The sequence below is a fragment of the Trichosurus vulpecula genome, chromosome 4 (assembly GCF_011100635.1).
Source record: "Trichosurus vulpecula isolate mTriVul1 chromosome 4, mTriVul1.pri, whole genome shotgun sequence".
In the NCBI taxonomy this organism is placed as follows: domain Eukaryota; kingdom Metazoa; phylum Chordata; class Mammalia; order Diprotodontia; family Phalangeridae; genus Trichosurus; species Trichosurus vulpecula.
This window is the reverse complement of record NC_050576.1, coordinates 265,383,145-265,455,233: the sequence shown is the minus strand read 5'-3', so window position 1 is coordinate 265,455,233 and position 72,089 is coordinate 265,383,145. Positions and strand designations below refer to the sequence as shown.

General features: G+C 35.8%; 2 pseudogenes; one reads left to right on the top strand and one right to left on the bottom strand.

The window, feature by feature from the left end:
* The first annotated feature begins 11,877 nt into the window (after positions 1-11,877).
* Positions 11,878-50,655, top strand: LOC118847092 (annotated as a pseudogene).
* A 156-nt stretch (positions 50,656-50,811) lies between these two features.
* Positions 50,812-51,476, bottom strand: LOC118847091 (annotated as a pseudogene).
* Between the last annotated feature and the right edge of the window lie 20,613 nt (positions 51,477-72,089).

Genomic DNA, 72,089 nt, shown 5'->3' with positions numbered 1-72,089 from the left:
AAACTAAAAATAAATAAAGAAAAAAAAAGGTCACCCAGAATTATAAGCTTGTTCTCTTTCAGCATATTGGTGGTAAAGGTCTTCAGGTCTTCATAAATTTTTTTTTGGCCTTTTCAAGGTTCATCATGGTGGGAGCATATGCACTGATGATAGTACCATAGCACTTTGCTGCAAGTGGTGATCTCATTGTCATGAGTCTTTTGTTCACTCCTTTTGGTAGGCATATAAGCTTCTTGACTAGGTTAACTTTTATTGAAAAACTTATCCAGCTCAGACTTCGGTAAGCTGGCCTTCATTTGCCAGCCTTATTTCTCTGAGTGCTTGTATTTGGATGTAATACTTACTGAGTTCTCCTGCAAAAAAAAAAAAAAATTATACACTAGTCAAGTTGTGGAGAAGAATTATGACCAATGGAATGAATCATGAGAAAGAAGAAACAGAACCAAAAAAACACCCCAAAAACAAAAACAAAAGAGAAGAAAAAAGGGGGGAAAAAGGCGAGCATGAGGTGTGCCTCAATCTGCATTCAAACTTCATAGTTCTTGCTCTGGCTGTAGACAGCATTCTCCATCGTGAGTCCTTTGGAGTTGTCTTTGTACCTTGTGTTGCTGAGACGAGCAAAGTCTGTCGGGGTTAGTCCTCACAGAATCCATATATCTGTGGTTGTGTGTAATGTTCTCCTGGCTCTGCTCCGCTCACTCAGCATTATGTCAGGTAGGTTTTTGTTGTTGTGAAGTCCGCATCATCCCCATTTCTTATGGCACAATAGTATTCCATTACCTTCATATACCACAGCTTGTTCAGCCATTCCCCAATTGATGGGCATCCCTTTGATTTCCAATTCTTAGCTACCACAAAAAGAGCAGCTATAAATATTTTTATACATATGGGTTATTTTCCTGCTTGTGTGATTTCTTTGGGATACAACCCTAGAAGTGGTATTGCTGGGTCAAAGGGTATGAATATTTTTATGGCCCTTATGGGCATAGTTCCAAATTACTCTCCAAAATGGCTGGATCATCTCACAACTCCACCAGCAACCAAGTGTTGTCTTTTTATGGAACCCTTAATAAAACGATTTGTTCTGTGAACTTTGGGTTCAGTCCCAGGGCCACACTTGAGAACCTAGAGGGCCACATGTGACCTCAAGGCCACAGATTCCCCACCCATGACCTAGACAAATAATTTAAACTCTGAGAGCTTTAGGAAACCTGCTATGACTCTAAATAAAATCTAAAATACTGTCCTACATTGATAGAAGGAGTTTCCCCATCAGGAAGCTCCCAATTCAAAGAAATCCCCTATCTCTATCATTATCATTCAGCTGGTAGTTGTCAGAGACAGAATTTCAATCTAGGTCTTCCAGACTAAATCCAGCTCTTTATCTCCTCATTCAGCTGCCTTTCAGTATACATGCATTGGCTATGGAGGTTTCCAGAGGAGATGAATAGGGAGGGGTTGATCAGGGAAAAGTATTGGAATTTAAAATTATTTTTCGAGATAGACCTCAGGTCCAACACTGAGGCAGCCAGCTGCAAGTGATCATTACAGATTTCAGAGGGACTTCCCCAAACGGAGAGGTTTTTCAGATTATTACTGTTTTGAGGCAAATCAGTAAAAAACCTATTTCATAGTCGTGATTGTGTGCAGAGACAATCATAGCCTTTTGTAGTTTTATATCCACCATTCTGATACTTGACCAGCTATGCAGAAGTCTGATAGATATGGAACAGGGGCACAACAGGCTTTAGTGAGGGACCTGAATTCTCCAAGTGAGAAATCACGCATAGGAGGAGGTTAAGAAACACAGTAAGTTATGCTTGTTACAAGCATTATTGACTTTGTATTAATGAGCAGGTGCTTGCCAAAAACATAATTAGATTTCCCTTTCATCTTTCCATTTTTTATTTAAAAAGTATATCACATTATATTTTCATATACCGATCAGGACAGTGAAGAATGCGCTTACAAAACAAATAAGTACTTTTGGAAAACAACATTTCTTTGGTATTCAAAACAGTGATCTTCTAAAAGTCTTCATCTGAATAATTGGAATGTGATGGTTTGGAGCCCCAAGATACTATGAGCAAGGACTTTCAATTATATTTGTTTCAACAAATGTTTTTCAAGTACTTTATGCAAGACAGTGTGTCAGGCCCTGAGGATACAAAAATGAAAAACATCATAGTCCCTGCCCTCAAGAAACATATAATTTGATAGCAGAAAGAGAAGACCTTCAATAGGAGACAAAAACCTGTGTTTCAGGCTATACAAATTCACAAATGTGGAAGAGTGATGGCAAGATGGAGGAATGACTAGCAGTTTAGTTTTCTGAGGACTTCATATTGGCCAATCGTCAAATATTTATTTTCTACTTATGTTCGAGGCATCATACTCAGCATTCAGGATTATATATAAGAAAATAAGACTGTACCTGCCCTTGGGATGCTTTCCTCTGAAAAGGTAAATTAGTGCCAGATTGGAAGACCTTAAATGACAGGTAGAAGAGCTTATATTTTAACTCAGCAGCAATAAGGATTTTTTTCATATATGAACATTATTAGAGCTTTTCATTAAGAAGGTTATATTGATAGCTGTGGGAAGAATGCACTGGAGAAGGGGGAAGACTAATTTGGAGGCTATTGTAGTAATGAAGGAGAAGGGGGCCATGGGATTAGAGAAAGGATATGGTCAATAGAAATTAAAGTGGTCACATTAACAGGACTTGGTAATAGATTGGATGGGGGGGGGTGGAGGAAGAGTAAAAAATCAAAGATTTAGAGCTGGAAATGACCTTAGATACCATCTGGTTTATTTTTTTTTTTCATTTTACAAGTGAGAATATTGTGGCCCGGGGGAGTCAATGGACTTGGCCAAGAGGTGGGGTGAGTCTAAGCTTTCAAGTCTACCAAAAGTAAATTGGGAGGAGAGGAAGGATGAGGGGAAATATTAAAGAGTTTAGGTTTGGACATGCCGAGTTTAAAGTGCTGAAAGGAGACTCAGGTGGATATATTTAGCATATAGTTGGAAAGCTTTTAGGTGAAAATGTGAAGCAGAGTATAACAGAGACTTACAAAAGCAAATTGAGTTAAAAAAGTTACAGTGGGTGAAAATGCTGTTCCATTTGATTAAAATTTTCATTTTTATATATGTGGTAAATATTTTTAAACTATGTTCAAATAATACATTGGAAGAATCCCTTTTTTGTGTTTATCAGTTAATAGCTTTTTAATTTAAGGATTCATAGCAGAAGGAAAGAAAGGGGAAAAAAGATTTAGTATTTTGCATTCTAATAATTATGTGTCTAGTTATACTCTTATTAGTCAAGCAAATTCTTCAGCTAACCTCAGTTTCTGGTTTTTTTTTTCCAGAATCTGACCTGTATTTTTTTCCTTTCCTTTTCATGGCTACTTGAGATGTTTTACTCTTCCCTTCCTTTTATACCAAACTGCATCTTCTTCTTCTTTAAGAAATTTCCCAGAGTATCAACAAGCATCCTTGCATTTCCATTGTCCATTTCAGCATATAGGCAAATCATGAATTAGTGCCATGGACTACATTAAACATAAAGGTCTGGTTTCTTAAGGAATACTTAATACAAGCTCTTCCTAGCCTCTCTCTATTACACACACCTACGCCCACACCCACATAGGTACACACACACACACACACACACAACCCAAATATGGAGATCAACAGGATTCAATGGCTTATAGAATTAATATAGTCTATTCATATGCTTCTCTCTTTTAAATATTGTTTTTCAGTATTCAGAATGGTACTAATATGAATTTAATGTATTTTCCAGGTTAGCTCCTGGTTGTCAACTTGCTGATTTTCTTACACTTTTTACACAGCATATATGATTTGACAGTGAGGTAAGTCAAATTTGTGCCTGCATACAAATTACCTTGTTGGCATGCTTTTGCAATCCTTGGATAATGGTTCTTTAAGGACAGATTTTTCTTATCTTTAGGACCTTTGGTATTGACAAAACTACATACCAATTTCAAATATATGACAAATTCATTAGTAGGTACTTGAGTCTCCACGATAACTTACAAATTTTATAAATATTCTACTGTTGTGACTCCTTGTGGCTGCGTTATCACTCTGAGACTTAAAAGGCCATACAAGTGGATCCTAAAGTCCTGAAACTTTTGCCATGCTCAAACGGCTTTGAGAGGCTTTACAAGGACTCACCTAGCAAACTCCAAGCAAGCTAATTGCCAGTATAGTACTTTAATAGTGAGAAATGTGTTAGTTATTCTAACTTAGGAAAAAAAAAACTATGCCTTTAGATCTAGGGAAAAGGGATGTCTGAGGCTTGTAATCTAACCCAATCATTTTGAGGAAGAGGAAATTGAAGACCAGGGAGTTTAAATGACATACTCAAGGTCATGATGTAGTTAATATCAAATGTAGAATTTGAATCCAGTTCCTTTAACTTCATAGCTAGTGCTCTTTCTTCTGTACCACATCACCTATCTAGTTAAATAGCCCTCAGACATCAGCCAGAGTCTCTCTTTCATTTCTGAAGTGCCCATGGCAGAGTTGCAATATGATGGGGCAGAGGGTTCAAAGAATCAAGCATGGATGAATTCCAATTTACATCATTAAAAAGATCACTCATGGCATAAAGGTCACAAATCTGTGAAAATATTGAAATATTAACATGCCAGGTTCAACACATCTTGCTGCCCTCAAAACAGACTCTCTGATTACACCTTGTGGATTTTCTCCTCCTGCCCCAAATGATTAAGATAATTTAAGTGCATAATTTACAGAAGAAGCTCAAAATTCTCCCCAAAACAACAGATGACCATGAAAATCAACTGGCAAGAAGCAGTGGGGAAATAGAAGAGATAAAAGAAAAGACATTGAGGCATAGATGTTATGGTTCCTTCAGGAAATTTTCATGGGGTATCAAATACAATAATGTTTGTCATTACATGAGCTTGTGCACACATTTACATGATGTGGAGGTTAAGGAAGTCAGTTTAGTCAAATGCTAATTCCTTATGGACATTCACCTTATGGATGTGTGATCATTTGCATTTGATTTGTTTTGTGTCTTTGTTAGTTCTAAACAGCCTCTCTCTTGCAAATATGTTTCTTTCTTAATTTTATACAGGTCAAGCAGGATGAGTCTAGATTTCTAATCATGTTGCAGTGCTCTATTGAGAAGCTGAAAATGTTGGTGATGTAGTTCAATGCGAAGTCCTTCTGTGCTTACTGGATTTTCACATCATGCTTGAGATTTAGATGTATAAACACTAATGATGCTGCTGGGTGGAAAGTGATAGAGCAATATTTTCTTGGTCTCAATTTTATTCCTACCATAGGACTGGGTTGTTTAGATGGATGAGACCTCTTTAGATCTACCCAGGCCTCTCCTCAACCATGTTCTTATGCTCTTATCCTTATTTTCCAACCTGATGCCGTGAGCAGGCCCATTCAACCCCTGTTCTGGGGTAGCACTGGGCTTGTTTTTGCATGGGTATAGAGAATTCCTGGGTGATGAAACACCCTTTATTAAAGCAGGTCTGCCTCTTCTCTGTAACAAAGTCTTAGAGAGTTGCCTAGAACACTAAAAAGTTCAGTGTAAAGGCCAATCCTTCTACTCACTATGACAGACTGAACTGTAATCAAATCAATACTACCTTTCCTACTTGAAAGGGCATATCTGTTGATTTCACTACTCTCCTATTCATCATACTTCCCTGGCCAGTACAGCCTACATATATTGTTATCTCCTAATAGAATATGGGCTCCTTAAGGATAAGTACTGTCTCCTTTTGTCTTTATATTCCCATAACTCAGCACAGTATTTAACCCAATTTAAACACTTAATAAATGCCCTTTTATTATCCCTTTTTCCCTTCCTTCCTTCCCTCCTTACCTCCTTCTTTTTCCTTTCTTCTTTCCTCCCTTCTTCCCTGCATTCCTTTCTTCCTTCCTTCTTTCTTTTGTCCATTATTTCTTTTTCCCTCTCTTTTCATTAGTAAAAGATATTCAGGTATGAAATAACATGACAACATCCTTTAAAATTCCCTTCTTCAATTCATATAAATAATTGTGCATCAAGGGCTGACTGCATGCCAGGCACCATGCTAGAGAACCATAAACAAAAATGAAAGGGTTATATTCTTCCCCAAAGGTTGTCAAGAAGAACTCTCATCTCCCTTCCTCCCAAGTCCCAGATTAGGTTGTTAATCAAGGACACCAACTTTGCTTCATTCCTTTCCTCTTTTTTCTCTAGGTTCATTTTCAGTTAAACAGGATTGCCTTTTGGTGATTAGATGTGCTCCCCTTTGGAAGACTTGCATCTTTGCCCCAGTATTTAGCAAATAAATCTATTCTCAACGGAAGCTAGAATAGAGTCTCTTGAGTAATGTATCTTTGCCAATGTCTCTGATGATGTGTTAGACTAATACATCATCAGAGGGAGCTGTCACATTGATGAAATATTCATATAATACATCATCATGGCGAGGTTGGCGAAAGATGAATTACTCTAAAAATGGGGTCCTCTATGGAACAAAAGCTCTTGAAGCAGATTGATTATAATTATAGAATAAAAAGTACCATACCTCACCACAGATTGTATAAACTCTTTTCATACCTCTCTCTTTTAAATTAAATTATGAAATACCATTTTCTACTTTAGCTTATTAATTAATTATTTATTTATCTTACTCAAAAAGGAGCAACCAGGTGAACTGAGTAAACTCACATTTTTTAAGCTTTATAATACTTGGTTAGAATTGGCTATACTTGTTTTTGTGATCTTTATTGATACTAAATATTCATAACTGAATTCTGTCTTAAGGACTATTTCCTGAAAGAGGAACTGTGTTTGTCCAGTCCTTCAAAGGACATGTGTTGTACCTATGATAGATGAAAAAAAAACAAACTATGTTTATGAAGAAGGTTGCTCATTTACTTCCATAATGTCATTGTGGTACTGACTTTCAAGAATAAGATTATGGAGGACACTGGAGCTATTTTTTTTTAGATATGTTTAAGCTGGTTGTACATTACTTCATGGCTTAGTGTAAAGATACAGACTGGGACTAAAAGTGTGATCTTGACAAAGTCCTCTAGCCTCACTAGACCTTATTTTCTTCCTTTATAAAATGAGCAAATGGGTCTCCAATGGGTCTCATAGTTCTATGATACATAGAGTTTTAAGCCATGTATCTCATTTAACTTTTTTTTACAATTTAGTTTTTAAAAATTCACATTTTTATTTTTTCAGTTATAAAGCATGTTTGTTCTCCCCTTCCCATCCACATTGGAGAAAAATAAAACTCCTTGTAACATATAGTCATACTTAGGCAAAACAAATTCGTATGTTGGACGCATCCAGAAAGATGTATCTCATCCTGCATATTCATTGCTCACTTCTCAGTTAGAAGTAGGCCAGCATTCCTTATCATCAGTCTTCTGGAATAATGAATGATCATTTTGGTGATCAAAGAGTTTAAGTCTTTTTAGTTGGTTGTTATGAAAATGTTGTTAGAAAAAAGCTCCTAGTTCTGATTACTTTATTCTGAATCAAACAATATAGTCCTTCACACATTTCTCTGAAACCAGATTTCTTCCTAAATTTCTCTGAAATTTCATTCTTCACACCTTATGGCATAATAGCATTCCATTAAATTAACATATCATAATTTGTTTAGCCATTCCCAAAATCATGTCTGAGATTCCAGTTGTTTTTGTTTTGTTTTGCCACCATATAAAGAGCTGCTATAACCATTTCAAATTCCTCATTACCATATTTTCCTTTTTGAGTTTTTGTGAGATATAAACTTATTACTTATACTGTTGTATGCTGTATCAAGGCTATGCATAATTTAATAACTTTGAAAGCAGAGTTCCAAAGTACTTTCTATAGTAGTTCTATTAATGCATAGTTCTATTAACAGTACATCAATTACCTTGCTTGTCTATACTCTTTAAAAATTTGTCCTTTTCTCCAGTCTGATATCTATGAGAGAGAACCTCAAAGTGCCTTTAATTTGTATTTTTCTAATTCTTAATCATTTCAACAATTTTAAAATTTCCTCTCAGTCTATGTGTGCATGGCTATTGATGACTTGAGTATCATCCCTGTAGAAATGCATCTTCATATGGTTTGACAATGTATCTACTGGAGAACCAGTTGTCCAGTGAAATGGATGGAATCTTTCATTCTATGTGGCAACAAAGAAATAAAAAAGCATGCTGCTTTTAGGACCAAATGAATAATTTTGCAGGAGGGCCATTTCATAGCCTAAAAATTGGTTATTCACTAGTCCAGTGTACCTGGTTCCCTTAAATGCCACAACACATCTAATTTTGCTTATCTCACTTCTTATCTTCTCTCTCTCTTTCTCTCTCTCTTTCTCTCTCTCTCTCCCTCCCTGCTTCCCTCCCTCCCTCCTTTAGTGACTCCTTTCTACCAAACTATATCAATTATTTCTTTTTAAGTTTGACTCCATCTCACTTTATTGTTATTCATTTGCTTTCAGTCATGTCCACTCCTTCATGAACCCATTTAGTGTTTTGTTTTTTTTTTTTTTAGCAGATATACTGGAGGTGGTTTTCCATGTCCTTCTCTAGCTAAATTTACAGATGAAGAAACAGAGGCAAACAGGGTTGAGTTACTTGCCTATAGTCACACAGCTAGTGAGTGACCGAAGTCAGATTTTGATTCAGGTCTTCCTCACTCTATGCCCAGTCCTCTATCCACTATGTAACTCCTGCTCCATTTCAATTTACCTGAATTTCTTCCATGAATTCCCTTTTCTACCATCTTAGGGATTTCTCTATATTGCATTAGCCTATATGTTAAAATTTTTCTCAAGTTGTTGTTGTTTTATGTGTATGTCTTCTAGATTGAAAATGGGGAATACGTCCCCCTTTTGCATTTTCTATTATCTCTAGTATGTATTAATAGCAAGAATTTGATAAATATTTGTTGAACGGATGACATTTTCAAAATTTATCATCATGATGGTGCATGTAAAGTTGGCTCCTTTCTACCTTTAATGAAGTAAATATACATAGGCTAATCTCATCTTCTAGAAGGCCAATGAATTAGTCCATGAATTACTCTGGGATGATGATTCAGCCTCCTACAGCTGTTCTGGGCCTGATGCAATGGTGCTGATCATCATTACGATAATGCTCATAGGCTTATAGCATTAGACATAGTACAGGCATCTGAAGTCATCTAGCCCACCTCTTCATTTTAGAGTTGAGAAACCAAAGATCATGAGAGATAAAGTGACTTGCTCACAGTCCCGTGTGATGAGCAGGAACAAGGATTAGAACCCAGGTACTCTGACTCTAAAGCCAACATTACTTCTAAGTTATCATTCAGATGATAGTTTACCTTTATAAAATTCTTAAACTTTTAGAATCATTGATTTAGTGCAGGAAGGAACCTTAGAAATCATTGAGTCTAATCTCTCCATTTTACAGATGGAAAAGGAAGTCTGGAGAAGGGAAATGACACAACTTTTCCAGTGGCAGATACTAACAAAAATATCTAGAGAATCTGAGCGTTTCAGGGGAATCTTACTTCTACTCAGACTTTGGATGGGGCATCTTCTATGATTTGGATGGATACCTTTGTCAAACTCGTGTATTGACACTTGAGATTACTCAACAATCAAATCATCAGACATCAACTAAGAATTTACTGTGTTTAAGTACCCTCTGTTAAACATTTATCTCTGTGCTTTTAGTGAGCTGAATAAATAAGTGAGGGAAACCTGATTATCGCTATTGTTAGTTACTTGGCTAGTTACTTAAAGTCTGCCATTGACTTAAGTTATAGAACTTGATTTCCAGGCAATAATTAAAGCAGAATGTTGAAGTAACTCTTTGAGTACAGATATTTAGGAATCAGGATAAGTTATGTGCTGTCTTGAGAATCCGGTCCATACTATGTTTCTAAGATTGAAGATTTGTCTCATAGGATGATGGAATTGAAATTTGGAAGCACCTTGATAATTATCTTGTTCAGTTTCATCGTTTATAGGTGAGATAAAAATGATACCCAAAAAGAATAAAGTAATCACAATAGATAATATATTTATTGTGTTTGGGAAAAAAATAAAATTCCTCTCTATCAGTAAAATAAACTATAATTGAAAAGAATTTATATATTTGTGTATAAACATAGACACATTTTTGATCTACCTTATGCTTTTTTATAAATTATAACATATCAAGTAAGATAGTATCTTAGCTCACTGAAATAATGTTCTTACTATGATATTTACAATCATGTTAATTTGTAAAGTTATAAGAAAAATTACCGAAATATAGAACCTAATAGAAGGCTGTATTTTGGAACACCCATTGTTTCCTGGAACAAAGCATTCCACTGATACAAAATAATGAAATATGATATATAAACAAGTGAAAAGCTTTTTAATTTAATTTAAAATATGTTTTTAAACACTCATTATGATGATTCCCTCCTTAGGTATTAGCATACTTGCATTAAGGAACCCTGTAATGGTGGTTTGTTATTCACAAAGGAAAAAAGAAGAAAAATGGAAGGAAGAAAGGAAGACTATAGTAATTGTGCTTGCTATATAAAATAGTCAGAAATCCTGATTAGTGTGGGAGGAATGAATTATTAAATCTCTACCCACACTCTCCTTTTGAAAATCTCTGCTATTCAATTATGCATCAGTGAATGTTGTCACGCAATCACCAGCAAGTCACTAATTAGTGTTTATGAAAGGATTCTTCTTAGGCCTGGCCTTTAGATAATTTCAGTTTGCATATTGAAATCTTCAATATACAAATAGTGCTACAGCACTGATTTACTCTATATCTGAATCTCCGGCATTTTACCTACTCCGTTTAAGTTGCTTTAATAGTGCTTATAGACAATAAATTGCTTCATTAATTGTTGTGGCATTTCTTATTATTCATAACTCATATTTGTACGGAGTCCATTTCTACAGAGCTCAAAGCATTTTATAATTTCTCAAAAGCTTTAATGATATCTTTGCAAGATAACTGAAGAGCAGAAATTATCAGACTAATTATAGATATAAGGAAAGGGGAGTCAGAAAGGTTAAGTGATTTGCCTCAAATCAATTAATAAGGCAACCTGGAAAACAATTGAGGTGTCCTCATTCAAGGTTTGTAATCATAGGGCTAAAGGACACTGAGAAAATATTTCCATCTCCAAAGGTTTTCATAATGCAAGTCGAGAAATTGAACATTTATTGAGTACCTGATCTATACAAGGAATTCTCCTAGGCCTGGGGATGCAAAGATAAAAATTAAACATGCCCTGCGCTAAAGGACTGTGTTATTATAGTGAGGAGATACTACACAGGTCAGTAAATACAAAACACCTACCGTCCTTATTTTTTCATTGAAATATACTCAACCTCTAATCATTTGCTTTTGACTACAATTCCTCTGAAGGCCAGGCTCTGGGTATCTCTCAACCGGATGGAGGAATGTTAAATACACTTGCTCCTTGGGTATAGGAGAGGGGAGTGGACTTTATAGCTGTAATTAAGAAATTAACCCTTGGCTAGCTGCAGCCCCGCCCTAAAAACACAGGTCCCAGCCGCCGGCGGAGAAGTCTCAAGGCCGGGCATGCGGGCAAGGTGGACGTCTCTCCGGGACTGCGCCTGCGCAAAGACAAAGGCTCTCGGGTCGCATGTTCTCCAGCAACCCCGGTGCTGGGTCGAGCGGGAAAACGTCACAAACTAAGAACCCAGCCAACTCGAGGATGGGAGGGAGGAAAGGGCAGAGAGGGGTGCTGTGAGCGCTGCAGAGCACGGGAGGGAGACGCTTCCTTCCTCTCTGAGGCTGGCAGGGAAGTGGCCAGGTGTCACTTCCGGCTTCCTCTCTGGCTGCCATCTTGCTACCCAGCGTGTGTTCCCCTGTCTCTGGCTCTTATACCTGCGACCCTGCTAGTAACTCCCCTGGTCATCTGCGCAGCTCCGTTTCCGTTCTGGCAAGATGAAAGAAACGATTATGAACCAAGAGAAACTTGCCAAGCTACAAGCAAAAGTGCACATTGGTGGGAAAGGAACTGCTCGGAGAAAGAAGAAGGTGGTTCATAGAACAGCTACAGCAGATGATCAGAAACTTCAGTTTTCCTTAAAGAAACTAGGAGTAAACAAATGGTATTGAAGAGGTGAATATGTTTACCAACCAGGGAACAGTGATCCACTTTAATAATCCTAAAGTTAAGACATCGTTGGCAGCAAACACTTTCACTATTACAGGCCATGCTGAGACAAAGCAGCTAACAGAAATGCTCCCCAGCATCTTAAACCAGTTAGGAGCTGACAGTCTAATGGTACAGCTATTATGACAGTTGAAAGGGATATACATAGATTGTGAATGCCTGTAAAGATAAAAAAAATATAAGTAAGAGATATAAAGGGAGGGCTATGAGAGAAGAGGTAAGGAGGTAGTAAAAAAGGGTAAATTACACCAAATGAAGTGGCACAAAAACATATTATATTAGAGGGAAAGAAGGGAGGGAGAAGAGGAGTATTTGAGCTTTACTGTCATCTGATCTAGTTCAAGAAGGGAATAAAATACCCCGATAAGTTTAGAAATCTAACTTGTCCTACGGGAAGTAGGAGGGGAAGGGAAGAAAAAAGGGAGAGGGGTGGTCAGAAGGGAGGGGAGAAGTACAAGTGGGAAACGGTAAGATAAGGGAGGGGAATAAAGAGGGAGGGTAAACTGAGGAAGGCGGAGGTCAAAATCAAAATTTTGTTGAGGAGGAGAAGGGGAAAGGGAGAAATAAAAGCATAAACGGGGAACTGGGATGGAGAAAAAGACACAGATAGAAATCATAACTCTGAACGTGAAGGGGATGAACACTATCACAAAACGGAAGCAGATAGCAGAATGGATTAAAAACCATAATCCTACAATATGCTGTTTACAAGAAATGCATTTGAAACAGGGATACACATAGGGTAAAGGTAAAAGGCTGGAGTAAAATATACTGTGCCTCAGCTAAAGTAAAAAAAAAGCAGGTGTAGCAATCCTAATCTCAGACAAAGCAAAAGTAAAGATAGATTTAATTAAAAGAGATAAGGAAGGACATTATATCCTGCTAAAAGGCACCATAAACAATGAAGCAATATCATTGCTTAACATATATGCATCAAGTGGTAAGGCATACAGATTCTTAGAGGAGAGGTTAAGGGAGTTGCAGGAAGAAATAGACAGCAAAACTGTAATATTGGGAGACCTCAACCTCCCCCTTTCTGAACTTGACAAATCTAACCTCAGAATAAATAGGAAAAAAGTTAAGGAGCTAAACAGAATTTTAGAAAAGGCAGATATGATAGACATCTGGAGAAAACTGAATGGGGATAAAAAGGAATGTACTTTCTTCTCAGCGGTACATAGCACATACTCAAAAATTGACCATGTACTAGGGCATATAAACCTCACAATCCAGTGCAGAAAAGCAAAAGTAGTCGAAGCATCCTTTTCAGATCATGATGCAATAAGAATCATTTTTAATAAGGAACCATGGAAAAATAAGCTAAAAACTACTTGGAAACTAATCTAATTCTAAAGAATGAGCAGGCCAAAGAACAAATCAGAGAAACAATTAATAACTTCGTTCAAGAGAATGACAATAATGAAACAACATACCAAAACTTATGGGATGCAGCAAAAGCAGTTCTTAGGGGAAGTTTCATATCCGTAAATGCTTACATGAATAAAATAGGGAAAAAGGAGATCAATGATCTGGGCATACAGCTGAAAAAGCTAAAAAAAGAGCAAATTGAAAACCCCCAATTAAATACCAAATTAGAAATACTGAAAATCAAAGGAGAGATTAATAAAATTGAAACCAAGAAAACTATTGAATTAATAAATAAAATGAGCTGGTTTTATGAAAAAAACAATAAAATTGATAAACCTTTGGCCAATTTGATTAAAAAAAAGAAAGAAGAAAATCAAATTACCAGTATCAAAAATGAAAAGGGTGAGTTCACCTCTAATGAAGAGGAAATCAAAACAATATTTAGGAATTATTTTGCCCAACTGTATGCCCATAAATTTGACAACCTTAGAGATATGGATGAATATTTACAAAAACATAAACTGCCCAGGTTAACAGAAAAGGAAGTAAAATTTCTAAATAACCCCATCTCAGAAAAAGAAATTGAGCATGCTATCAATGAACTCCCTAGGAAAAAATCTCCAGGGCTAGATAGTGTTACATGTGAATTCTATCAAACATTTAAAGAACAACCAATTCCAATACTTTGTAGACTATTTGGGAAAATAGGTGAAGAAGGAGTCCTATCAAATTCTTTTTATGACACAAATATGGTACTAATAACCAAACCAGGTAGATTCAAAACAGAGAAAAAAATTATAGACCAATTTCTCTAATGAATATTGAGGCAAATATTGTAAATAAAATACTAGCAAAAAGATTGCAGCAACTCATCACGAGAATAATCCACTATGACCAGGTAGGATTTATTCCAAGAATGCAAGACTGGTTCAATATTAGGAAAACTATTAGCATAATTGACCATATCAACAACAAAACTGGCAGAAACAACATGATCATCTCAATAGACGCAGAAAAAGCCTTTGACAAAGTACAACACCCATTCCTATTAAAAACACTAGAAAGCATAGGAATAAATGGAACCTTCCTCAAAATTATAAATAGCATCTACCTAAAACCATCGACAAGCATTATTTGTAATGGGATAAGCTAGATGCATTCCCAATAAGATCAGGGGTGAAACAAGAATGTCCATTATCACCCCTATTATACAATTTGGTACTAGAAACGTTAGCCGTAGCAATAAGAGAAGAAAAAGAAATTGAAGGAATTAGAATAGGAAAAGAAGAAACTAAATTATCACTTTTTGCAGATGATATGATGATTTATTTAGAGAATCCTAGTGAATCAAGTAAAAAACTACTTGAAATAATAAACAACTTTAGCAAAGTTGCAGGATATAAAATAAACCCACATAAATCCTCAGCATTCCTATACATTACTGACAAAGCCCAACAGCCAGAGATAGAAAGAGAAATTCCATTCAAAGTTACTGTAGATACTATAAAATATTTGGGAGTCTGTTTGCCAAGACAAACCAAGGGCCTATATGAACATAACTATGACACACTTTCACGCAAATAAAGTCAGATCTAAATAAATGGAAAAACATCAGTTGCTCATGGTTAGGCTGAGCTAATATAATAAAAATGAAAATTTTACCTAAATTAATCTACCTATTCAGTGCCATACCAATCGAACTACCAAAAAATTATTTTACTGAGCTGGACAAAATAATAACAAAATTCATCTGGAAAAACAAGAGGTCTAGAATATCTAGGGTATTAATGAAAAGAAATGCTAGAGAAGGTGGCTTAGCCATCCCAGATATTAAACTGTACTACAGAGCAGCAGTCATCAAAACTACCTGGTACTGGCTAAGAAACAGGGGTGTGGAACAGTGGAATAGGATAGGGATCCAAGATGGAAAAGTCAACAACTATAGCAATCTACTCTTTGATAAACCCAAAGAGGCCAGCTTCTGGGCCAAGAATTCACTATTTCACAAAAACTGCTGGGAAAATTGGAAAATGGTAGGGCAGAAACTGGGCATAGACCAATATCTTACAGCATATACCAGAATAAAGTCAAAATGAGTTCATGATCTAGGAGTAAAGGCTGATACTATAAGTAATTTGGGAGAGCAAGGAATAGTTTACTTATCAGATTTATGGAAAAGAAAAGAATTCATGACCCAAAAAGAGATTGAGAGCATTACAAAATGCAAAATGAATTATTTTGATCATGTTAAATTGAAAGGTTTTTGTACAAAAAAAGCCAATGCAGGTATGGTTTTCTGCCCTAGCTAGAGAAAATGGTCAGGGGGTTTGTAATTGGGAAAATTCCTTGGGGCAAGTCTGAAAAGTCAGACACAACTTATCCCCAGGTTTGTTTCATCATTACAAGGAATAAATCTCAAGTTTCAGCTACCCAGTGATTGCCTAGACCTCTGTAACAAAGCTCCTTCCTTACCGCATCCAGTCTGTGCTCATTTCAGAGGATTTCTGACCCTGGGACTGATCTCTGATATTTCAGAAAGTATCTAAGAGGATTCTTCTTAGGTCAGGCTATTTCCTCAGTGACACTGACTCTCTTGTTATTTTTTCCATAAGACACCACATGTCCTGGCCCTTGTTTGCACTGGCTGTCAGCTGTTTGAGAGGAGGGACTGCTTGTTTTTGTTTGGTTTGGTTTAAATTTTTTTTTTGCTTCTCTTTCATTTAGCACAGTGCCTGGTACACAGTAGGAACTTAATAAATGCTAGCTGACTGACTGACTGGATCTGCTTATTCTTCCCCATCTATCTATCGATCTATCTGTCTATCTGTCTGTCTGTCTGTCTATCTGTCTCTAATGTTCTTTGCTTTCCAATTCTCTGGAATCTCATCTATTGGTCTGATCAACTGGTTGGCCTGACTCTACCACATATGGATAAGCAGTATTACAATTTTAAGGGGATGAAGGACATAAATTATGGAGATCCTTAATCGAATTTAGGAATGTCCTAATCCTGATGAGCTATTAAGGCAGTCCATTGTGTTCATGAAGCTGAAAGGAGCCTTCCAACTGGTGTACCAACCTATTCATTGGCATCTTAGAGAAAGGTCAGAGGAAACCAGTCATGATTGGTTGACTCAGGATAGTATACTTTGGGGCCTATAAAGTAAGTTGGTCACAGCTTCTGGTTAGTCAATTTTCTAGTATTATTTCTTTGCCATTTCTCTTGTACCTTCTCTCTGAATGTAATGTGAACATTTCCTCATCTTCCCTCAGTGACCACCCTCCCAAACTCTGGCAGCAAGAAATAAATGCCAATGGTGGAAAAGAAATTACACATAATGTGGAAAAGTTATTCAAGGACATTGTTCTGAACACCCACACCCATTCCGATCCATCCTACACATAGCTGACAGCGTGATTTTCTTAACTCGTATGTCTGACCACCTCACTTCCCTCACTTAATAAACTCTAGGAACTCCCTATTTTGAACATGATAAAACGTAATCTGTAGTTGGCATTTAAAGTACTTCACAACATCTTTCAAGTTTTCTTTTACCTTACCTACCTTCACATACATATTGTTTTATTCAAACATACCGGCCAAATTGTTATTCCTCATTCTTTAAACTTTATTTCTTGTTTCCAGGCCATTTTACAGACTGTCTCCCCTTCCTGGAATTTTTTTCCCTCTTAATCGCAACCTTTTAGAACCTTTGGATCTATTTAGGAATTAACTCCAAGTTTTAACTCATATAGGAGCCCTTTCCTGGTTCCTGGTGTATTATTACTGCAGTCTAAGATTACCTTCACTTACTATGTATGTTTCAAATATGTAATGGTATCTATATCTATTTATCACCTATCCATATCTATCTCTCTATCATCTATCTATCTATATCTATATCTATCTATCTATCTATCTGTCTATCTATCTATCTATCTATCTATCTACCTATCTTTTGTTTCCTTAAGGGAAGCAAAGTTTTGTGAGCTCCTTGATGGCAGGTACAGGTTTTGGTTTTTTATTCTATCTCTAGGGCTTACTATGATGTCTAGAACATATTAAATATTTAGCAAATTATTTGATTGAATTAAGCTTACCCCTTCCAGTAGCTAAGTTTGTATTAAGTAGTTCAAATAAATGGTAATGGAATGGATGTCTAAATCAATCACTTAAATAATCTATCTCAGGCATATCTTTTTGCAGTCTCTTATATTTTAATTCTTATTTTTTTCTTACCCCTTCTGGTTGTTGATAGTTTCCATAGCCACACAATATTCTACTCTTCACAAACCCTACTATCAAATTCTAATCCTCATTTTTCTTTTAAACATAGATTTATTGGAGGCAGAGCCAAGATGGCTGAGTAAAGGTTGGGACTCACCCTAGTTTTCCCCAAAACCCTTCCAAATGCTTTTTAAAAAGAATCTAAACAAATTCTGGAGCAATAGACTGCATAACAAGATGGAATGAAACAAATGTTCAGCCCAACACAACTTGAAAGTATACTTTCCACCTTGGAAGCAATGCCCTACTTTAGCAAAACATTAAGTCAAGTAATAGGCTGGGAAAGTGAGTAAACAATGTTAAAAACTCTGACTATTGAAAGTTATTATGGTGACAAGGAAGATCAAAGCACATACTCAGAAGACAACAAAGTCAAAACTCCTACATCCAAAGCCTCCAAGAAAAAAATATGAATTGGTCTCAGGCCATGGAAGACCTCAAAAAAGATTTTGAAAATCAAGTAAGAGAAGTAGAAGAAAAATTGGGAAGAGAAATGTGAGTGATATAGGAGAATCATGAAGTCAACGGTTTGCTAAAGGAGACAAAAATACTGAAGAAATAAACAACTTAAAAAATTAATTAAAAAAAACAGACTAGGCCAAATGAAAAAAAAAAAGCTCCAAAAACCCAAATAAGGGAAAAATGCCTTAAAAAGAAAAAATTGGCCAAATGGAAAAATTGCTCCAAAAGCTCACTAAAGAAAATAATTCCTTAAAAAATATAACGGAGCAAATAGAAGCCAATGACCTTGTAAGACATCAAGATACAATAAAACAAAATCAAAATAATAATAACAAAAATGAAGACAAAGTGAAATATCTCATTGGAAAAACATGATCCAAAAAAGAGCCTAGACATGATATTTCCAGAAATTATCAAGCTTAACTGCCCTGTTATTTTAAAACCAGAAGGTAAAATAGAAGTTGGAATAATCCATCAACCACCTCCTGAACAATATCCTGAAAGGAAAACTCCCAGCAATATTATTGCCAAATTCCAGAGTTCCCTGATCAAGGAGAAAATACCACAAGCAGTTAGAAAGAAACAATTCAAATATTTTGGAACCACAGTCAAGATAACACAAGATGTAGTAGCTTCTACATCAAAAGACCTGAAAACTTGAAATATAATATTCTGAAAGACCAAGAAGCTAGTATCACAGCCAAGAATCACTTGGCCAAGCAAAACTGAATATAATCCTTCAGGGAAAAATGGATGTTCAATGAGAGAGAAGACTTTCAAGAATTCTTGATGAAAAAAATCAGTGCTGAATAGAAAATTTGCTTTCAAGTACATGAGTCAGGAGAAGTATAAAAAGGTGAATAGGAAAGGGAAATAATAAAGGATTTAATTAAGTGTTTATACTTCTACATAGGAAGATGATATTTGTAACTCATACAACCTTTCTCATTATTAGGGTAGTTAGAAGGAATACACACACACGCGCGCGCACGCACACACACATACACACACACAGAGGGCACAGGTGTGAGTTGAGTATGAAGATATGATATCTTTAAAAAAATAAAATTATGGGGTGAAGGAGGAATGTTCTGGGAGAAAGATAAAGGAAAAGGTAGAATGGGTAAACAGTCTCACATAAAAGCAGCAAGAAAAACCCTTTACAGTCGAGGGGAAGAGGAGGGGAAATGAGGGGGTAATAAGTGAACCTTACTCTCATCAGAATTGGAGGGAATGACATACACACTCAATTGGGTATAGAAATTTAACTAACCTTACAGGAAAGTAGAAGGGGAAGGGGATAAGAGAGAGGGGGTTGATAGAAAGGAGGACATATTGGAGGAGGGGATAGTCAGAAGCAAAACACTTTTGGAGAGGGACAAGGTGAAAGGAGAGAGAGAATAGAATGAAAGTGGGGACAGGAGAGGGGGAATATAGCAATAGTCACTGTGAAAAAAATGGAGCAAGTTTTTCTGATAATGGCCTCATTTCTCAAACATAGAGAGAACTGAGTCAATTTTTTAAAAATAAAAGCCATTCTCCAAATGATATTGGTCAAAAGATATGACTGGTTTTCAGATGAAGTAATCAAAGCTATCTATTGGCATATGAAAAAAATATTCTAGTTCATTATTGAGTGGAGAAATGCAAACTAAAACAATTCTGAGGTACCACCTCATATCTATTAAATTAACTAATAAGACAGCAAAGGTAAATGACAGATGTTGGAAGGGATTGGGGAATGAAATGAAGGAAATAACTGTTAATGCACTGTTGGTGGAGTTGTGAACTGACTCAACCATTCTGTAGAGCTATTTGGAACTATGCCCAAAAGGCCATAAAACCAAGCATACATACCCTGTCACCTACCAATAACATTAATAGATCTGTACCCACCCAAAATATCTCTGTCTGTATCTATGTCTATCTATGTCTATATCTATATCTATCTATCTTTCTGTCTATCTATCTATCTATGAAAAAGTACATATATAAACATTTATTTTCTGGGGGTAAAGAATTAGAAGTTGAGGAAATGCACATTAATTGGGAAATGGCTGAACAAGGTGTTCTTCGTAATTGTGATGGGATACTATTGTACTATAAGTAATGAGCAGAATGCTGTAACAACAATGCTGCTTGCAGCTTCTGTGGCCATGTAAGGCAAATAACACCATCACACAGGAGCTAGCTAGCACAGGTTCTTTGATCTACTTTTCTAAGGAAAGAAACTTTAAGGGGATTACAATCTCACTTTAATTAAATATACATATATCATTCACTTAGTTCAGGGCAAAAAGTCAGCACCCTGAACTTCAGAGAAAACGCAAACAGAGATTACAAGCAGAAAGTATATGAACAGAACAAATAACAAAAATCAGCAGACAGAGCTTCCAAATGTCTGTCAATATCAATGTATACATACATAGTTACCTGAGAGAGTGGCACCAACATCTGCATTTTCAAGGCTACCCAGAGTCTTGTCTGGCCAAATCACATGTACACTCTTTCCATGAATAAAGCCCCAAAGCAAAATGCCAACCTCAGAGTATATATACCCTCTTTAGGGCCCACAGGGCTCCACACTGAATAACTGAAAGGGTGTAGGCTTGGGCTTAGCACTTGATAAGTAAAGGGTGAAGGCCTGAGGCTTTCTTATGACTTAAGCAGGACATCAAAGACTCTTGATTGAAACAAAAGCAAGATTCAAAGGCACTTGATTCCCTTAGCACTGAGAAGCACTCCAAAACAAAAGGCAACAAAAAGTTCTACTTTGCTTGCCATTACTGACACACTCAGAAAAACCTAGAAAGACTTGTATGGACTGATTCAAAGTGAAACGTACTGTGCACAAAAGTAACAGCAATATTGTAACATGATCAGCTGTGAATGACCTATTCTCAGTGATACAACAAACCAATACATCTCTGAAGGACTTATAATGAAAAATGATATACTTCCCCAGAGAAAGAATTGATGGTGACTAAGTGCAGATTGAAGCATACTTTCTTTAACTTTATTTTGCTTGAGTTTTTTGTCTATATTTTCTTTCACAACATGACTATTATGGATATGTTTTGCATGACTACACATATATAACCTATATGGAATTGCATATCTTTTCAATGAGCAGGTAGTGGGGAGAGAAGAAGGAGGGAATTTGAACACTAACTTTTAAAAAAATGAATTCTAAAACTTGTTTTACATATCTCTGGGGGAAAATAAAATAATAAAAGGTAAAAAAAAATTCCGAGAAGAAAGCAAAAAATAAATTATTGATATAGTTTGTTTTTACATCATAAATATTTTCCTAGTGTCATTTTACCTCCTCCTCCAGGAGAGCAATTACATAAAATAAAATTTTTGACGAGGGAAAAAGGAAGCAAAGCAGGGAAATGGAAAAACCAATCAGCACATCAAAAATGTCTGAAACATAGAAGCATTGCTCAAATATGTTGTCCCACAGCAGTGATTCCCCCACCTCTACAAAGGTTACTCATATTTTTCTGATGTATGGCTCAGTAACAGAGATGACATATTCCTCTAGCAGAATTCCCATGAGTAAACGTCTGTCTTTAAGAGGCAATTGAGTAGCTGGGAAGGGATCTGCACTCTATTCCTCAATAAAAGGATGGAACACTGAAATTCCATGTGACAAGGGACTTTTCTATGCACATGGGCATCTTTACTTAGATCACTATGTCAAGCATCTATCAATGAGATACCATGTTAACAGATATCAAACAAATTGCTCTATGAGTTAGTCAAGTGCTCTTTTCATTATACCAAACTGTATCTCCTTGTTGATGAGGAGGTCTTCTATATTTATCTAAACTGGTCTTCAGATGATGAATGCAAAGTATTTAGAGTTTGGTATTACCTTCCAGAGCTCATGTTCCTCTAGCTTAATCTTTAAGACCTTAAAGTAACTGCCAAGCCATGTGGAGGCACCGGGGAAGAGTTTTAAGTGAAAGTATATATTTTCCATGCTAGAAGTATCTTCTCTACATGACACTCACAGGTTTTCTTTTGTTATGAGTACAATTATTTGTGTTACAAAGAATGTTCAACATCTTTGGTGACCATTGTCCTACAGGGACTATAATCTACAAATTAGGGAATGGGAGAGATGAATTTAACTTGCAAGAATTGCCTTTCTTGTCCAACCCAATTTTCAGGTGTCACAAAATTCAAATTGACAAGACCTATCTTTCCAGATAAGGTAAAAGATGGACTTCTAGGAAGGCTAATTAGCAAGAGCATTTCAGCCAGAGCCTGGAGTTAGATGAGAAATTTTACCAGGCCAATAGACAGCATGAACCACTGAATTATGTGGGCAGTGCCAAAAGCCAGAGACTGTAAACCCAGCAAGAGGTGGTCCTGGGTGAATAGTTAGCAGAGACAAAATAGCTGAAGGGGTAGAAACAAATACATGCTTGGTGAAACAAGCCCAATATCCTAGGGAACAATAAACAAATAGGCTAAGGAATGAAAAGACAGAATATAAAGCTGTGAGGTCAAGCCAACCTTTTTTTTTCTTTTTTTTTTTGAGAGTTTTTATTTTTAGTTCACAATGCTTGGTTCTACATAACTTTGAGTTCCAGATTTTCTCCCCACCCCCACCCCCACCGCACCTCCCTCCTCAAGACGGCATGGAATTTGATGTATCTTCTATGTATAAGACACCAGTCAGGTTGTGAAGAAGAATTATGACCAATGGAATGAATCCTGAGAAAGAGGAAATAGAACCAAAAAAACCCCAAAAACAAAAGAGATAAAAAGGGGGGGAAAGGCGAGCATAAAGTGGGCCTCAGTCTGCATTCAGACTCTATAGTTCTTTCTCTGGATGTAGATAGCATTCTCTATCGTGAGTCCTTTGGAGTTGTCTTTGCACCTTGAGTTGCTGAGAAGAGCAAAGTCTATCAGGGATAGTCACCACAGAATCCATATATCTGTGGTTGTGTATAATGTTCTCCTGCTTCTGCTCTGCTCACTCAGCATTACATCCTGTAGGTTTTTCCAGGTTGTTATGAAGTCCGTATCATCCCCATGTCTTATCACAGGATAGTATTCCATTACATTAACATACCACAACTTTTTCAGCCATTCCCCAATTGATGGGCATCCCCTTGATTTCCAATTCTTTGCTACTACAAAAAGAGTCACTATGAATATTTTTCTACACATGGGTCCTTTTCCCACTTGTGTGATCTCTTTGGGGCAAAACCCTAGAAGTGGTATTGCTGGGTCAAAGGGTATGAACATTTTTACAGCCCTTTGGACATAGTTCCAAATTGCTCTCCAGATTGACTGAATCAGTTTACAACTCCACCAGCAATGTCACAGTGTTCCAATTTTCTCACATCCTCTCCAGCATTTATCATTTCCCTGTTTTGTCATTTTAGCCAATCTGACAGGAGAAATGTGGTACCTAAGAGTTGTTTGGATTTGCATTTCTCTAATCAGTAGTGATTTAGAGTATTGTTTCATATGCCTATAGATATCTTTAATTTCTTCCTCTGAAAACTTCCTGTTCATATCCTTTGACCATTTCTCAACTGGGGAATGACTTGTATTCCTATAAATTTGGCTCAGTTACCTGTATATTTTAGAGATGAGGCCTTCATCAGAGACACTGGTTGTAAAAATTTTCTCCCAATCTTCTGCTTCCCTCCTAATCTTTGTGGCATTGTTTTTTTTTTATACAAAACATTTCATTTTAACATAATCAAAATTCTCCATTTTGCATTTTGTAATGCTCTCTATCTCTGATTGTGTCATGAATTCTTTGCTTTTCCATATATTTGATAGGTAAACTATTCCTTGCTCTCCCAAATTGCTTATAGTGTCAGCATTTATTCCTAAATCATGAACCCATTTTGACTTTATTTTGGTATATGGTGTAAGATATTGGTCTATGCCCAGTTTCTGCCCTACCATTTTCCAATTTTCCCAGCAGTTTTGGTGAAATGGTGAATTCTTAACCCAGAAGCTGGATTCTTTGGGTGTATCAAAGAGTAGATTGATATAGTCGTTGAGTTCTCCATCTTGTGTACCTATCCTATTCCACTGAAGCATGACTATATTTCTTAGCCACTACCAGGTAGTTTTGATGACTGCTGCTTTATAGAACAGTTTAATATCTGGTATGGCTAGGCCACCTTCCCTAGTATTTCTTTTCATTAATACCATAGATATTCTAGACCTCTTGTTGTTCCAGATGAATTTTGTTATTATCTTATCCAGCTCTGTAAAATAATTTTTTGGTAATTCCATTGGTATGGCACTGAAAAGATAGATTAATTTAGGTAAAATTGTCATTTTTATTATATTAGCCCAGCCTAACCATGAGCAACTGATATTTGTCCATTTATTTAGGTCTGACTTTATTCTCATGAAAAGTGTTTCATATTTATGTTCATGTAGGAGCTGGGTTTGTCTTAGCAGATAGACTCCCAAATATTTTATAGTGTCTGAAGCAACTTTGAATGGAATTTCTCTTTCTATCTCTGGCTGTTGGGCTTTGTTAATATTGTATAGGAATGCTGAGGATTTATGTGGGTTCATTTTATATCCTGCAAGTTTGCTAAAGTTGTTTATTTCAAGCAGGTTTTTACTTGATTCTCTAGGATGCTCTAAGTAAATCATCATATCTTCTGCAAAAAATGATAATTTAGTTTTCTCTTTGCCTATTCTAATTCCTTCAATTGCTTTTTCTTCTCTTATTGCTACAGCTAATGTTTCTAGTATCAAATTGAATAGTAGCGGTGATAATGGACATCCTGGTTTCACCCTTGATCTTATTGGGAATGCAGCTAACTTATCCACATTACAAACAGCTCTTGTTGATGGTTTTAGGTAGATGCTATTTATAATTTTGAGGAAGGCTCCATTTATTCCTATGCTTTCTAGTGTTTTTAATAGGAACGGGTGTTGTTTTTTGTCAAAGGCTTTTTCTGCATCTATTGAGATGATCATATGGTTTCTGATAGTTTTGTTGTTGATATCATCAATTGTACTGATAGTTTTCCTAATATTGAACCAGCCTTGCATTCCTGGAATAAATCCTACCTGGTCATACTGTACTATTCTCATGATAAGTTGCTGCAATCTTTTTGCTAATATTTTATTTAAAAGTTTTGCATCTGTATTCGTTAGGGAAATTGTTCTATAATTTTCTCTTTTTGGACTCTACCTGGTTTGGGTATTAGTACCATGTGTGTGTCATAAAAAGAATTTGGTAGGACTACTTCTTCACCTATTTTCCCAAATAGTCTATAAAGTATATGAATTAATTGTTATTCAAATGTTTGATTAAACTCACATGTAAAACCATCTGGCCCTGGAGATTTTTTCCTAGGGAGTTCATTGATGGCTTGCTCAATCTCTTTTTCTGAAATGAGGTTATTTAGAAATTTTACTTCCTCTTCTGTTAACCTGGGCAATTTATGTTTTTGTAGATACTCATCCATATCTCCAAGGTTGTCAAATTTGTGGCATATAATTGGGCAAAATAATTCCTAATTATTGTTTTGATTTTCTCTTCATTAGAGGTGAATTCACCCTTTTTATTTTTGATACTGGTAATTTGATTTTCTTCTTTTTTTAATCAAATTGACCAAAGGTTTATCAATTTTATTGGTTATTCATAAAACCAGATCTTGGTTTTATTTATCAATTCCATAGTTTTCTTGGTTTCAATTTTATTAATATCTCCTTTGATTTTCAGTATTTCTAATTTGTTATTTAATTGGGGATTTTTTGTTCTTTTTCTAACTTTTTAAGTTGTATGCCCAATTCCTTGATCTGCTTTTTCTCTATTTTATTCATGTAAGCATTTAGAGATATAAAACTTCCCCTAAGAACTGCTTTTGCTGCATCCCATAAGTTTTGTTATGTTGTCTCATTATTGTCATTCTCTTGAATGAAGTTATTAATTTTTTCTCTGATTTGTTCTTTGGCCCACTCATTCATTAGAATTAGGTTATTTAGTTTCCAATTAATTTTTAGCTTATTTTTCCATGGTTCTTTATTGCAAATAATTTTTATTGTGTCATGATCTGAAAAGGGTGCTTTGACTACTTCTGCCTTTCTGCACTGGATTGTGAGGTTTTTATGCCCTAGTACATGTTCAGTTTTTGAGTATGTGCCATGTACCACTGAGAAGAAAGTATATTCCCTTTTATCCCCATTCAGTTTTCTCCAGGAGTCTATCATATATGCCTTTTCTAAAATTCTGTTCCCCTCCTTAACTTCTTTCTTATTTTTTTGAGGTTAGATTTATCAAGTTCAGAGAGAGGGAGGTTGAAAAACCCATTATTATGGTTTTGCTGTCTATTTCTTCCTGTAACTCCCTTAACCTCTTCTCTAAGAATTTGCATGCCATACCACTTAGTACATATATGTTAAACAATGATAATGCTTCATTGTTTATGGTGCCTTTTAGCAAGATGTAGTGTCCTTCCTTATTTCTTTTAACTAAATCTATCTTTACTTTTGCCTTGTCTGAGATTAGGATTGCTACACCTGCTTTTTTTCCTTTAGCTGAAGCACAATATATTTCACTCCAGCCTTCTACCTATACCCTGTGTGCATCCCTCTGTTTCAAATGTGTTTCTTGTGAATAGCATATTGTAGGATTACGGTTTTTAATCAATTCTGGTATCTGCTTCCATTTTGTCGGAGACTTCATCCCATTTACATTCACAGTTATGATTTCTATCTGTGTTTTTTCTCCATCCTATTTCCCCCCTGTTTATGCTTTTATTTCTCCCTTTCCCCTTCCACTCCTCAACAGAGTTTTGCTTTTGACTGCCACCTTCCTCAGTTTACCCTCCCTCTTGATTGCCCTCCTTTATCTTTACCATTTTCTGCTTGCTACTTCTTCCCTCCCTTCTGTCCACACCCCTCCCTTTCTTCCCCCTTTCCCCTCCTACTGCCTGTAGGCAAGTTAGATTTCTATACTTATCAGGGTATGTTATTCCTTTCTTGAACCAGATGAGATGACAGCAAAGCTCAAATGCTGCTCTTCTCCCTCCCTTTTTCCCCTCTACTATAATGTGTATTTGTGCCTCTTCATTTGATGTAATTTACCCTTTTCTAGTACCTCCTTATCTCTTCTCCCATAACTCTCCCTTTACATCTCTTAATTATGATTTTTTCCTTATATCAGTTATTTTATATGGACATCACAGTCTATGTGTATTCCTTTCAATTGTCATGATAGCTGTACTATTCTCAAGACTGACATACATACATATATATATACATATATATATGTATATGTATATCATACGTAAGATGATATTATCCTATATAAAGACGTAAATACTTTGCCCTTAATGATTAATAAGGTTTGTGGGGGTTTTCCCACTGTTTACCTTTTTATGTCTCTCTTTAGTTTTGTATTTGAAGATTACATTTTCCATTGAGTTCTGACCTTTTCATCAGGAAGTTCTGCAATTCCCTTATTTTGTTGAATATCCATCTCCTTGCCTGAAAAATTATGCTTAATTTTGCTGGGTAGTTGATCCTTGGTTGTAGTCCCAGCTCCTTTGCCCTTTGGAATATCATGTTCCAATTTCTCCTGTCATTTAATGTAGAAGCTAAAAGATCCTGCATGATCCTTGCTATAGTTCCACCGTATTTGAATTGTTTCTTTTTGGCTGCTTGCAGTATTTTCTCCTTGACTTTGTAATTCTGAAATTTGGCTATAATATTTCTTGGGGCTTTCAATTTTGGATATCTTTCACGGTGTGATTGGTGGATTCTTTCAATGACTATTTTGCCGTCTGGTTCTAGGACCTCTGGGCAGTTATCTTTGATAATTTCTTCAAAGATACTGTCAAGGCTCTTTTTAATTGTGGATTTCTAGTAGACCAATAATTCTTAAATTGTGTCTCCTAGATCTATTTTCCAGGTCAGTTGTTTTCCCAATCAGATATTTCACATTTTTTTTCTATTTTTCATTCTTTACATACTGTTTTACTACTTCTCGATGTGTCATAGAGTCATTAGCTTCCACTTGCTCAATTCTAATTTTTAATGAGGTGGTGTCTTCATTTTGCTTTTGAGTCTCCTTTTGCAATTAGTTGAATTTACCTCTCAGGGTGTCATTTTCTCTATTTAGATTCTGAATCTCCATAACCATTTCACCAATCTTATTATTTAAGGACTTGATTTCATCAGTGGATTTTTTTCCCATTGTTTCCAGTTTTTCTTTTACTTCCCTAATTTAGTTTTTAAAATCCCCCTTTACCTCTTCCAGTAATGCTTTTTGGGCTTGAGACCAGTTCTCATTTCCTTTCGAGGTATCAGATGTGGGTATAATGTCATTGCTATCCTCTTCCAAATTGATATTTTGATCATGCCTGTCTCCATAAAAAGAATCAATGATCCTTTTTTTTTGCATTTTTCTTCATGTTGGTTATCTTTTTCATGGCTTTACACTGAATTTCTGCTTTTGGGGCTCAGGGCTCTCTGTCCCAGGTTTCTTCTTCTGGGGATTGTGAGTCTAGTTACTGGATTCGTGTATCATAACCTTCAGTTTCCTGAGGTGTGGGGAAGGGGTCTGGCTTCCTGAAGTCTCCTCTTCCCCTGGGGCTGCTCTCCAGCATTATTGTTCTTCAGCAATGGTCTCAGCTGTTTGTTGTTTGTGCTGTTGTCTGCCACTTCCCCTGGGGGTGCAAGGATATGTCTTGCCTTCTGGTGTTGACCCCTGCTGGCTCTACCCCTCTGGGACTCAGGAACTCCACTGCTCGGCCAATGAAACTGCACTTCTGTCTCCTCCATTCCAGCATTTTTTCCTTAGGAATTCTGTGTGTTTCGGTGTGGGGGAGGGATTAGAGCCATCTACCTGGCCATTATGTCTCCTGGAAGTTCAAGAAGTCGTGTTTCATACCTTTGGGCTACAAGCCTCAGGAGTTGATGTCTCACAGCCTGTGGTGCTGTGCTGCTGCCTCTCATTTCTTCCACAGACTCCTGTTGGGAGGCCTGGGGATATCCACTGTTTTCCGGCACCCAGCTTTCTCCCATCCTGTTTCGCTGGTTGGTTTCCACAGCTGCTTCCGCTTTGGTGCTGCCTGGAGCAGCTCTGCATGCCAAGTACTCTCCCAGCCTACAGATTTGTCCCATTGGCCTTTTGGACTCTCCTGGCTTGGGAATTTGCCCCACTCATACTGCTTGCAGATTCTAATGCTCTCATATCTGCTCAGATTCACTTTTTTATATGTATCTGACAGAGCTTGTGAGAGAGCTCCGCTAAGACACTGTTTTCATGTGGCCATCTTTGCTCAGCCCCACGCCCATCCCAAGCCAACCTTTTGACAATTTATTTAGTGTCTCTGGAAATGATTTTGAAAGATGCAGTGGTCAAACCCTTTAACCTCAAGATATGGAAATTCCACTTCATGACTCATAAGTCACTGAATTTGCCTAACTACTTACGTAAGAGTAAGATATACCTACCCCTAGTCAAATTTGATTGATATTATATACTCTTCTGTTTTCTTACTACTGACAATTGTAACTTACACACAGTTGTAGGTAGTTAAAATGTTTGTTGGAGTGTTTCATATTTTTTTCATACTTACATCCCTAGTACCTAGTAATGGCACATAGAGTCCACTTAATAAATAATCGTTAATTAGCTAACTTATTTTCTATTGTAGTACTCACAAATTTCTAAAACTATTACAGTGAAGATGATTGCAACTTAAAGAAGAAATTCTCTTTCCAAGGAAAAGAAAATGTGGATTTTAAGAAGAACTCAATAAAATTCTCAAGATTAAATCAACACATATGTAAATACTTTGTGACTTTGATAAAAATGTAGGCATAAAGTTGAAGAGCAAAAACAAAAATACTGGAAAAATATTGCTTTGAGGTAAAACCTGAAAGCAACCAAAGGCTTATAGATTAAACAGGAGCATCAAATTAAAGAGCATGATTATTTTCTTAAAGAAGAGAGTTATCAGGAGTTAGATATGTTAAATTTCACATAATACAACCAAAGTAAAAGAAAGTAAAGGGAGAGAGAGAGAGAGAGAGAGAGAGAGAGAGAGACAGAGAGAGAGAGAGAGAGATGGAGACAGAGACAGAGACAGATACAGACAGGAAGACAGACAGAGACATATGCAGAGAGAGACAGAGAGATGGAACAGAAAGAGGAAAAAAATGAAAGGTAAGAAAACAAATTGATTAAATCTTAAGACAGGAAAAATAATCACTAGATATATATTTGGGATATATTTCCCAAAATGGATGTCTGAACAAAAATTAGAAAATACTATGCACAAACGAGGCAACTCCAACATCACATATTTAAACAATTTCTTGATACCTAGACAGGGAAAAAATACTATTGTGATGTGTGAATGGCATGCTATTTGGTTTCAAAAAATAGAGTCTGAATGCCCCAGCTTTGATATCTACTCCCTGTCTGGACTGGGAAAATCCATAGTACCTGTCTCTCTCTCAATGTCCTTATTTGTAAAATGAGGCGATTGGTTTAGTTCAGAAGTCAGCAAACTATGACTTGCAAACCAAATCAGTCTTGCTACCTTTTCTTTGTATGTCCCACTAAATTAAAAATTTGATTCTTTACTTGAAATTGCAAAAAAAAAAATCTTTACAAAAACAGGCAGCAGGGTGGATCTATCCTGGGCTTTAGTTTATTATCACTTGGTCTAGATCACATTAACATCCATTCCTGTTCTAAATCAAATATCTTATGAAAAGATAGGCATTGCTATAAACCATGACTGTTTCCTATAGTAGAAACTAAAAAGTGATTTATATTGTTTGACATACATTCCTGCAGTTAGGAGAATAAAATGCTCTAGAAATCACTTTCTCACATAAACACTTGATCTCGTTGACAGAGATCTTATAGCCAAGAGCGAAAGTATGAGTAGTGTCCACTCATAAGAATAATGGAGGTGAAAAGCATATTTACAATCAATCAATCAACTATCATTTATTAAGAATCAGCTCTGATCTAAACATTATACTGTGATCTGGGAATTTCAAGGCAAAATATAGTACCTAATCTCAAGGAGCTTACAGTCTATTAGAAAGATAAGCTACACACACGTACATGTACATGGCATACACATATACATGCACACACAAACAATATATGTCTTTGTATGTGATGATTTTACTTGACTCCCATCTTGTGTGTGAATGTGTAGATATATAAAATACACATATGTACAGTATATTCATATGTGAATATATGCATTTATAGGTAATATACACATACATGTACAGGAAGTTGGAGATGTTCAACAGAAAGGTTGGTGGGACTAAAATGAGTAAAATGATCCTAAGATAATTTACAGATAAAGCTCAAAGGACAAAACATATAACAGATGTAGAATTTAAGTTCAGAAGAGAGATGGGGGTGGAGTACTAGGGCTAGATATATAGTTTCGAGAGTGATCTGATAGTTGAGGAATGGTAATCAAGAACTGGTGGAAGTGAGAAAGGCCTCTTTAGGAAGTGGCATGAGCTGATCTTTAGAAGGAACTAGAAACCTCAAGATATAGACATGCAGAGGAAGAATAGAATTTCAAGGATATCCAGCCAGTCAAGGAGTTTTTATTAAGAACTTAGTGTGTGTCAAGAACTGTGTAAGTCCTGGAGATACACAGAGGCAAAAGACAGTTCTTGCCCTCAAGAAGTGACAATCTAATGTGAGAAAAAAAAAGCAAATGTACATGTACAAACACACTATATACAGAAGGGAAGAAGGAAATAATTAAAAGAAGTCAGGCCCTAAAATTAAAGAAGGTTGGGAAAGGCTTCCTGTAGAACATGAGGTTTTCATTGGACTTGAAAAAAGCCAGGAAGGCCAGGAGAAGAAATGAGGAAGAAGGACATTCCAGGAATGGGAGACAGCCAAAGAAAATACCTGAAACCTAGAGGAGTGTCTTATTCAAGAAATGGCAAGGCAGCCATTGTGATTGGATTAAAGAGTACATGGCAAGCCGTAAGATGTAAGAAAGGTAAGAGGGGGCTATGTTATGAAGGGCTTTGAATGCCAAACAGGGGATTTTATATTGGCTCTGGAGGGAATAGGTAAACATTGGAGTTTACTGAGTAGGGGGTAGGGATGACATAGTCAGACTGGTGTTTTATGAACGTGACTTTGGTGGCTGAATGGAGAATGGATTGGTGAGGGGAAAGATGTGAGACAGGCACATCTACTAGTAGGCTATTGCAACAGTCCAGGCATGAGTTAATGAGACCTGTACCAGAGCAGCGGCAGTATCAGAGGAAAAAATGGGATATATTTGAGAAATGTTGCAAGGATGAAATAGATAGGCTTTGTCAACAAATTATACATGGAGGTGGAGAGAGTTGCTACAAGGATAGTATTGTACTTGAACTTAATAGAGAGGTTTCTGTGAGAAGTACTTAGGGAAAAAGATAATGACTTAAGTTTTGGACATGTTGAGTTTAGATGTCTACTAGACATCTAGTTTATTTTTTTCTTTTTTTAAATACAAAATTGTTTTGCTTTATTATGAAGAGAAGGAAGCTGGCAAAGAAGGCTGTACAATCACATCTGCTAAAGCTTCCCTAAAGAATATATCCATTGCGATTCATTTGGCATTTGAGATTTCTTTTTTTTTTCGGAGTGGGGAAGGCAGGGCAATTGGGGTTAAGGGACCTAAGGTCACACAGCTAGTAAATGTGTCAAGTGTCTGAGGCCAGATATGAACTCAGGTCCTCCTGACTTCTGGGCCAGTGCTCTACTCACTGCACCACCTAGCTGCCCCTCATCAACATTTCTTAAAGGTAGTTGGAGACAGGAGGTTGGAGGCCAGTAGAGAGGTTAGTGAAGTATTATGGAGGGAGAAGAGAACACCTAAGATAGAATCCTGAGGAGCAGCTATGTTTAGAGGGTATTATCTGGATGACAATCCAGCAAAGGATACTGAGAAGCAATGATCTAATAGGAAGGAGGAGAACCAAGAGAGTGGTTTTTCCCGAAAAACCTAGAGGAAGGAGAATACCAAGGTGAATAGGATGACCAAGAGCTTTAAAGGCTGGAGAGAAGATGAGGAGAATGAGGATGAGAAGAGCCATTTGAATAGGCAATTAAGAGATCACTGGAAACTTTGGAGAGAACAATTTTGTTGGTATGATGAGATCAGAAGACATATTTTAAGGGGTCAAGAGGTGAGTGAGAAGAGAAAAAGTGGAGGGACTTTTTATAGCGGGTCTTTTCAAGGAGTTTGGTCACAAAGGGCAGAAGAAATGTAGGATGATAACAGTGATGGAAAGATTCTGGGGTCCTCCCCTGTCTCTTTCTTAATTCTCATTAGGTTTCATGGAATTCTACTATCAACTTGAAGCAGATGACTCTTAGAGCTACATATCCAGTCCTCACCTCTCACCTTAGCTCCAGTCCTACACCTCCATTTACTGGCTTAATATCTCCACACAGATGATGCATAGATAGTCCAAAATCAGTTTATCTAAAAGAGGACTCATCTTTTCCTCAAACCAGAGATGCTTAACATGCAGTTCATAGGTTTCACATTAAATCAAGTTAATCTATTTATTTATATTTCATTTAAACACCCTCAAGGGAGATTAACCTGGAAATTTATTAGCTTAAATATAATGCTGTATGTAAAAAATGATTATTTACATTAAAAAATTGAATTTCCTTTTTTATAATAGGCATTCTACATTTAAATCATCTTTTCCTTTTTGTTAACAAACACATATTTAGAAACACATTTTCACTGAGAGGCTCCATAAATTTATATAGCTACAATTTAGACAAAAAATGAGATACAGTTAGTGTATCTAAATTAGAAATTAAATGTGCTTTGTTATTTTTTGCTTTATATTTGAAGGCATACTTTAAAGGATCCATGATCTCCTTAAAGTGGATACTCCTATCAATGCAAACCACAATTCATCCTTTAAAATTTCAATCTGGGTACTCCAATGAGGATCTGTCCAATGCATGGAAAGGCTTTGTCTGGGTCAAAGGAATTTCCATATAGGTTTCAGGGTCTCTAACCATTTTCTCTAGCTCAGATCACCTTATTTTCCAGTTATAAAAGTATTATTATGATATTAATCATTGTGCTTTATAATTATGTTGTTAAATAATAGTTCAATTATAACATAAAATATAAGAAAAGCAAAATAATAATGTTTTTGCTTCTTCAGTTGGTAAACTGTGGCATTCTATTCCTATTCTGTATGAGCATCTTTGGATCATCATGGCCCTTTGGATCACCCACTAGTTGTATACTTTTAAACTTCAAATATTCCATGAGTCACATATAAATATAAGAATATTAGTGTTAAAAAGATGATATGTAGATAGATAGATAGATACACATTATAAAGCAGTTTAGGGTTATTGTGAGTATAGTAATTTCTCAGATCCAATCTAGCTTATTATCTTTTTCATATTCAATCCTGGGCACAGTTTATCTATTTTCCACTACATTGATATTGGGGGACTCACTCAATTGTTAACCCGTAAAACTGTATCTCATGTTCTGCATAACAAATACTCTCTAATCATACTCCCATGTTCACTTGTAGGCTAATCTCTTCAAGTAATCTTGGATCTCATTGAGGAGTCCTTATAGTATTCTAGTTTTTAAAAATAAACTCTGATGTCATTGTAACATAAGAGTGAATTTAGTTTCTAGAAATTGTTCCAAATTATAATGAATTGAAGTATGGGGACAGGTGTCTAGGATGAACTTAGTTATGTAAAAAAGGCTCATCACCAGCAAATTGATAATTTTGAAATAGATTCTTTGGCCATGATGAATGTACTTTTTGATTTATATGAGGAACACTTTATAATGTTGAAAAAAGAAAAAAATTCTTTATAACAGATAAAATCACTTTTGATATAACCTTAATTTGACATGTGAACAAAAAAGTAGTAAATGCTGCAAGGTTAGGAATTGAGTGAGAGAAAGGAGAAGGAAAATGGGTGAAATTCATCAAAATTCATCAATTAGTACACTTTTATTGTGTCTTTAAAACTGATTCAGGTCAAATTGGTCCTTTAAAAGCTTTTTTAATGTTAAAAAGAAAAACAAAAAAAAAAAAAAACCTTAAGGGAGGCAATGTGGTAGAGGATATAGGGCACTGACTCAATATCCAGAGAATAAAGATTCAATTTCTTCCTGTGAAACTTATTGACTGAATGCCTTGGAGCAAGTGGCTTTTCCTCCCTGGGCCTCAGTTTTCTCACCATGAGAAAGAGGGAATTGCTACATTGGATAGTATTGGAGATTCCTTCCAGGTCACAATCTTTGATATTATGAGAACCAGAAAATCCAAACAACCTTGACTGATATTAATATAGATTAATAACCAAATCCAGTTACAGTAGTTCTCAACTTACATGATTTAACAGAATACTCATGAAGAGTACCTTCTTCTAACACAAGAATAGAATGATGATCCAGAAGTATTACTTGTAGGATGTCATGTTCATTATCCTAATGTTCATTAAATACCTACAAGTAGATAATACTGGGCTAGTTATAACACAGAATAACTCCAAAGTTATACTTCTGCTTTATAAATCCTTCTATCCTAAAACTTGCCAAGTAATCACAAGGGGCTTGCATTGATTTTTCTGCAGATTTTAGCATTTACCGCATAAAGTCCCTAAAGAAGTAATTTTTCTTCGATGGTCTTTGAGGCAGGTGAGATTCTATTTTGATGTAACTTATGAGAAAAAGACACAAATTATCAAATTGTTGAGTCATTTTTGTTCCTTGTAATTCTATTGTCTTCATTGCATATCATTTTTGAGACACATTTTTTTAAGCTGTATTGGGGACGATTTATTCATGAACTCCCATTAGTATTAATAGCAGTTGTATAACTCTATCCCCTACACAGCCAGCAGTAAATGTAATCCCTTTGGCATAATTTTCTGGCATTTAAATGAATCTTGGGTTTTATAAAATACAATTACGGTATAATGTTACTAATGTAAATACCAGGAAGATATAGGAGAGGGAATTAAAGGTGCCCTTTTATAATGGTACATGGGAGACCAGGCTTTTTCAAATTGAAAGAGGCAATTCAAAGAAATTCACACATTATCCAGTGATCATCATAGATTTGAGAATAGATCTGACTCACATGGAATTAATGGACATTAAATGTGAAATCCACCTCACTTCTTGAATGTTAAGGCTTTTTATTTTACTTTTGAAATTGAGGAAAAAATTTCTTGCATCTGACATTTTAAGCTGAACATCTCACATTTATATGCCATGTTTTCTATAAAGAGTACCAAGTATTTCCCAGACACATTCAATTAATCTGGGAAACATCTCAATAAGAAAAATCATAAGGAACTTACTATTCCAAGAAGAGATAAAGCCAAAACACAGAAGCCAAATAGTTTAGAAATGAGGGCTCCTGATCTTTGTAGCTTTAGTAATTGCTTAGCATTTAGGGCTCCCAGGGCCAGAAGGGACCCTCCATCACACCCTCCAGCAAACTGGGTCATGAGACTAATCTGAGCACTTCCATGGGGATTCCAGTGCCAGAATCAATGTTCTACTCAAGTTGACTACAGCGTTCTCTGTCTCTTAATCACCACAGAAGTTATGAATATGCAAAGCCATAAGCCACTTTGTGGTAGATTGAGAGTTCCCTGACCAATCTTTGAGATTTTTGACCCCTTACTTGTTTTGACATAGTACCTGAAAATGTTCCCTTAGATAGTCATCCATTTGGGTCTTTGAGGTTACAAGCCTACATTTTAGATCTTATTAATATCATCAGTTTTGTAATGTAATTGGAAAACCTAGGTCTTCTGGAAGAAATTGGATCCAGACTTCCTAACTCTATATTCAGTTCACTTCTTTACTAAGTCTTCTAATTCCTGAAACTTTCAGAAATGTTGTCATCCATATTTCATTCAAAAAACAGACATTCTAATACATCATTTTTCTAATAAATTGTTGAGAATTTGTCTTTTCCAACACAGAGTGTGCAAGTTAATGTTTTGAAATTGTTATATGCATGCATATACACATATATACAAATATATATGTATATATATACACACACACATAGACAATATATACATACATATATACACATACATACATATATAGCTATATCTCTTTCTATATACATATATCTCCATATATCTCTATATTTATATCTATCTATACACACACACACACACACACACACACACACACACACACTGAGTCTACCTGAAGCTTACACTCTTTTAGACTCCTTTACTAACTCTTTTGGACAGAGTGCCATAATAATATAATATTCAGAGTGCTAGGTTTGTAGTAATAAAACCAAGACTGAACTCCTGCTTCAAATGGGGATGACCAGTATAATGACTTCAAAGGATTGTTGTGAAGCTCCAATGAGTTGATATATGTAAAAACTTTTGCAAATCTTAAAAAAGCAATGTAAACCAATGATAATATTATTAGGTCAATTCCTCCTTTTCATCGCATTTAGTTGGGACAGTGGATAGTCTAAGAACTGGAGATAGTTGGCAGACTTGAAAATATAAATTTAACTCTAACACTGTGAATCTAAGGAAAAACATACAAGGTAACAGAAAATTAGGTAGAACACCAAGAATAAAACCAAACTTTGAAAATGAACAACAAGCTGAAGTACTAGAAAACAGAAAAAACTGGGGAATAAGAGCAGGAAGACCAGATGTAGCATATTCAGAAGCAATAAGAAAAAGACAAGAGCAAGTAGGACAGTTATTTCCAGAATATGTATTTGAAGTTGGTATGGGTGGTCCATCAATAGCATCAGGACCTTTTTAAAAACAGTACTTTAACAATGACTTTGTCAGTTCATTATTACAAGTGTTTAATTACCCTGTGCCAAATACAGATCCCTGATGATTGTCAATGAAGTCTTCTGGTCAGCCTCACAGAGAACCATGAATCACTCCTCTGAATTTGACTGTTCAACTAGTTTGGAATCCATTTAATTGTACTACGAATAGACCACATCTTTCAAGTTTTTTTTTCTTCTTTTCATTTTAATTATGAACTTAACTCATAAATCTTTTAACTAATAAAGAACAGAAATGATATCCTGTGAAACTTTCCTTCTACTCTATGCTGTTCTTTTTTTGAGAATATATTAACACCATAAACAAAAACCTGCCCTGATTGTCAGTATCCCCTTTCGAACTTCCTTTTGCTCTATTTTGTGTATTTTAAATCTTTCATTGACATTTCTTTTATTTATTCCAACCAAAATACACCATCTCCCCCAAGTAGAAGTCCTTCCTTGTAAAAAAGCACATCATTTATTTCTTTTAAGGTACATCCTATTTTTCCCTCCAATCCATCACCTCTCCTTTAATAAGTTATAGATATATTTTATCATTAGTCTTCTGAAGTCTTCATGATCGATCATTACATTAATATGTTCAGAAGTCATTGAAGGTTCCCATTTACATCCTTGTTTGCATTATTGTCAATCTATTCACACAAGGATTTCCAAGTCTCCCTTAATCTCTAACATTTGTCATTTCTTAGATTACAATAGTATTTTGTCATAAAATGTTCAGTCATTTCCGAATTGATGGATATCCACTTTTTCCAGTTCTGTGCTACAATAAAATTTTAGACAGAAATCTTGCCACCATACCATGCTTCTGTATCCAGATACATATATAATATATGGCAAAAGTTCTAGGACATATGGCTTATGAGATGATTAAGGTAGACTTTTTCTTCGGTCCTCATTAATTCTCATAACACACACACACACACAATTTTGTGCCAGATTAATATAGCTACAGCTGTCCACAGACCATGAAGCTTTATATGGAAATAGTTTTGTTAATTAAATGGTGAATGTTGATCCCTAGTGTGCACTAAGAAACTCTCCCCTTAAATCTCCACCTCTTCCAAACCACCCACAAACTCTGGCAAGTTCCTGCCGTATACACCTGCTTATATTCTGGAAATCATTCAGTTATTTCACTGCTTCTATTGCAATCTTTACCTGCCATTGCTCTACCATTCTATGGCAACAAATGGTAGACCTCAACTCTGCCCAACTGTTTGCAGAAGAGGAAGAGGGATAACTTGACAAGACTATTCCCTGTCTGGGGAAAAGACAGTTAGAGATATGAAGAAGAGATGGAGATCAGGTGGCTGTCAGGAGGAAGGGTTGTACCAGGACTGAAGAAAAAAGACTGACATCCAGATATAGTCATTTGCACCACACCCCTCTGTAGGTACTTGGAGCAATGACTGAGGCCAGTGAGAAGTGAATTTCCAAACAAGAGAAGAAGATGAGGGAACTGGCTTTGAGAACCAGCCATGGGGGTTAAACCTAACATCAAGTGGGAAAGAGTCAGAAAGTGAGTGATAGAGTAATATACGGAAAATAGGATAACCAAAGGCCTCAAGGGGGCAGATTAAATAATTAAATTCTAGAGGGCAAAAGCAAATAAATCAATATGGAGGATAATAAAATCAGAAGAGAATATGACAGACAAGATATTTAAAGGACTACAAAGGTCTCTAAATAAGTAATGGAAGACAATGGAACCTAAACCAACACCCAATGAAATACAGAAAGTTGTGGATTCCCAAGAGATCATGGAACTACAGGAATATGCTTTTGAATGGTTCAAGGAAGAAACTTGAAACTTGATAGAACAAATTGAAAGGGGAAAATACAGGATTCCAGGCCAAAAAACAAAAACAAATACACAAAAAGCCATTGATTCTACAGGAGTGGGTCTTTCAAAAAAAGCAAGAATGACAGATAAAGAATAAAACTATAGTAAAGGGAAGAATAATGTAGAGGAATAGAAGCAGTAAGCAATAATATTAAAAGAACTTATGATCTCTACATTAACACAAATCAGTGTAAAACTAGAAGAGACTGCTAGAAGGTATTAAAAAGTGAAACAGAAAAGTTGGCAGCTGAGAAAGAATCCCTCTTAATTAAAGATTGACACACAAATATTTTGTGCTCAATAAATTTTGTTAATAAATAATGCCTTATAATCATTTTGATATTTAGCTGAATCTTATCTCATTTGTGGGTATACTTTGACATTTCAAATCTCAATTATTCTGCAGCTTCTTTTCTGAACTGGGAAGATGATATTGCTTTTGACAGAAAAAGGAAAGATAGGAGAGAGGGAGTGAAAGGTAAACATAATGAGTTCCATTTAGGAACTAATGAGTTTAAGATATCTCCTGAAGTTTTAGTGCAAGATGTCTCAATGGCAGTTAGAGATGAAGGAATAGAGGCCATTAGAAGTGTTGGGGTGGAAGAAAGTTTCAGGTAGGACAGAAATTTCCCTCAGTGCTTGAGACCTCTTCCCTTTGGAACATCCATTTTACCCAGAGGCATCCTCAGCCAAGAACATCCCTTAGTCATGCCCATCTTCTTCTCCCATTGGAGAATTTAAACCAGGGAATGTGCCTATATTGGTCAATATTCACTCGCTTGGCTCTACTACTGACTTTCCAGACACTGATATCATACCCTCATACGTATACCCTACCTCCTGTTTTATAGTTCCCTTTTGCATGTCTTCTCAAATTTGAAGAGTGTCTAGCTATTTTAGGATAAACACACACACACATATGTATATATATATATATATATATATATATATATATATATATATATATATATATATATTGCTTTTTTATTTCATTTGCATTCTAAGAAGTTAGACTAGTGTCTGGCAAATATTAAGTGGTTAATGCTTACCTATTTAGTTTATTATTGTTCAAGGCTATTAATAGAGCATTTATTGTCAATAAGAACATTTGGAGATCTTAATAGCCTGGCAAATATTTTTGGTGAATACGTATCCCAATTTTTCATCTCATGTAATCAATCCAGATGTTGCAATTAGCCACTAAAAATACTGAAAAGAAAAGCTCACCAGAGAAAAGACAACAGGACCTTTCAATTAATTTCAGTTTTATTTTTTCAGTTCTCCTTCTATTTTCATCTACAAACACTATGGTTCTCATTTTGGCTCATTTTGGTATTATTTCAAGATCTCTGCAGGTTTATTTTCTATTTATCTAATTTTTTTGTAATTTTGTGAAGTAGCCTTTCTCATAATTCCAGTCATATATATTTAATTCCTGTAATTATTGTAAGAGAACTTGAACTCAGAAGCAGCACTGCTGAGAGATCTAACATTTGCTTTGCTTGCTAAGACATTAAGTATTTACTGGCTAAGGCAATGTCCACATTCCTTCATTGTTCTCCTTGGGGCAACTATTTTTTTTACATTATTTACACTTCTTGTAGAAAAAAAAATGATGGAGGTTATATATTTATTTCTGTCTATTTTCCATTGCTTTAATGCAAAATTTTACATAAGTAGATTGAAGGAATCATCTTAATCGGTGTTGACATCTCATCTTTTCCCTTAATGTGGAATTGATTTTGACTTTTGCCTTAAACAGTAGATGAGCTAACCTAAGGCAGCTGATTCTGAAATCACTATTGCATTTCTAATCAATAATAGTCAATTATTCCCTTTCAATTAAGAGATAGTCACTTTTTATGATGTTCTTTAGTGCTTACCCTATTTATTATTTTCTGATTCTCTCCTGAAAGAAAATGTTCCTGATAAACAGATAACTTTTAAATAGTTCAAAAGCTGTTGGCTTCTTTCATTTCTCAATCTAAAATCATGTTTCCCAACAGAATTTTTATTGCCATGCCCTCCTGCTCCCACCCTAATAATGAAGTTGTTAATTATCAAGAAATATGTCTCCTTAGTTCTTAGAATATTTTGAATTAATATAAGGTTTCATAGGATTTCCCTTCATTTTATTCCCCTACATTAGAAGTTGGCTTATAAACTGAAATTATCTCCATGTTGGTCTCCTTCTTTATATTCCTTTTGACCAGTCTCAGTTGAAATTATCAAGTCTCCCATGACATAATGATTCTTATTGCCTTTGAGTACACAATGAAACTAATTTTGCTTATTTTTTGATGTGCTTCATCCAGGAAAATGTGTGGGCCATTCTTCCAGGCAATTACAAATCCCAGTTCTACTTATTAGGAGAACATCAATGTGAAGATGACTCACACCCACCCATTGAAGGTCACTAGACAAACATTATAAACATTAACAATATCTACACATAAATTAATATGTATGTTATATAAAACAGACTTTCCTAAATTTCTGGCTGACCACCCAGTGTGGTATGATATACTCACAGAATGTGAATGAAGGTTTGACCAAAAATATTATATATTTTTAATACCACTTCTGTGTGAATATACCCACTTTTTCAATCAAAAAAGATTCATTTCAAAGTCAACAAAAGCAGAGTTATCATCAAATTCCTTCTAACTAAAAGTGAATGAAATAACATTTTTTTAATGTTCACACAAGATCAAAGCAGCCCACACAATAATGTGGGCTTCCACTGTCACTTACAGTTGGCACAAGATCAAGACTCCAATGAGCTACATTGTCACTATACTAGATACATTTGATGTGTAAATTCATAGTTTGAGTGTGTGTGAACATATAAACTCATAGATGAAAACACTGGTCTATTTTTAAAAAAAATGAATCACATAAAAAGTTAGAAGAAAACATCCAATGGAACCCCTAAAGAAGGATACTTAATGAGTAGGAACAACAATTCTGGTTAATGCAGAGAAAATTCAGAAGCGTAAAGAAGAAAAAAAAAACCTAAAGTCCAAAAGACATGATCTGCTGTATTGATAATTAAGATTTACAAGTACTGATATTGATAGAATACAAAGTCTATTGTATTTGTGCTGTTTCCTCTGTAAATAACTTATGGTTTAATAAACTGAAACAATATCTTGAAAAAGAAGATATACAATATGTTGGCTTGATATGATAGTGTTTACAGAGAACATTAAAAACTTTTAAAAGCAAATAAAAATAAGGTAAAGAAAACATAATAAAATAGAACATAGTTGACAAATATCATATCTGTGTGAGAAAAAGGGTCATTGGCATTGTAGAGTATGCTGGTGATAAATGTATTAAGGGCTCAGTCTATACCAGAGCACAAGATAGCTCTATACTATTGCAAAGAACGCTGATTTTCTCATGCCCACATATTTCAAAGGATAGGTTAAAGAAGAAGTTCCTATTTTCTTAGTGATAATTAAGATGGAGCAAATTAATTTAATAACAGAAAATTCTTCTGAAACTTATGTATTTGCTAGCAATTTTAAAAATACTACTTAAACCAATGCAAGGAAACAGAAATAGATAGTTGCTTCATCTATGAAAAACTTAGAGCTATAGATAATAAATGTTTTAGGTTTAGTTCTTAGCCCAGCATGTGATATATAATACAAACTTAACAAATGCCTTATCACTGAAATGATATTTTGATGTTTCTCAACTTAAAATAAAACAACCTCATAAATGAGAGAGAAAGAAAGAAAGAAAGAAGAAGGCAGGAAGGCAGGAAAGAAAGAAGGAAGGAAGGAAGGAAACCCTACTTACACAGGATCCAATCCATGAAATAGTTACTAAACACCTATGATTTTCTCAGCACTGTGCAAAGTGCTCCAGATATAATTTATAACAAAGAAGATAGTCTCTGCCATTAAGTAACTTACAGCCTAAATGAGGAAACAACACACAAAAGGATACAGAAAAGTGCAATGGACTTCTTAAGGAAAGAACTGGAGTGGAACTATCTTGTTCTTTGGAGTGGAACCAGACAGGACAGCAGGAGCAAAGTGGAGTCTAATCACTTGAATGACTACAGAAAACTGTATATCTTTTAAATAAACTTGGATGAGGAATTAATTTTCCTTCATCAAATATCTGGGCTTACTCTAGCTTAACAAGAATGGTCCCAAGCAGTGGTGACCAACTCAAATAGAAAAAGGTCTACTAAACTATTATACATAAAGATCACTGTGGCATACATACTGACTTGAATATTAATGTTTTCTAGGATCTTTTGTATTCCTATTTGTTTTCTTAATTATTTACCAATTGTATTTTAATTTTGTTTAGCTATTACACCAGACTTCTTTGACACTTCTTCTTTAGAGACCTGATTTATTATTGAAACCATACTTTGAACTTAAAAAAAATCTTAAGTTTGATCCTAGCTTGATAAACTATTTTAATCTTATCAAAAAAAGGAATATAGATTTTAGTATAATTCACAATATGTTTTTTTCATCAAACTTGCTTTATTTCCTGCAGCTTCTGTTATGAATTAACTATCATAAAAATATCTAACTCAATTACTAGATGAATAGATAAAGTAGTGATGGCATGAATAATGATAATAATAATGACTAGAGTTTATATAACATTTGAAGATTTGCATATGTATATATGTGCATAAATATATACATATATACACAAATATGTAAAAGAACAAAATGAGAGGATTGCAAGTCAATTAACCCTTTTGCCTCAGTTTCCTCATCTGTCAAATGAGCTTGAGAAGGAAATCACAAGAAATTTCAATATCTTTGCCCACCCCAAAAGAAAACAATTGGAGTGACATTTCAGACAGGACTGAAATGATTTAACAACATCAATGTATCAAATTTGGACACTAAGATTTCTTCATATTCCGCAGTTTGAGTTATATAGGGTTTCTCATCTTTGATCTCTGCCTTAACACACTTTGGTGGGAGTGAGAGGAATGAAATTGGTCCCTGTTTGGTTTCATATCCCTTCCGTCAGACTTGGCACATAGATGGTTCTTATGGTATAATTTTCGGCCCTTTCATTTCCTTCTTTCCTCCAAACCTGAACTAGTCTCCTGCCTTTAGTGGGGTGGAGGTAGGATGTTATCCCAGACAGAATATCTGCAGCTTTTTAATTCCTTAACCAATGTCCAGGTCAGACTACAACAACTTTTTTTTTTTCATATTTTCCACTCCCTTCTCCCTTTCTCCTTTGCCTTATCTTCACTTGGCTGAGAAAAGTGAATAACATCCCTCCCTATAACATTAGAAGAATGTTCATGTGATTCCAACAAAGTCTATATTAGAAGAGCCCATAATGAGACAACTTGTCAGTTAGCTTGTCCTGTAGCAAAGATCTTCTGAATTATCACTTGAGGATTGGAATTCTCTAGTGTTAATGTATAAAAGTTTTGCCTTGTAGGAATGCTGTCTTCTTATTCCTCTTACTACTACTTACTACTACTACCTCTTATCCCTGTTACTACTAACTGCTACTATTCAAATTTTTGTTAATAATATTTTGTGGGGGAGGGGTTACGGGTCATAGAATCAAAGTGAACTAAAAAAAAACTACTAACCTGAAATCCTAGTGACTAGCACAGTGCTTCAAGCACTTAGCACAGTAATACATGTTTCTTGACTGATTTATTGATCTTGCTGGTCATGTGACAAGAAATGACTGCCTTGTATTTTATATGGTTGTTTGTGTATATGCCTTACTTACCCTCCAGTCTGTCAAATTCTTGGTGATGATAGGAACATTATCCTATACTTTTTATACCAATGGTAGTCTTATACGTAGGTACTCACAAAGAGGTAAATGATTAACAAAAATGTTATTTGTTTCATATGTGACTCATATGTTTACAGGTCAACTCAATGGGCTAAGGGAAGAAAAGTGCATATCCTGTCTGCTTTCTTATCACTTCCAGAAGATCTCTCTGTTACCATCACTCAACCATCTTTTGAGATTCATTCCATCTATCTACCATGGTAAGTACGCTCCTATTTCTAGAATACTAGGGATCAGGAAAATTCTGGGGGGTTTCACCTCCCTTTTCTGGGGGCAGGTTTTCTTTTTCTTTTTCTTTGTAACCCAAGCAGCCCTTATGCGTGCACAAAGAAGAGAAGGGAGCACCCTATGGAATGATGTTTGGTTATTGTGTTGTTGTTCAATCATTTCAGTCATGTCCTATTATTCGTGAGCTTATTCCGGATTTTCTTGCCAGAGACACTAGAGTGGTTTGCCATTTCCTTCTACTCACAGAACCTCAGTTTTAAGGAGGAGGCCCAGGCTAACCATGATGACATTCCTCTCCAGTTTGTACTACTGACTCTCCACAGGGCTTTGCTTTCCCTCTCCCCCACTCCAAGTACTTTTATTTTCCCTCCCTGATTTTAGATTTTTTTATATATTGCCCTCCTCCATTAGAATGTAAGCTTCTTGAGGGACCATCTTTCTTACTGCTTATAATTGTATGTCCAGCATTTAATATTGTGTCTGGCATATCGTAAACACTTAATAAATATTTAGGGACTGGTTTAATTTCCAGGAAATGTAGGTGTGAGAGATTTTATGTGGAAAATGAAGTCGGATAACATGAGTTTTCTGTGAATGTCAAGAAAAGGAGGGAAAGAGAACTGCACATTTATTAGCAAGAGAATTATTTTTTTTTCTTAAAGCCTAGGTTTCCCTAAACCTTCCAAGGGAGAAATGTATTTGACAATATTTATTCATCTGCTGTTGAAAGAGAATGAACTGGAATATGAATCAGGGAAAGACCTGGCGATAACAATGATGCCCACGCTTCAGGTCTCATGCCCAAGCTTCCTGAATGCCATGGATCTCACGACAATGTTTAGATGAAGGCTTTGTAGGGAAGGCACTTTATCTATCTTTCTCTCCGTGTCTGTGTCAGTGTATGTCTCTGTCTGTATCTATCTCTTTCTGTCTCTCTCACAAGCTCAGGAACCACCGAAAGCTATTTACCATAGATGAAATTAAAGATCATTGCCATTCTTCCCTTGAACAGATGAGTTATTGGTAGAGCATATCCCCTACTGTCTACAATATAATTCACAGAGAGAAAGATCTTATTATTTACAGTTTTTGGTAGAAATCTCTAAAAGTGTTCTTAAAATATTCACAGAATTTAGGCTATGCTGGGCTGTTTCTTCAAATAAACTCAGCTACTTAAATTAGAAAGTCATTTTTTTTCTAGTCCTTTCTGATGAATATGTCTAATTCTTTGGTTTTAGATAAGCAGAATGACCATTGAAGTCATTATACATGTTGCCTTTTTGAAGCCCATGGAATTTAGCCTGTTTCTTTTTTTCCATTTCTCCTTGAGTAGCAGATGGCTCTTGAATATCAAAACAAGGCCCTTCTAAAACAGGTCATACAGTTTTAGCTTGCTGGATCAGTGCTAATGACAACTTACAGGGAAAGGATGTGGGAAGAATTTTGATAATCTTAGTATCCAGATTGAGCTTGTTCACCGGGAATAAATACTTGCTTTTCTGAAGCATGGTGATGTCAGGGGAAAATGAAATAAAATTATCTCATAATTATGAATATGCTTTCTAATTAGATAGTGTGAGCAGGAGAGAGCCCAAGACAGTCACTCTAGTTGGCACTGCAGACACATATCTTAAAATGAAATAGTCCTTGCCCCCAAAGATTTTATATTTAATAGGGGAAAACATAACACATATAGAGGAGTTGTGACAAGGGAAGGCTATTATGATCTTGGACATCAAAAAAATTAAGAGTGGAACAATCAATGTTCCTTGTCCAGAGGCAATGGTTATTAGAGATCTGGTTACAATTCACACAACCATAGGTAGAAAGTAGGGAGGGAAGGAAAGATACACACAGGATGCAGGGTTCCTGGGAAGACAAAGCCAAGCAGTTTAGTTCTGACAAAGTATGGTCTTTGGTTGCCTGGTTTGGAGGATGGACCAGTATCGGAAGCAGTAGTATTAGTTAAATCAAGTCAAGTCAAAAAAGGATTTATTAAATTACCATGTGCTTGTTATATGCCAGGTACTGCACGATGTTCTGGGGATACAAAGAAAGGCCAAATCAGTTCTTTCTCTTAAGAACTTCAAAGTCTAATGGGGGAGAAAACATGTAATTAAAAATATGTATAAAAAACTTATAAATAGGCTCATTTGGGCTAATCTGAGAGGTAAGGCTCTAACATCGAAGCAGTCCAGTAAAAATATTTTGTCGAAGGTAGGTTTGAGCTGGGAATTGAAGGAAGTCAGAAGACAGGGAAAAGGAAGGAGAGTATTCCAGGCATGGGGGATGGCCAGTAAAAATACAGACTCAGGAGACAGTGTCTAATGTGACAATCAACAAGAATGCCAAGGTCACTGAATTGTAAAAAAAAATGGAAGGGAATAAGGGTAAGAAACCTGGAATGTTAGAAAGGGATCAGGTATGGAAGACTTTTAAACAAAAAAGATTTAACATGCTACTCATTTCACAAAAATTGAAATTGTTTTGTTTCTTTCCTGTAATTACTTTGGGAACAGAGAATGAAACTACATTTTCCCAAGCAAGATAGTGCTACTATGTCCTGGTGTAAATTTGCAGACTTTTCAAAATTTATACTTGTTATTTATGCATGTTTATTTAAAGAAGATCAGTTTCAAAGCTGTGGCCCTACCATGCAGATACTGGCAGCAACAAGGTGTGGTTTCATTCAAACATACTGGGCCACTCTAAAGATAAAGGTATTATAAATATTATTTTAAAATGTCCATAGAAATTGAATTTCTATTTTTGAATCATGACAAGTCAAGTCTGGTTTCCATTTTATTATATTTTAGCTTTGCTATATAAATAACAATTTACCAGCCAAGTTCTAAATTATGTTTGGCATTAGATGTTACTTTTGACTGGGGAAAGAAATGTTCCTCTGTCATTTCTCTAGATATGCATTCCAACTTCACAAACCTTCTTAGCCAAGACTTTATGCCTTATGCTATAGCATAGATTCCAATTCATTCAGATGACTAGGGGGGAATGCCTCCTAACTTCTTATATAAAACACATTTTACCTAACCATGAATTGTGCTTATGAATAAATCACTTTTTTTTCCTTTCACTTAACAAAGCTGAGTTTGCACTTGAAAATATGCATTAAGACACAACATTTAGGAGAAAACAAAATATTGGGGTACATGGTAATTTAAGGTACTTGATTCACCTGAAAACTAGTTCATACAGTCCTGTCTAGAAATTTTACCATTTTATTAATCCAATATGGAAAGCTTTTGTCCCTCCAAACTTTGAATAAATTGAAAATCAGGTTGTCAGTTTTTCCAAACTAGTGTTGAATGACTGTGCATAGCCAGTCAACTCAATGTAATGTTTCCTGATAATTCCACTCTGTCAAGTTTAATTTAATCTTCATTTGGTTTGGCTTGTGGAAAGAAAATTTGAAATTATAACTGTGCACTGGTAAATGATAGCATGCTCTGATTAAATTAGCTTCTTTTCTAGTAACAATAGAATAAATCCCATCTATGATTATAGAGCATATGTGAAAACATGAGGGAAAACTATATTAACCTTTTTGCGAGGATGCAATTCAATATTAAATCTTAAAATCTAATATAGACATATTCAAAATGTAAAATTTTGAAGTTTCTATCTGCAGAGATCTCTTCATAATAATTAAAAAATGTTTATTCTAATGGTGAAATTCCTTGAGAAATCTAATTGGTAAATTCATCAGTAAAAGAGAAATTGGCTAAATTGCCAAAAGGGACTGGCAAGGATATTTTCAATTATGGTACATTTTTATAACTTTTCTTTATGAGGAATATTATCTAATTTAAAATCTTTACCAATAAATTAAACGTAAATATCATATATTTCCTACATATATTTACATTCTACATGGGATAAGATTTCTCCAATTTTCTTCTGAATATCAAAGAGTGCTATTTTGTGTAAGGTTTTGATATTCACACATTTAGATTCACATAGACTGTGTTTCAAGATGGGCCTTTTAGAATTGGAAATGTCATTTATCATAGAATGCAGCTCCTAGTCATTGAGTTATATTTCCCAATTTTTCTAAAATAATTTCCTGTTTTACTCGGGTAATGGTAGCTGTCTCAAACTGGTTTACTTAAAAAAAAAAAACACCATGCCTTTTGTTTAGCCAGCTGATTGTGTTTCTCCCTTTCTAAAGTACCATATGCAATACTTTTTAGAAGATTTTAATTCATTTGGCAATATAGATTTTAAAAGGGTGAAATCATACATAGTTTTACTACTTCTGCCTCATCAAAAGATGAATTGATCTCTCTGGGGAGGTGAATTTACTATTTCAGGGCACATAGATTCATTTAGTAAATCATCTTTTAGTTTTCACTAACTGGGTTCCAATGGCCCACAACTTCACTTGTCTCTTCTTTCAGGGGAAGGACTAGAGTCACAAAATAATCCATATTCAAACACCTATAGATATAGCTAAAACTATAAGGCCTTCACTTTATTTTATTTTATTTTATTTTATTTTTTTAGGAGCAGTTAGCAAGTTTTATTTGGTGAAAGCAGACAGCAAATAGGCCAAAGAGGACACATTATGGTAGGGGTTGGAAGTAAGGATGTTGGTAACCTGAAAATGTAGTTAGTTGCTTCAGGGGCAAGAGGATGATTTTCATACTGAGAAAGTCAGGGGGTTCTTTGTGGAAAGGGGAGTTGGTCTCATCCATTCAGCAGGATCCGGACTAGCTCTTCATAGTTGATACAACCATTGCTGTCTTCATGCCCTGCCACCAACACTTCCACTTCTTCCTCTGTCATCTTCTCACCCAGGGTGATGAGGATGTGTCGTATTTCAGCCCCCATGACTGTGCCGTTCTCTTCCCTATCAAACACCCGAAGCCCTTCTACATAGTCTTCATATGTGCCCTGGTCCTTATTCTTTGCTACGTCTGCAACATTGGCAGAAAGTGTTCAAAGTCCAGCACCTTCGCATTAATCTCATCACTCTTGGGATTCCCGAAGACCTTGAGCACCTCAGCATTGGTACGATTCTGGCCCAGGGCTCGCATCACGTCCCCACACTGGTTGTATAAGATCTTTCTGTCTCATGTTCGGTCAAACAGCTGGAAGGCCTCCTTGAACTCTGCGGTCTGATCCTCCGTGAAGTCACACACCTTGGCCGTGCTGCTGCTCGCTTGCTCGTACTGCCGCCGCCGCTGAGCTACGTAACGGCTCCGCCTGTCCCAGCCCCTGCCTCTCGGCCCAAAACCAACCCGGCGGCTTCCCCGCAAACCCCCAACCAGGGGCGGAGGTGCCCCGGCCGCTTTGGCGACTCTAGATAACCTCGGGCCGATCGCACGCCCCTCGTGGCGGTGATGACTCATTCGAACGTCTGCGCTATCAACTTTCGATGGTACTTGCCGTGCCTACCGTGGTGACCACGGGTGACGGGGAATCAAGGCCTTCACTTTGAATGCTGACTAATGTTGAGAATAAATGGCTAAAACTATTTATAGATCAACTGTTGCTAGTCTTATGTCTGGGTAAAACCTCTCTAATGCTAGTTAATTTGGGAAATTCTCTGTGTATTTAAAATTGTAATGATCATTCTGGCTAATGTTGAGAGCATAAGTAAGGCTCTATTTTGGGTTTACTTTGGAAACTACATAGGATGTAGACATGGGTTTACATATTCCCAACTCAAATTGATATGATATAGTAAACATTTTATATGAATTTAGAGATTAAATGTTAATTCTACAATTTACTAAATGGTAGAAAAATAAGCAACAATATATTTATAATGTACCCTAGTGGAAAGTATATATAAATTTATTACAGCCCATTAAATTTGTCTTTTTCCCCCTTTTTTAGTGGAAATAATGAATTTATTCTAGTTCTGAAATTGGTTCAAGATGATGTAATGTAAAGAATCCCCCAGTAGGGTGGATAGTGACTCTTCCATGCTTTTTCATTCTGTAGGATTCTAGTTTATATATTTTCTTAAATGTATAGCAGATTCACCGCGTGTACTGGAGGCCACTGTCTGGTTCTTTAAGTATTTCATGGATATCAGCAAAATACTTGAGCTATCCATCTGTTATCCATTGTAATTGACACATGACTGGTTCCCTTCCCGTTCTGGTTATATGTTCCATTGATGATTTATGTATTTTGTCCCAACTTAAATTTGCAAATAGCTACTATGCTGTAGCTTGTTTACCCACAGGGTTTCTTATGTTGGTCCACAAAAGACCAAATTGTAAGAACTTATTTAATAAATTTAGGTTATTTTGTTACTCTACATAGGATAGTACGATTTTGTTTGGTTTTATTGCAGGAACATACTTGCTATGATAATTTTTTTTTCCTTCCAGTTCAAAGGGATGTACTAGACTCTGGAATTATTTAATGCATGGAATTGGAAAGCCTTCTTACTTAAGTGGAGAACCTTATGCCATAATGTATCTTTACTGTTCTTAAAGTTCCTTAAAAGGAGGTTGAAGAAAAAAGAACACATGATTTCATTTCTCTTAGTGAACTTCTCTTACAGGACTAATTATCCACACTCCCTTCACCAGACACACAAACCTTTGCATCTCGATGTCATTTCACAGATACTGCAATTAGTTCCATTGTGGAAAACTAATTGCAACCCAAGAAAGTACTAGGGCAGACACCATTTAATACATATGTACTCAAATAAAATATTGTTTTGATGGGAGCCTTTTAGATCTCTTTGTGTGGTTTTCCACATGGCTTAGCATGAGTTTATTTCAAGGTTTTGTAACTCAATAGTTTGACTTTAATTAGCATGTACAAATATAGCAAATACTTACTCTCCATGTAATGGATGAAGTTGATCTCCTACGTTAAATATTTAAAAACAACCAAAATAATTAAATTGTCAATTTTATATGAGTATTCTGTTACTTGGAGCCATGGTAAATTGAGAATAGCTTAGAAAAAAAAAACATAATTCCTCATGTTCTTATGAGAATGTATCTGGTGTGATTTTTTTATATTCATGACATTACAATATTGTCTTATTTTAATAAGAATAAAACAAAATGATTATGACAAGCTGGGAAAATGTCCTTGCTAGTAGTAAACTCAAATTTTTCATTGAGTTATCTTGGAGTCAGTAGCTAGTAGTAGTTTATGGGGGTAGGGGGAATTACATACATGCATAAATGTATTATATATGTATATCTTTAGAAGCGTGTGATGTATATGGGGTATACAGGGAGAGCAGCACCTTTGGTGTGAGGGCTTGCCAAGCTCTTTTCAGGGCTGGACATCCACCTGTGTTGTCCACCTGTTGCCCAATTCTCACTTGTGTCTCCAAGAAGGTATAGCATTCCCAGCAGCAATACTTCAATAATACTGTCTCAGCAGATGGGCTTAACCAGGGTGAGGGTAACCAATAAGCCTCAAACTGTCCATGAATTAGGGGATGTTTACCCCAAGCATATTAAGACTTTGTGTGGTAGAATGGGTGGATGAAAACAATGTGTTCCAGCAGACATGAAGGTGGCTGAAGCAGTTGCTTGGAGCTCAGTCAGATATAGAAGATGGCAATATCATCGACTGCATCCTGGGCTATCACTAGCCTTCTTAACTTTTAGCTTGTCACTGGGCTTTCATGACTCTGGAAAAGAAAATGAAGCTGATGACTTTGTGCAATTCTGCCTCATTTAAATCCAATTCATGCTCAAATCAAGACATCACCCTGTTATGTCTTTTTGAAAACAAATTATAAATGACAATATGAATGTGTGTGTATAAATCTATGTCTATATCCATATCTATCTGCCTGTTTATTAAATCTGTGACATAATAATTAAATCAATGTATGTATGTGTGTATGAATCTTCCAATGTCTACATTATTTTCCTTTTCCTTAAGATGTGAGAGAGGGGCTAAAATGTGATTTTATTAGACTGAACTCCAAGGTGGTGAAACTCCTTCTATTAATACCTACTAACATCTTCTCTGAATGATAGAGTCTTAGAGCTTGTCCTAGAGCACTGAGAGAGGGCGGCATTAAATGATTCACCCAGGGTCAAAAAGCCAAGGGGTATCAGAGGTGCTACAGCTCTCGTTCCTCTATGTTGTTCTGTCTGTCGTAAATATACCAGTTCATTATAATAGGAAAAAAGTATCTACTGAAGTGTAATTTATTTAAGGGCGTCCTTTTATGAATAAAACAATAATTATGTAAATAGAAAGTCACTTAAAAAGTTAAGTTTCAGTTTCCCCATCCGTAAAACGAATAGGTTGGACTGAGTCTAGTAGAAAAAAAACAATGAAAACACCTGAAATGGACTTAGAAGACTTGGGTTCAAATCCTGCCCTGGCTACTTCAATATCTGTGTGAACTAGTTGAAGTAATTATGTTTTTCTGAGCTGTAGCTTCCATGTCGATAAAACGAGAGTAAGAAATAAGTTACATATGAGATTCTTTCTAGGTCCAGTGATTTCTTCATCTATAAAATTATACAAAAATAGGGGTTATTGGGTTCCATAGACCCTGATTCAGAGATAATTTATATAAAGTGCAATAGTATAGTTACCTTATTGTTCCTGTTAATCAATTAATATGTCATTCTACTCAGATGTTCTACAGTTTTTAATTTTAATAAATTTATTGTTGATCAAAGGGGACAAGAACACAATTTTGCCTAAAGTGAGTATCTACCTGCTAACATCTAGCACAGTTCAATGCACACATTCATGTAAATTGCATTACATTAAATAACATAAAAAAGATCACTGTAGTCCTTGCTAATATATATTATTCAGGGCTCTGAGTGTACTAGTGTGTATAAAATTATAAATTCAAGAGGATATTATGATTAGAAAGAAATTGAAGTTTAAGGAGTTAAAAAGGTTCAAATAATTATGTATATAAACAATATATTTTACGGTGTAAGAAGACAGACAGCACATGTGGAAATTTGAGATAGGTAGTTCTGGACTATTTTTTAATACAGAAAAATCTTAGAATCTGTGGCCTAAAATAAATATAAAATGGAAAACAGTACAATAATTTGACTGTAATAAAATTATTTTAATAAATAATTCAAATAAGATGAGTTTTCAAAAAAATTCAGCTTTAACTGTAATATATGTATATGTGTGTGTATAAAACACACAAGTTTCTTCTTTTATTTAGAGCATCAGACTGATGAAGCTGTCTGTATATCACTTGGGCTAGCAGTGCCTCTATGCCAAAAGATAATCTGAAACAAAAAGAACCTAGAAGACAGGTTGTGATTTATGCTTCCATAGAATGAAACAAATATTTAGCATTCTAGTGGAGAAAAGCAGAGTTTCTTAAATTTCCATAAGCTAATTATGTGAGACAGGGGCATTTGAAGAGGAATAAATCATGAAGACAACCATTATTCACTGAAAAGAGATAAAAGGGTCACTTTCATCCATAATGGCTTGTAAGATAGAATAAAGGTTTCATTGATATTTCCTATTAAAATAAATAGAGGAGAAAATAAGTGATTTTTTGAATGGTTAAGCCCCTTTTCGTCTATTACCAGGGAAGAACAGAAATTAGTCTTGTTGAATTATAGAATGGGAAGATATCTTAGAGATTATCTAGTCAAGTGGCTCCCAATGTTGTCAATTATGAGAACCATTTTGTAGTCATACAAAATTAAACAGAACAATATTTTTCATATGCAGTTGATCACTTTATATTTGGAGATGACACAAAGCTTTCATTCTGAATAACAGAATGAAGACTAAAAATGACTAGGAAAGATAACACATTGGACTCAATCAAATAATATAAAGTTTAATATAGAAAAAATAAAAAAATAGGTTTAAAATATAAATAATAGAAATAGAACTCTGGTACGGCTTAGGAAAGATCTCAAGGTTTTGAAGAATTGGAGGTTTTAATGGACTAGATTCTCTAGATCACACCCACCATACGAAAACTGGTTGAAGTAAGTGCATATGTTCTAAATGGGGAGACATAATAGTTATATTTGAATGTATGAAGAGCTGTCAAATATATTAAGCAATGAGAATTATCCTGTTATTCACGCATATACATATGTCTTCATAGGCAGTACCATTATGGAATTATAAAAAAGATACTAAATTATACAGTTTAATAAATATCCCTGTCTTCATCCATCTTATCTTCTCTGGAAAGTATCCTCCAAGCCACTTCTTAGCCATCTGTAAATCTTGTGATGCTGTATCCCTCCCTACCTTATCAGTTCCCCTTTCTGAATTATATTTTTAGAATTTAAAATTCTGCAAGGCAGGGAATATATTACTTTTTTTGTTTCTGCAAACTCAGAGATTAACACACTGCCTAATACATAATAAACTCTCAATAATTCCAATGCCTATATATCATCTGCCTATCTATCTGTCTGTCTATCTATTTTTTCTAGGTATGGCATATTTTAATGCAACATATATTTGTTGTTCTGTATCTATGAAATAGATAAGCAGACAAGTTCAAATTTTTTTAAAAAAAGACTAAATGAGTTGGAAAGAGGCAAAATCAAGTTTGATGTAAGCAAAAAATTTCCAACACTTACATCTTACATGTATCCAGAATTTAATTGGAGAGAGAGAGAGAGAGAGAGGGAGAGAGAGAGACGGGGGTGGGGAGAGAGACAGACAGAGAGAGAGAGAGAGAGAGAGAGAGAGAGAGAGAGAGAGAGAGAGAGAGAGGGTTCACTTTCAATGACGATCTTTAAGCAAGGAGGATGGTTAGTTCTCTGTTTTAGGAAACCTTCTTCAAGTATGAATTGAGATATGCACACAAACACACACACACACATACTCACACATGCATGTACATGTGTTTGTTTGTGTCGGCATTATGGTCTGTTTTGACCATGAAATTTTGTGACTATATCATAATTCATAAGGCTGAAAAGTTTTTATAATTTACATGAAACTGGAAAATATATTTCATGAATCTCAATGTCTTTAATGTGAATACAAATATGCACAAGACTTTAGAAAGAATGCCTCCTTGTTTATGGTATGTATTTTCAAATGGTTTGTGAACATATGGATTCATAGACCCCCTTATTATAATTTTACATCTTCTTAATCTTATACACGCTACCACCTTTAGGTTAGTATCCACAGGTTAGGACCTACAAATCATCTACTTCTTCATTTAAATTAGGAGGAAAGTGAGTCATAGAGTAGTATAATAAGCTGGGCTTACAATCTAGCTATCATTTGAATGAATTGATGCTGAGTGAAGTGAGCAGAACTGGTAGAACATTGTACACAGCAACAGCTATGTTGTGTGATGCTTAACTATGACAGACTGATTTTATTCAGCAATTCAATGATCCAAGACAATTCCAAAAGACTCATGATGGAAAATGCTAACCACATCCAGAGAAAGAACTATGGAGTCTGAATGTAGATTGAAGCATACTATTTTCACTTTATTTGTTTTATTTTTCTTCCCAATGGTTTTTCTCTTTTGTTCTGATTCTTTGTTCACCACATGACTAATGTGGAAATACATTTAACATGATTGTACATATATAGTCTAAAAAATCTAGCTATCTGTCATTCAATAAATATTTGTTATAAGTGTACTCTGTGTCTAGCCCAATGCTAGTCACTGGGAATACAAAAAGAAGCAAAAGACAGTTTCTGCCTTTAAGGAGCTTACAATGTAATGGTGGAGACACATAGAAATATAGATAGATATAGATTTAGATATGTCAGACATATACATGATGAGTAGGAAATTATCAACAGAGAGAAGGCACTAGAATTATGGATTTGGGATTCCACACCTCTCAAATCTTTGTTAAGTCTAGAATCCAGATATTTTACTTTTTTCTGTCGTCACATAAATTCTTATTTATTGAACTAAATGTTACTTGTGTCAGAAATGTTGTCAGAAATATCTTGCTACATTTCTTCCACCTAAATCATCAAAGATCTTTGAGGAATATGCATATCTACAGAAAACAAAAGTGATTTGTCCAATACAGGCAGTTGGCTATAGTGGAAAGTGTAATAACATAGGAGGAATCTGAAAACTTGGATTCTAATCTTGCTATGCAATCTGTCTTCAATCATAATCATCATTGGCAAATCAGCACATAAACACAGACAATAGCTACAGGAATAGGAATGCCACAAAACAAATCCACAGAAATTATTGCCATCACTGTAAAATATTAGTAAAATAAGTATGAAATTGTAAAGATGAAATGTTTAACCAAACAAGGGATAGTTGTCTAGGCAATATGGTCATCTTCTCACTTGCATAAAATCAAAGAAAATAGAACTAGAAGAGAAATGGTACAATGGGGAAATATTGATATAAAATAACTTTGATCAAACTTTGATATCCAAAATATCCAGAAAATTGTTGCAAATTTGTAGAACAAGGAGCTATTTCCCAATAAATAAGTAAACTACGTGAATAATTTCCTAAAGAACTTTAAAATATAAATAGCTACTTTAAAATACACTGTTAATATCTAGTAATAAGATGATGAAAATTAAAAAAAACTCTGATATTTGATGTATGTCTGAAAATAATAAAAGATTAGCAAAAAAAGGGGGGTGGTAATGAGAATCAGAGGGACTTTGGGAAGATAAATACACTAATACACAATTGATATAACTGTGAATTGGTCCAGTCCTTCTCTATATGGTTTGGGATGATGATGATGATGATGATAATGATGATGATGATGATGATAAACCTTCTTGAAGTGCCTACTATGAAATCAGCTAGGTAGATCGGTGGATAGAGACTTGAGGCTGGAGTAAGGAAGACCTGAGTTAAAATCTACCTTCAGACAATTTCTAGCTGTGTGACCCTGGGCAGGTCACTTAACTTCTGCCTTAAATCCACTAGAGAGGGAAATTGCAAAATACTTCAGCATCTCTACCAGGAAAACCCTATAGACAGCATTGGAATGCTATGGTCCATGGCGTCATGAATACTTGGACATGACTGAATGACTTAAAAACAACAAGAAGCTACTATGTGCCAGGCACTGAGCTAAGCACTTTGCAAATTGATCCTCACAACAACCATGGGAAATAGTTTCTATTATATCTCTATTAGGTAAAGGAGGAAAATGAGCCAAACAGAGGTCAAATTACTGCCCAAGATCACATGACCATTAAGTGTGTGAGGCCTGATTTGAATCTAGGTCTTCCTTACTCTAGGCCCAGTACATTATCCTCTATACCACCTATCTACCTCAATATAAAATAATAGTGATTAACTAGCCATATGGTTTGAGCTAGCAATCCCACCACTCAATATATAACACAAACTGGTCAAAGACAGTTATAGATGTTCAATATATACCAAAATGGTCCTAAGAACAATCTTTGTCTTAGCAAAGAAAAAACAAAACACAAGAATTAAAGTGGGTACCTATTGATTGGAGAATGTGTGAAACAGACAAAAACACCAACACCAATTATGGTAAGTAAAGATCACGAAAGAAATAAATGAGACAAATTAATAGAAGCATGGGAAAATTGTCACATACTTCCATGAATAAAATAAGGAAAAATAAAATATTGTACACGGTGACTTCAATAATATTAATAAAGAGATCACTAAAAAATGAATCTTCAGGCATTGAAAATTAATGTGAAAACTTCATAAGCTGTCAGAAGAAAGAGATTTGCCACAGACAGAGCAGCAAGACACATTCCTCCCTTATTGCAGAGAGGCAAGGTCCTGCTGGGGCAGAAGATCCTATTCATTGTAAGATGGGAGGTGTTTTTTAAAATTCTTTTCCTTAGTTACAGGGTTAGAATGATTCACTGTGATATGAAGACAAAATTTATGAATAAAATTCAATTTAAAATAAAGGAAAGCGGGGGGCGGAGCCAAGATGGCCGCATGAAGGCAGTGTCTTACCGGAGCTCTCTCACAGGGTCTGTCAGATTCCTATAAAAAAGTGAATTTGAGCAGATTTGAGAGAGTCAGAAACCGCGAGCAGTCTGCGTTGGGCAAATTTCCGAGCCGGGAGAGTCTGAAAGGCCGGAGGAACGAACCTGCAGGCTCGGAGAGTGCTCGGTGCGGAGTGGCTCCAGACCAAGGCGGAAGCGGCCGGCCGAGAAATCCACGTGGGAGACGGGCTGGGAGAAAGCCAGGCGCCCGAAACCGGCAGAGATCCCCAGGACTCCCAACACAGGACGGCAGTCTGTGGGAGCGACGAGAGGCAGCGCAACGCCACCAGCCGTGAAAACACCCACTCCTGATACTTGCAAAACCCAGGAACTCGGCTTCTTGAACTTCCGGAAGACTCAATGGCCAGGTAAAAGGCTCTAACCCCTCCCCCCCTCACCCAGAGAATTCCTTGGGGAAAAAAAAAAAGAGAACTGAAACAGAGGAGAGAGTAGTGGGGCCTCACAGGACAAATACTAGAAGCAGGGGTCAATGCCAGGAGCCCAGACGTAACCTTGCTCCCCCAGGGGAAGTGCCAGACATCAGCTCAAACAACAAACAGCTGAGACCATTGCTGAAAAGCAAGTGCTGGAGAGCACCCACAGGGAGTGAGATGCCAGGGAGCCAGACCCCTCCCCCACACCTCAGAAAACTGAAGGTTTTAATTCTAGACTCACAACCCCCAGAATAAGAAAGCTGGGACAGAGAGCCCAAAGACAGAAATTCGTTGTAACGCCAGGAAAAGGGAAAACAACAAACATGAAGAAGAATACAAAAAAACCGAGGACAATAGATTCTTTTTATGGACACAGGCAGGATCAAAATATCGATATGGAGGAGAACGGCATTGACAGGGTAGATACATCAGATACCTCAAAAGCTAATATGAACTGGTCTCCAGCCCAAAAAGCACTGCTGGAAGAGCTAAAGGAGGATTTTAAAAACCAAATTAGGGAGGTAAAAGAAAACATGGAAAAAATGGAAAAGTCCCTAAAGAATAAGACTGGCGAAATGGCTACGGAGATACAGAATCTAAAGAGAGAAAATGACACCCTCAGAGGTGAAATCAACCAATTGAAAATGGAGGCTCAAAAGCAAAATGTAAACACTAACTCATTTAAAATTAGACTTGAGCAAGTGGAAGCTAATGAATCTATGAGGCATCAAGAAGTAATAAAACAAAATGTAAAGAATGAAAAAATAGAAAAAAATGTGAAATATCTGATTGGCAAAACAATTGACCTGGAAAATAGATCCAGGAGAGACAATTTGAGAGTTAATGGTCTACCGGAAATCCACGATGAAAAAAGGAGCCTTGACAGTATCTTCGAAGAAATTATCAAAGACAACTGCCCAGAGGTCCTAGAACCAGAGGGCAAAATAGTCATTGAAAGAATTCACCGATCACCCCCTGAAAGAGATCCCAAACTGAAAACACGAAGAAATATTATAGCCAAATTTCAGAGCTATAAACTCAAGGAGAAAATACGGCAAGCAGCCAAAAAGAAGTAATTCAAATATCGTGGAACTACAGTCAGGATCACGCAGGATCTCTCAGCTTCCACATTAAAAGACAGGAGAAATTGGAATATGATATTCCGAAGGGCAAAGGAGCTGGGACTACAACCAAGGATCAACTACCCAGCAAAACTAAGCATAATTTTCCAGGCAAGGTGATGGACATTCAATGAAATAAGGGAATTCCAGACCTTCCTGATGAAAAGGCCAGAACTCAATGGAAAATTTGATCTCCAAATACAAAACTCAAGAGAGACATAAAAAGGTAACCAGGGGGAAAAAACCCACAAACCTCATTAACCAATAAGCTTAGGTTGTTTACATCTTTAAGTGGGATTATATCATCTTATGTATGTTCTTTATGTATATATATATATATATATGCATATATATATACATATACATATATATAAGTCATTCTTGTGAATGGTACAACTATTATGACAAATGAAAGGGATATACATAGGTTGTGAATGCCTGTATAAATTAACCGATGTAAAGATATAAAATATAAATAAGAGATATAAAGGGAGGGCTATGAGGGAAGTGGTAAGGAGGAAGTAGAAAAGGGTAAATTACACCAAAGGAAGTGGCAAAAAAACATATTATAGTAGAGGGAAAGAAGGGAGGGAGAAGAGCAGTATTTGAGCTTTACTGTCATCTGATCTAGTTCAAGAAGGGAATAACATACTCTGATAAGTTTAGAAATCTAACTTGTCCTACGGGAAGTGGGAGGGAAAGGGGGGAAAAGGGAGGGGGGAAGGCAGAAGGAAGAGGAGAAGTAGCAAGTGGGTAACGGTTAGATAAGGGAGGGGAATAAAGAGGGAGGGTTAACTGAGGAAAGCGGCGGTCAAAAGCAAAACTTTGTTGAGGAGGAGAAGGGGAAAGGGAGAAATAAAAGCATAAACAGGGGGAATTAGGATGGAGAAAAAGACACAGATAGAAATCATGACCCTGAACGTGCAGGGGATGAACATTCTCACAAAACAGAAGCGAATAGCAGAATGGATTAAAAACCATAATCCTACAATATGCTGTTTACAAGAAACGCATCAGAAACAGGGGGATACACATAGGGTTAAGGTCAAAGGCTGGAGTAAAATATATTGTGCCTCAGCTAAAGTAAAAAAAGCAGGTGTAGCAATCCTAATCTCAGACAAAGCAAAAGTAAAGATAGATCTAATTAAAAGAGATAAGGAAGGACATTATATCCTGCTAAAAGGCACCATAAACAATGAAGCAATATCATTGCTTAACATATATGCACCAAGTGGTAAGGCATACAATTTCTTAGAGGAGAGGTTAAGGGAGTTACAGGAAGAAATAGACAGCAAAACTATAATATTAGGAGACCTCAACCTCCCCCTTTCTGAACTTGATAAATCTAACCTCAAAATAAATAAGAAAAAAGTTAAGGAGGTAAACAGAATTTTAGAAAAGGCACATATGATAGACCTCTGGAGAAAACTGAATGGGGATAAAAAGGAATATACTTTCTTCTCAAAAGTACATGGCACATACTCAAAAATTGACCATGTACTAGGGCATAAAAACCTCACAATCCAGTGCAGAAAAGCAGAAGTAGTCAATGCATCCTTTTCAGATCATGATGCAATAAGAATTATTTTTAATAAAGTACCATGGAAAAATAAGCTAAAAACTAATTGGAAACTAAATAATTTAATTCTAAAGAGTGAGTGGGCCAAAGAACAAATCAGAGAAACAATTAATAATTTCATTCAAGAGAATGACAACAATGAAACAACATACCAAAACTTATGGGATGCAGCAAAAGCAGTTCTTAGGGGGAGTTTTATATCTCTAAATGCCTACATGAATAAAATAGGGAAAGAGGAGATCAATGATCTGGGGATACAGCTGAAAAAGGTTGAAAAAGAGCAAATTGAAAACCCCCAATTAAATACCAAATTAGAAATACTGAAAATCAAAGGAGAGATTAATAAAATTGAAACCAAGAAAACTATTGAATTAATAAATAAAAGAAAGAGCTGGTTTTATGAAAAAACCAATAAAATTGACAAATCTTTGGCCAATTTGATTAAAAAAAAGAAAGAAGAAAATCAAATTACCAGTATCAAAAATGAAAAGGGTGAGGTCACCTCTAATGAAGAGGAAATCAAAACAATAATTAGGAATTATTTTGCCCAACTGTATGCCCATAAATTTGACAACCTTAGAGATATGGATGAATATCTACAAAAGCATAAACTGCCCAGACTAACAGAGAAGGAAGTGAAATTTCTTAATGACCCCATATCAGAAAAAGAAATTGAGCATGCCATCAATGAACTCCCTAGGAAAAAATCTCCAGGGCCAGATGGTTTTACATGTGAATTCTATCAAACATTTAAAGAACAACTAATTCCAATACTTTGTAGACTATTTAGGAAAATAGGTGAAGAAGGAGTCCTACCAAATTCTTTTTATGACACAAATATGGTACTAATACCCAAACCAGGTAGAGATAAAACAGAGAAAGAAAATTATAGACCAATTTCTCTAATGAATATTGATGCAAAAATTTTAAATAAAATATTAGCAAAAAGATTGCAGCAACTCATTACAAGAATAATACACTATGACCAGGTAGGATTTATTCCAGGAATGCAAGGCTGGTTCAACATTAGGAAAACTATTAGCATAATTGACCATATCAACAACAAAACTAGCAGAAACCATATGATCATCTCAATAGACGCAGAACAAGCCTTTGACAAAGTACAACACCCATTCCTATTAAAAACACTAGAAAGCATAGGAATAAATGGAACCTTCCTCAAAATTATAAATAGCATCTACCTAAAACCATCAACAAGCATTATTTGTAATGAGGATAAACTAGATGCATTCCCAATAAGATCAGGGGTGAAACAAGGATGTCCATTATCACCCCTATTATTCAATTTGGTACTGGAAGCATTAGCTGTAGCAATAAGAGAAGAAAAAGAAATTGAAGGAATTAGAATAGGAAAAGAAGAAACTAAATTATCACTTTTTGCAGATGATATGATGATTTATCTAGAGAATCCTAGAGAATCAAGTAAAAAACTACTTGAAATAATAAACAACTTTAGCAAAGTTGCAGGATATAAAATAAACCCACATAAATCCTCAGCATTCCTATACATTACTGACAAAGCCCAACAGCAAGAGATAGAAAGAGAAATTCCATTCAAAGTTACTGAAGGCACTATAAAATATCTGGGAGTCTATTTGCCAAGACAAACCCAGGGCCTATATGAACATAACTATGAAACACCTCTCACGCGAATAAAATCAGATCTAAATAAATGGAGAAATATCAGTTGCTCATGGTTAAGCCGAGCTAATATAATAAAAATGACAATTCTACCTAAATTAATCTATCTATTCAGTGCCATACCAATCGATCTACCAAAAAATTTTTTTTACCGAGCTGGACAAAATAATAACAAAATTCATTTGGAAAAACAAGAGGTCTAGAGTATCTAGGATATCAATGAAAAGACATGCTAGAGATGGTGGCTTAGCCACACCAGATATTAAACTGTACTACACAGCAGCAGTCATCAAAACTGCCTGGTACTGGTTAAGAAACAGGGGTGTGGATCAGTGGAATAGGATAGGTACACAAATAGGTGAAATCAACAAGTTTAGCAATCTACTCTTTGATAAACCCAAAGAGGCCAGTTTCTGGGCTAATAATTCACTATTTCACAAAAACTGTTGGGAAAATTGGAAAATGGTAGGGCAAAAACTGGGCATAGATCTATATCTTACACCATATACCAAAATAAAGTCAAAATGGGTTCATGATTTAGGAGTAAAAGTTGATACTCTAAGTAATTTGGGAAAGCAAGGAATGGTTTACTTATCAGATTTGTGGAAAAGTAAAGAATTCATGACCCAACAAGAGATAGAGAGCATTACAAAATGCAAAATGGATAATTTTGATTATGTCAAATTGAAATGTTTTTGTACAAAAAAAGCCAATGCAACAAGAATTAGGAGGGAAGCAGAAAATTGGGAGAAAATCTTTGCAACTAGTATCTCTGATAAAGGCCTCATCTCTAAAATATACAGGGAGCTGAGCCAAATATATAGGAATACAAGCCATTCCCCAATTGAGAAATGGTCAAAGGATATGAACAGGCAGTTTTCAGAGGAAGAAATTAAAGCTATCTACAGGCATATGGAAAAATGCTCTGGATCGCTGCTGATCAGAGAAATGCAAATCAAAACAACTCTTAGATACCACATCTCTCCTGTCAGATTGGCTAAAATAACAAATGAGGAGAATGATAAATGCTGGAAAGGATGTGGGGAAATTGGAACATTGTTGCATTGCTGGTGGAGTTGTGAGCTGATCCAGCCATTTTGGAGGGCGGTTTGGAACTATGCCCTAAGGGCTATAGAAATGTTCATACCCTTTGACCCAGCAATACCACTTCTAGGGTTGTATCCCAAAGAAATCACGCAAGCGGGAAAAGGACCCATATGTACAAGAATGTTTATAGCGGCTCTCTTTGTGGAAGCCAAGATTTGGAAATCAAAGGGATGCCCATCAATTGGGGAATGGCTGAATAAACTGTGGTACATGAAGGTAATGGAATACTATTGTGCCATAAGAAATGGGGATGATGCAGACTTCATAACAACCTGGAAAAACCTACACGACATAATGCTGAGTGAGCGGAGCAGAGCCAGGAGAACGTTGTGCACAGCCACAGATATATGGATTCCGTGAAGACCAACCCTAACAAACTGCGCTTTTCTCAGCAACCTAAGGGGCAAGGACAACTCCAGGGGACTCACGATGGAGAATGCTATCTTCATCGAGACAAAGAACTGCGAAGTTTGAATACAGACTGAGGCACACTACATGCTCGCCTTTTCTGCTTCTCTTTTGTTTTTGTTTTTGGGTTTGTTTTTTTTTTTGGTTCTGTTTCTTCTTTCTCATGATTCATTCCATTGGTCAAAATTCTTCTCCACGACTTGACTAGTGCATAAATTAATTCAATGCGAAGTTATACATGACAGTTATATGAGACTTCATGCCGTCTTGGGGAGGGAGGGGGGAGGGAGGGGAGAAAAACTGGAACTCAAAACTATGTAGAACCGTGCGTGGTAAACTAAAAATAAAAATTAAAAAAAAAATAAAGGAAAGCATGAAAGACAAATAAATAAAGGCATATTGTAAAATAATCCCACTTGCATTGCCCATATTTGACCAACGTGCTTGTTATCGTGTAGTCCATTTTAATGACTATTGACCCCTTAAGAGAAGTTCGAAATTTTCATGCTTGTTTCATAATGCTTCTCTGTTCTGTCTGCAAAAACTAGCAGTCTATCATTAAAATGCCCATCAATTCTCCCATAATTGTATATTACAGTTATTGTTGCTCCTCCTCTTTGAACATTGATTTTGACTTTGGACCATTCTTGCTTTGTGGAGTAGTATGACAGATTTATGGGCTGTAGTAAAGCTGCGCAAAGCATGGCCCATTGCTGCCAAACTTTTGTAAGCTGCTTGAGACAGGCAATTCACTGCAAAAACATTAGCAAGAGAGATTCCACCAGGTAGAGTGTCATTCAAAAATTTATTTGGACAGACTAGGGAAGAAATGTTCCTAAGGCATTTTCAGGATATGGTCACCTTCCATGTAGGGAAGCTAGGAGTTTTTTGTCATTTTATGAATCAATTGAACATTATAAGAAAGACACTAATTATGAAATGATTTAGCATTTACAAAGATGATTTTTTCTTTTGAAACAAGAAAATACTAAGTATATTTTGTGAGGAAAGCAGTTGCATGTCAGATTTTCTCAGGGGTCTGTGTTTTTCCAAATGAAAAACTGAAAACAAACACCACTACAGTCTCATTTTTAGTAAAATTTGAGTATTGAAATATTCCCAATGATGTAAACCTAAATATAAAGTGATAAAATCTTCTGTAAGTAAAGTGTACATAATCACAAATCCTCAGATGGGACCACAGAAGCTGCCATTAGGTCAAATTTGTCCCAGATTATGAGTCACCTCTATAAGTACCCAATAAGTGTTCATCCATCCTTTGCTTGTGAGAGGGAAGCATGATCTCCCAAGGGGGTTCATTCCATTTAGAGAGAGCCCTATTTGTTCAGGCCTGTGATTGCATTGATGCAGAGAGCTCCCACTGAAGAAAAACTCTCCTCTAATGCAGATTAGCATTTGTTCAGTAAAGTCATTATGTTGCTGTGGAAATTTACTCAGATAAAGTTAATAATTAAAGACTAAAGGAAAGTAGAAAATGAGAGTTGTGGAAGAAATATTTGGAAATAAAATTCACAGCTTGGCACAGGAGGCAAACAAACAAACAAAAGTGTACTCAAGCAATAGACTCCTTGAAAATTAGAATGAACAAAATACAAGTGAATGACAATATGAGACGAGAAGAAATATTCAAATTAAAATATTGAAAAGACAATAGGAAGAAGTATAAGATAGCTTATATCAAAAACAACTGACCTGGAAAACAAATCAAGGAGAGAGAATTTTAGAATCCTTAGAACAAGCAGCAGCAACAGCAGCAGCAACACAGCAGCAGCAGCCAGAAAGGTATGGCTCAGACTCCAAGGGAAGCAGGGTCTCACTTTCCCAGCATTTAGCCCTGTCTTCAGAGATATAACAAGAGTGGAAATCCTTTTCCAATGGGGAGTCTATAATTCTGCTGTTCATAGCCAAAAGCACTTTTTGACTGGAAGGGTAAAGTCCAGAGGCAACCTACACTTGCTCAGACTCATGAAATTTCAGATCTCAGACCAGAATTGCGGCAATCAGGGTTTACCCTGGAAAAGAAGCATTTAAAGCTTGCAGGTCCTGAGATCTTAGAATAAAAGAACACACAAAAGCATCAATGGACCAGCCTAAATCTTCCCTCCAAAAGTGTGGCAGGACAGAGCCAACATAAAATACAAAGTCAAAAAGTATAATAATGGACAAAAACCCCTTAAATAATCCCACCATAATGACTTACTGTGATTGCAGGAGCACTTAATTAAAAAAAAAAAAGCAGAAGAGAAGGACTCCAAAATATCTGAGAAAAAACACAGCTTAGGCACAAACTTAACTAGAATTCCTAAAGGTAAAGAAACAAGAGTTGTTGTTTTATTAAGTGTTAAAAATATTTTTATAAGTGGAAAGAAAGCACTTAAGGACAAAAAATGAAAAATAAATAACTATAAAAGAAAGAATTGGAATGGGAAGTAACTGCTTTGTATAACACCTTGTCCAAGTTAAAAAAAATTTCCTGAAAATTCAGATTGACCAAATAGAATCCATGAGCAACAAAAAAAATAATAAAACAAAGTTAAAAGGCTGAAAAAAGAATATATAAAATATCTCATGACAAAAAAAAATCCTGAACTGGAAAACAATGCCAAAAAAAAAAATAAGAATCATTGCACTATCTGAATGCCATGAGTAAAACAAAAAGTCTAGGCATCCTATTTCAAGAGAATAAGGCAAACTGCAAATTGATATATATATATATATATATATATATATATATATATATATATATATATATATATACATATAGCTATCTCTTGAAAGAAACCCCAAAATGAAAATTTTTAGAAAAATCATAGCCAAAATCCAGAGCTCCAAGATCAAAGAAAAAAATACTGCAAGCAGCCAGAAAGAATAAAAATACTGAGGAAAACACAATCAGAATTACACATGATTTAGCAACCACCACTTAAAAGGAATGGAGAACTTCGAATATGATTTTCCAGAAGGCAAAGAATATGGGTTTATAACCGAGAATAATTTATCAAGTACAATTGAGTATAATTCTACAGAGAGAAAATGGATCTTTAATGGAATAGAGGACTTTTAAACATTCCTGATGAAAATAATAGAGCCATGTAGAAACTTGGAGATTAATTCATAAAAAGAAACATAAAAAGGTAAATATCAATGAAAAGAACAAGGTAGTAGAATAGCCTTTTTTCCAGCTACCTCAATCTCTCAAAACTCTCCAAAACACAAATTATGTGCCAAAGATAAAGTAACTTCAGCTGCTTCCATAACCTAGGACACCTAGGATCTGAATGAAGTTTAAAAAAAATAACACCAAAAACGAAGGAATTGGCTCTCACTGACCTTGAGCTCACTCAGCACCCTCCCTTACCTCTGACACTACTGGTAGCAAGGTCACACTAGCAGACCTAAGGACACAACACTGCCTTACATAAAAACATACTCCAGCAGCCTATTTCTCCTTCCCTCTTTCCTTTTCTTCAGACAAGTGGCTCTAGGTTGTGGAAATTTTTTCAGGCCTTGACGGCCAATTTGGCCACTGTCCTTCATGAGTAAAAGTCTTGTAGGGCTCTGACCTAGATATACCAGTGTTGCGAAGCTCAGAGCAAACAGGGAAAATGGACTCTGAAATGCTACTATGTCCAATGAACTAAGAAACTAAGGGAGTGTCTCAGGTCACCAGGTAAGGGTACTGCATATAATTATCAGTACAGCACTTAATAAGCCTAAGGAAAAAGCACAACATCCATCTAGGGTCAGTTCTGACTATGCACAAGTTGGTTGGGGCAGAGATGTAGACTGGAGAACTGTGAATTGCCCAGTATGAGAAGAGGCTAAGATCCTTAGAGGTCCAGTCCCAAAGGAAACTACAATCAGAGGGAGTAATGAAGTGAATAATAAGGAAAATAAGCTGAGGATGGGGTGGAGGGGGGAGACTGAAAGTTCTAAAGATTGCAGGAAAAAGAAGATGGCAGAGAGAAGCCAGGAAGTTTCTGAGATTTAACCACTTTCCCTCAGAAACAGCTTTAAATAAAGTTTCTAAAATAATTCTGGAGTGGCAGAATCCACAAAAAGAGGAAATGAAAGAATTTTCCAGCCCAAGATAACTTAGAAGGAATTCTAAGGTCTGTCTCACTGGATTAAAAGGGGAATACATCCCAGTGCAGTCAAGCCAGCAGCAGAATCTTAGCCACAGCACTGATTAGCAACTGAAGCCTAGCCACTCTGGTTCACCAGGTTAGTGGCACAACAGGACATCTGTGAGGCCTCCAGCCCCAGCATAGCAGGCAAATTGCCAGCCCCTGAAATTCAACAGACACCACTAGGCTGGGCCACGCTACTGCCATGGGCAATCCAACAGTCCCAGAGCAGAGCCAGTGAGAAATCCCTTAGTGCCCAATGCAAGATGCTAGGGGCAGTGCCACCTGTAGCCCAGGAGCAGAACTTAATTTTTAAAAATTAGCCAAAACTAAAAAGAACCCTGATCGTAGAAAGCTACTATGGTGACAGGGAATATCAAAACACAAACTCAGAAAAGGGCAACAATTTCAAAATGCCTGTATGTAAATCTCAAAGTGAAATATGAATTGGTCTCAAGCCCAGAAAAGTCCCCTTAGAAGAACATAAAAAGGATTTTTAAAATCAAGTAAGAGAAGTAGAAGAAAAAAGGGGAAAAGTGAGAGTTATATAAAATAATTTTGAAAAAAAGAGTCAATAGTTTGGAAAAGGAAGCAAAAATTTGACTGAATAAAACAACACCTTGAAAATAGAATTGGTCAAAGGGAAAAGGAGGTGCAAAATAATTCCTCAAAAATTACAATGGGGAAACTGGAGGCTAATGATACTATGACACATCAAGAATCAGTTAAACAAAATCAAAAGAATAAAAAAATAGGAGAAGATGTAAAATACCTTATTGGAAAAGAACTTACCTGGAAAATGAATACAGAGAGGGAATTTGAGAATTATTGGACTATGTGAAAGTCATGATAAGGGAAAAAAGAGCCTGTACAGCATCTTTCAATAAATCATCATAGAAAACTACCCTGATATCCTAGACTCAGAGAGTAAAATAGTCATTGAAAGAATCCACCGATCACCTCCTGAAAGAGATCTCAAAATCAAAACTCCAAAGAATATTGTAGACAAATTCCAGAACTACCAGTTCAAGGAGAAAATACTGCAAGCAGCCATTAAGAAAGGATTCAAATGTCAAGGAGCCACAGTGAGGATTACACAGGACTTAGCAGCTTCTACATTGTAGGATTATAGGGCTTGGAATATGGTATTCAGGAAGGTAAAGGAGCTTGGATTCCACCCAAGAATCCACTACCCAGCAAAATTAAGTATATTGTTTCAAGGGAAAAGATGGACATTAAATAAAATTGGGGACTTTCAAACTTTCTTAATGGAAAGACCAGAGCTGAACAGAAAATTTGATCTTCAAATATAAGACTCAAGAGAAGCACAAAAAAGTAAACAGGAAATAAAACAATAACAACATGTTATTCAATAAAGTTAAACTGTTTACATCCCTACCTGGGAAAAGGATTCTTATAACTCTTAAGAACTGTATCTCTATTATGACAGTTAGACAGAGTATACTTAGACAGAGGGGATGAGTATAACTTGACTTTGATGAAATGATGAAAAAAATAAGGGGTTAAAAAGGATTATTTTAGGAGAAGAGGAAAAGGAGAAGCTGAATGGTGTAAATTCTATCATGCAAAA